This window comes from Humulus lupulus, chromosome 3 (genome assembly GCF_963169125.1).
Source record: "Humulus lupulus chromosome 3, drHumLupu1.1, whole genome shotgun sequence".
Lineage (NCBI taxonomy): Eukaryota > Viridiplantae > Streptophyta > Magnoliopsida > Rosales > Cannabaceae > Humulus > Humulus lupulus.
Genome location: NC_084795.1, coordinates 42,998,766 through 43,070,854, shown reverse-complemented (window position 1 = coordinate 43,070,854; position 72,089 = coordinate 42,998,766). Strand labels below are relative to the sequence as shown.

At 38.2% G+C, this 72,089-nt stretch overlaps 2 protein-coding genes across 4 annotated transcripts; both read left to right on the top strand.

Moving 5' to 3' along the window:
* Positions 1-12,445: 12,445 nt before the first annotated feature.
* On the top strand, positions 12,446-18,943 carry LOC133822599 (uncharacterized). Of its 2 annotated transcripts, XR_009887953.1 has the most exons (19): positions 12,447-12,606; positions 12,683-12,872; positions 13,232-13,388; positions 13,595-13,731; positions 14,487-14,590; positions 14,733-14,828; positions 15,044-15,137; positions 15,551-15,671; positions 15,772-15,971; positions 16,128-16,219; positions 16,292-16,347; positions 16,861-16,950; positions 17,058-17,157; positions 17,425-17,529; positions 17,613-17,685; positions 17,906-18,069; positions 18,298-18,352; positions 18,463-18,595; positions 18,675-18,943. XR_009887953.1 is itself a non-coding variant. In XM_062254982.1 (18 exons), the coding sequence occupies exons 1-18, from the start codon at positions 12,604-12,606 to the stop codon at positions 18,516-18,518; spliced, it is 1,893 nt and encodes a 630-aa protein (XP_062110966.1). In that variant the 5' UTR covers positions 12,446-12,603; the 3' UTR covers positions 18,519-18,943. The 2 variants fall into 2 exon arrangements, 1 of the variants encoding a protein (XP_062110966.1); XM_062254982.1 differs by having other exon boundaries at positions 12,446-12,606; positions 18,463-18,943.
* A 25,939-nt stretch (positions 18,944-44,882) lies between these two features.
* On the top strand, positions 44,883-49,460 carry LOC133822598 (organic cation/carnitine transporter 7). 2 transcript variants are annotated; one of them, XM_062254981.1, is made up of 7 exons: positions 44,883-45,070; positions 45,302-45,352; positions 45,438-45,721; positions 46,391-46,628; positions 47,656-48,190; positions 48,317-48,519; positions 49,102-49,460. In XM_062254981.1, the coding sequence occupies exons 3-7, from the start codon at positions 45,447-45,449 to the stop codon at positions 49,351-49,353; spliced, it is 1,503 nt and encodes a 500-aa protein (XP_062110965.1). In that variant the 5' UTR covers positions 44,883-45,070; positions 45,302-45,352; positions 45,438-45,446; the 3' UTR covers positions 49,354-49,460. The 2 variants fall into 2 exon arrangements, with proteins under 2 accessions (XP_062110965.1, XP_062110964.1); XM_062254980.1 differs by lacking the exon at positions 45,302-45,352.
* The last annotated feature ends 22,629 nt before the right edge of the window (positions 49,461-72,089 follow it).

Sequence of the window (72,089 nt, the reverse complement as noted above, 5' to 3'; positions counted from 1 at the left end):
AATGGCTGGACTAGTAGGCCGGGAGGGCCATAATTGTTTAATTATGCCATTAAATGTGTTTATGCATGTTTATGAGAATTATATTATAATATAATGTTAATTGTATGCATGTCGGTGATATATGTTGAGACCACATTATGATGTGGGTTTGTTCGAGCTATTCGACATGAGACGATCATAGAATATTGATTAGCGGTTTAGTCACAACAGGTTTAAGTGTCGGGACTTGGGTTGAGTCTCGGGGTGATCTTGATGATTAGAGCGTTACCGGGAGATAAAGGGTAACGGGTTGTGAATTATTGGTGTTTGAGATTATTGAGAATAGCGGGAATTGAAGAGCGTTAATTATGATTAATGAGATAGGAGGAAAGTACCAAATATGCCCTTGGGAGCCTTTAGAAAGTATTAATTGACCTAGGGGTAAAATGGACATTTCACCCCTAGGATAGATATAACCTTTGACAGCTGAAGAAAGTGGTGGAAAACAGAGTGTGCAAAAGAGTTCTCCCGTACCTTCTTCTCCTCACCATTCTTTGTAGTTTTTGAACCAATTTTGAGGATTCAAGCTTGGGAAGCAAGCCTTGGGAGTTTGGGAGTGTGTTCCACCATTGAAGACCATCATAAGTCGAGCTTTGGGTAAGTTTCTAACCATGGTTTTCTCTGGTATGCCCTGTTCTGGTTTTATTTTGCAACTGAGACTTCTAGGGTGAATTCATGGTTTTGTTGGGAGTTTTGGCTAGGGTTCCCATGCTTGTGATGCTTGGGGTGTGTTGGGATGGTTTTTGGGTTCATTTGGCATCAAGAATAGGATTTGGAAGCTTGGAAATCGAGTTAGAATCGAAGGAGTTGAAGAAGGTCGGTTCAGGGGAGATTGGGTCTGGAGGTAGGCTACAGCGCCCACCTTAGGGCGCTATAGCGCTCCTCAGGAGGCTTTCTGACACTTGGGTGGCTCTGAGTATAGCGCTGTGGCACTAGGGGTTGAGCGCTGTAGCGCTACCCTGTTCCTTCTAAGTCCCGTTTTGAGTGTTTTCAAGGGGTTTTGACTTGGGGTTTCAATCCTTAAGGCCCGGGATCGAATCTACTCACCGTGTGGGCATGTTTCGAGGTCCCGAGGGTGGTGCTTAGGTTAAGACCCTATTATTATGGATTCTCAATAATTGAGGTTATAATTGGTTGTGATTAGGTAATCGCTAAGGAACTAAAAGATCGATCGTTCTCAGGGGTCGTCCTTATCATACTTCTCGCTCGAACCTGAGGTAAGAAAATAGTGTATGGATACAATTGCACCCTGTATATGTATATGACATGCATGGCTTGTTATTGAAGCATGTTGGTTGATATATGTGGACATGGATTGCATATTAAATGCTAGTGAACGCTGATTACCTGTTTGAGACACTGCTAGTCAGGGACCGACTCTAAAGTCGATGATCACGCATTGAATGGCTCTATGGCATTAATATGGGGCCGACCCTAAGGTCGAAGAACTTATAAGCGCTTGCCTGGCCTACGACCAGATGTCTATAGCCAAGGTATATGACCCCGGTGACCGTTAGTCACGTGGCTAAGGGATGTTGTCCATAGCTTCGACTCTAGAGTCGTGAGGAAGGTTATGTTGGTGACTAATCACCTTGCACCTGTCCTGATCAAACTTAGGAAAGAACCACTCGTCAGTTGAGCCCTGGTGACCCTATCGTCACATGGCTAGAGGAGGCTGTGCTCACTACTGTGACTTTTGGCTATTGTACCCTATTTGTTTGGACTGGTAGTCCTAAGTGGTTACTATGATCGCTTTTGATATTATATCATGCTTTATTATGTTTTCTTGCTGGGCCTTGGCTCATGGGTGCTTTGTGGTGCAGGTAAAGGGAAAGAGAAGCTCACCCAACCCTGAGTGGAGAGCTTGGGCGATGTTGTGTACATACAGGGCTGCTTGACCGCCACGGTCAAGGAGTTCTCAGAGGGACTAAGGGTTTACCCTATTTTTGCCGCTTAGGCCGGCGGGGACTGTAAATTTGAAACTGTAGCGACTCTTTTGTATTACGAACTACTTGTAAACGTTTTGAAAGGCTCATGAGCAGTTTGTTTACTTAATGAAATGTACCCTTTCCTTTTTACTGGTTTTCACCTTAACCTGATATTAACACTTAGATCACGTTTTTAACCAAAGGACTCGGGTAGCGGGTCAAATTTCCGGTTCACCGTAACTGTCCTGGGGTAACCAGGGCGGTACATATTTTTTATTCCGGATTTTAGTAGAAATTTAATTTCAGTTTCCATGTTGCAATTAGAACAATTTGTTATGACTTTCACAAGTTCTAATATATCTATTTCCTTCAATGGATCACAATTGTGTATTGCATGTTTGGAAAACGGGCTTTGTAACGCCCCAACTCCTGGGACCGTTACGATGTGCCTTGCAAACAGTGCTAAACTCGCTAATCGAGTCATTTGGCCAAAATCATGAACTAAGTATGATTAGCGGTTTAGGGATTAAAAACTTTGATTAGGATGTAACGTTTCACTAGAACGTTTAATATATATACATTGGGATCCCGAAAATATAATTTCAGAGTTTATTACAGAAAATATTTACAACAGGCCGTTCTAAGCGGCAAAACAGGGTTCAACCCTAGTTCCACTTTAAACCTCGGCCGTGGCGGACGAGCAGCTGCATATGTACACTTCATCTCCTAAGCTCTTCAACTCAAGGATGGTCCAGCTTCCTCTTGCCTTTACCTGCACCACGTAGCACCCGTGAGTCGAAGCCCAGCAAGAAAACACAATATAATATGATATAATATCAACAATAACCACAGTTGCCATTCGGAACCAACGGTCCGTACAGATAGGTGACAATAGCCAAAAGTCACAATATTGAGCATCGCTCCCTCTAGCCATGTGACGATAGGGTCACCAGGGCTTAACCGAAAAGTGATTCTTTCTTAAGTTTGACTAGGACAGGTGCAAGGTGATTAGTCACCAACATAACCTTCCTCACGACTCTAGAGTCGAAACTATGGACAACGTCCCTTAGCCATGTGACAAACAGTCACCGAGGTCATATACCTTGGCTATAGTCATCTGGTCGTAGACCAGGCAAGCGCTTATAAGTTCTTCGACCCTAGGGTTGGTCTAGCATTAATGCCATAGAGCCATTCAATGCGTAATTCTCGACTTTAGAGTCGGTCCCTGACTAGTCAGTGCCATACACAAGCAAGTCATGCCACCAATCGTATACCACATGTTCAATATCCATAAACAAGGTATTTAGCATGCTTACTAAACAGATACCAGTACAATTAGGACCATGCACAACCACAGAGGCTCAAGCTCTGAACAATATCATACCCAGTATACAAAGCATGTCCTAATCACATGTTTCTCATGCATCATATGCAATATATCTGGCAATCCAACATGCTCCAATAACAGCCATGAATGTCACGTTTAATAATCAACTAACACGCATCAAGAATAGCCATGCATGTCATACATAATAATCAACCGGCATGCATCAATAATGACCATGCATGTCATACTCAATAATCAACCAACATGCTTCGATAACAACCATGCATGTCTCATATACACAGGGTGTAGTTTTCTTACCTCTGGTTCGAGTGAGAATTATTATATGAACGACCCCTGAGAACGATCAACTTTTAGAACCCTTGACGGTCACCTGGTCATAACCAAATTATAGAATTTATCAATAAAAATGATAACCGAGGGTTCCCAAACCAAAACCCAGCCCCCGAGACCTCAAACACTACCCAACCGGGTACTAGGTTCAACCCCGAGGCCTGTGGTTTGAATCCCCGAGCTAAAAACCACACTTTAGCAAAATTAGCCTTAAGGGTCGCGGCCCCCCTCTGCTGCGCCGCGGCGCTCAGCCCAGAACGGCTAAGTCGGCCACACGAACCAGTTTTTTTCCCTATGCGTTTTCCACTCAAACCAGCCCTTCAAACCCTCATAAAACCTCTTCCTAACACACAATTAAACCCCCAAACAACACCCATAGCTCACCCTCATCAAACCCCAATCAAAACAACATAAAAACTCCCTTTAATCCTCACTCCCCACATCAAAAACCATGAACTAAAAACTTATACGAAAACAGAGCACCAGCTGTGCAAAATGGCCAAAACTCACCTTGAAATCTGTTTTGAACCTCCCTTACAAGCTGAACCAAGTCCCCAACCCAGCCTTTAAGTTTTTCCCTAGCTTGAATCCACACCTAGTGCTCAAAACCTCAAAGGAGAAATGAAGAGGATGAAGCAAGGAGAAGGTACGGGAAGAGAAGGAGGCAAACCCCTGTTTTTGCTCTGTTTGTTCTACAGCTTTCTAAGCCACTTAAGTCACATATATCCTCCCAAAAATACCAAAATACCCTTGTGTCATCCTAAGCCTTTTAAACCAACTCAAGGGCAAAATTGGTACATTCCGCTAAACCCGTTAATTATAATTAACGCTTCCCAATTCCCGCTAATCTCAATATCCTCAAACATCAACAATTCATAACCCATTACCCTAAAATCCCCGGTAACGCTATAATCATTAACAACACCCCGAGACTCACCCCGAGCCCCGAGCTCAAACCTGTTATGACCAAACCGACAAATCATGTTTAAAGATCGTCTCATGTCGAAATACTCGAACCAATCCACATTATAATGCGGTCTCACAATATATCATTAACGCACATACATATATACAATTACGCCCACAGTGGCCAAATTACCAAAATACCCTCACAATAATAAATTCTCCCATATGCATGCATTCACCATCATATAATAATATAATTCACGTAAATATGCATATAATCATCGAATACTATAATAAATCGATTATGGCCCTCCCGACCTCCTAATCAAGGTCCTAAACCTTATTAGGAAATTTGGGGCATTACAGGCTTCATATTCGGCGACCTAACGAACCCCTCGCTCTTAACAATGATTTATTCAAAGTAGCTAAACCAAGAACCAATAAACGTCAAAAGACCGATAACGATAATATGACGTATTTATGACACTTGAGACTAGGTCACATTGGCTATGATAGGATTCAAAGACTTACAAAGGACAAACCTTTGAGGGAACTCACCTTAGGTGAATTACCTGTCTGTGAATTTTTTCTAGAAGGCAAACTGACCAAACGTCCATTCTCTGCAAAGGGTGATAGGGCCAAAGAACCACTTGGTCTTGTGCATTCAGATGTTTGTGGACCTTTGAATGTACAAGCCAGGGGTGGTATTGAGTATTTTGTTACTTTCATTGACGATTACTCTAGATACTCATGTCTTTACCTAATGCATAGGAAATCAGAAACATTTTCAAAGTTTCAAGAATTCCTAGCAATGGCTCAGAACCAATTAGGTAAAACGTTAAAGATCTTGCAATTTGATAGGGGTGGAGAATATTTGGATATGCAGTTCTAAGATCATTTAACTGAACTTGGGATTTTATCACAACTTACTGCCCCAGGTACTCTGCAACAAAATGGTGTAGCGGAACGATGGAACAGAACTTTATTGGAAATGGTTAGATGCATGCTTAGTTACTCAACTCTACCAACTTTGTTCTGGGGACATGCAATTGAAATCGCGAACCACATTCTCAATGTCGTGCCGTCTAAACCAATACCCAAAACACCTTTAGAACGCTGGAATGGTCGTGAACCTAGTTTATGCCATTATAGAATATGGGGGTGTCCCACTCACGTCCTAAGGGAAAAGGAGGGAAAGCTAGAATCGCGAACTGAAGTTTGCATGTTTGTTGGCTATCCTAAAGGTACTCGGGGTGGAATTTTCTATAGTCATTCAGAAAAGAAAGTGTTTACTTCTACGAATGCTACTTTTCTGGAAAATGACTATGTCTAAAACTTCAAACCTCGCAACAAAGTAGTTTTAGAGGAGATGGTTAAAGAATTGACTCCAACCAATGTTCCATCGTCATCAATGCAAGTTGATGATGAAATTCCCACTCTTCATGTCCAACCGCCGCAAGTTGATTTAAATGAAGATAGTACCACTGTTCATGAGCAAACAGTCACGGAGCCTCGTCGTAGTGGGGGGGGGGGGGGGGTTTCTAGGGACCCAGTTCGCTATGGTTTGGATGGTGAAATCAATATGGTTGTTGGTGACACTAGTGATGATGATTCACTGTCTTTCAAGCAGGCAATGGCTAGCACAGAAATGGAATTATGGCTCGAAGCCATGAAACAGGAAATTGAGTCCATGTACTCAAATTCCGTCTGGGATCTTGTGGATGCATCTAGTGACTTTAGGGTCATTGGGTGCAAGTGGATCTACAAGAAGAAACGAGGTGTTGATGGAAATATCGAGACTTATAAAGCTCGATTAGTGGCAAAGGGTTATACCCAAAGAAAAGGCGTAGACTATGAGGAAACTTTTAGTCCGACAACCATGCTCAAGTCCATTCACATCCTCCTATCTATAGCAGCCGCTCTCGACTATGAGATCTGACAAATGGATGTCAAGACAGATTTTCTTAAGGGAAAGCTTGACGAAGTCATTTATATGGATCAACCAGAAGGATTTAAAGTAGTTGGACAGGAAGGAAAAGTTTGCAAGTTGAATAGGTCCATCTATGGACTTAAGCAAGCTTCTCGTTCTGGGAATCTTAGGTTTGATGAAATAATAAAAACCTAGGGCTTTGAACAAAATATTGATGAGCCCTATGTTTACCAACTGAAGGCAAATCAAATAGTTGTATTCTTGGTTCTTTATGTAGATGATATCTTACTCGTTGGAAACAATGTTAAGAAATTATAAGATGTGAAGAATTGGCTGAGCACTCAATTCCAGATGAAGGATTTGGGTGAAGCAAGTTATGTTCTAGGTATCTAGATCATTAGGGATAGAAAGAATAGACTCTTAGCTCTATCTCAAGCAGCTTACATAGATAAAGTGCTTGAATGTTTCTCAATGACAAATTCCAAGAAAGGGCATCTACCGTCCTGCCATGGAATTCATCTTTCAAAGAAGTAGTCTCCCCAGACTTCTGAAGAGGAAGATGCAATGAGAAAAATTCCTTATGCATCTGCAGTTGGAAGTCTGATGTATATCATGTTGTGTTCTAGACCAGATATCCGCTATACAGTGGGAGCAGTGAGCAAGTATTAGTCAAACCCAGGACCGGAACATTGGATAGCAGTTAAGAATATCCTGAATTATTTAAGGTGGACTAGGGATTATATGTTAGTCTACAAGGGTGGTGTTCTGAACCCTGTAGGCTACACCGATTCAGATTTTTAGACTGATGTCGATGACAGGAAGTCTACTTCTGGAATGGTGTTTACTCTTGGGGGTGGAGCTGTGATTTGGAGAAGCGTAAAGCAGACTGCAATCTCAGATCCCACCATGGAGGCTGTATACATTGCCGCGTCAGAAGCATCTAAGGAAATAGTTTGGCTAAAGAAGTTTTATTCGGATCTTAGTGTTATTCCAGAAATGGATAAACCGCTTGTGTTGTTTCATGACAATACATGAGCGATAGCCAACTCGAAAAAACCTCGAAGTCATAAGAGGAGGAAGCATATAGAAATGAAGTATCACAGTATTCGAGAATATGTGGCCAGGGGAGATGTGAAGGTTATGAAGATTGCAACTGAAGACAATCTTGCAGATCTGTTTACAAAGACACTATCAGAAGCTACATTTGATAAGCATATCAAGGAAATGAGATTGGTAAAATTAAGGCACTAGTTTCAATTAGTGCAAGTGGGAGTTTGTTGGGGTTTTATGCCCTAATTAAAACCCAAATTCTTTGTAATCTCATTTATTATCAATAAAAGAATAAAAATCATTTTTTGACTTGGTCAATCACTTTGCTCACATGTTTTATTTTCATGATTATTTTTTTGATATAAACTTCTATTAAATCCCGAGCATATAGCTAATCATATTTATAGTGACGTAATCACAGTGGAATATAAATATGATTATATGTTCAAAATAAGTTAGTCCTAAGATTAGTCAGTGCACATGATTTACACTGACTTGCTAATCTATGATATGATCTACTTACACATCACAATGTTATGTTCTTTCCAGAACATTAGCAAAGTAGATAAGATCGGATGTATTTGTTACATCGGACAAGACCGATATTGACAGTTGATAAGATAAGTAAACATACTGTTATTATCTATTCTAGTCATATCATATAGTTAATCATAGGTCAATTCAATCTCAATTCTGAGTGGTTATTATTCTAACTGATTGTATTATTTGAGTTCTTTGACTTGTTCGTTACTAGCTTACCCTACGGACTAGCCCATACTTACATCTTGGGAACTCGGTAGTATAATTGAGTGGGAGTGTTAATCATAGATATGAACATCTATAGCTTCTGATGAAGAAGTGAAATTATGGTTTCCTTTTAGTTTGGTTCAAGGTGTTAAATGATAGAGATCTCATTTTAGTAATTAAATTAGTTTACTGAAATATCATTTACAAGGAACTAAGTGTTTTAAGGATAAAATACAATGAGGGGTAAAACGGTATTTTAGTCCTATCTCATTATAGACCGTCTATAGAGGATTGAGTGACAATTATGGTTGTAACAATGGATAATTAATAGTGTATCTATATTTGTTATAGAGTGTTTTATGAATTTAAGAGTGCAATTCCGAGTTTATAGTGGAGTCACGAGGAATTAATAAGCTAGTAAATTTATTTGTTAGATTTATGATAACTTATTGGAGCTTGATTTGATAGGCCCATGGTCCCCATTGTACATTGGATAAAATCATCTAGATAGTCTCAATTAATTGATTTAATTATCAAAGTTGACCAGGTCAATTTTGGATAGTTTCACATAGTTATGTAATTTAGAGAAGAAAAGAGAAATTAGGGCAGATTTATTAATTAAGATAAATTGGTATCTAAATTAATAAATAAGTTTAAATCAAGGTTCAAATTATAAATAATTAATTTGATAAAAGATTTAAATGATGAGTTCCATCCAAGATGGTTAGTGTTGGTTGCTACCGAGTTAGGGTTAAGCCTAAGGCTTTTAATGAAGTTCAGTTGAGTGTAACAAGCATCTATAAATGTAGCAAAGATGTTGTAAGCACTTCACCTATGTGGACTTAGAGATTGTGCCGCCTCTCATGGGAATTGGAGTTTCTCCCTAGAAAGTCCATGAAGAGATGAGCACATGACCATGATAGTGCTAAGTGAGAAAGTAGGAAAACAAAAGATGTGGTGGAGGTGTATGAGGTATCACTGGTGTTATCATATCGAATACTTAGTTCAAGCTTTAAGCTACTAATGGTTTTGATAATACTTTGTGGTATTTTCACTAAGATAAAGTTCAAACCGAAATACACTTTATTTTATGCACCAAAACTGTTTAAGCTAGAGAATGTGGCTTGTATTTAACCAAGTGGGGGGTTGTTATGATTGGTTAAATACAAATGATAAAGTGTTAAAATACAAGCAAAGTATAAACACTTAGTAGAATTGACATAGTGAAAATGTGGATTTGAGTTTCAATTGTAGGCACTTATAAAATGCAAATTTTGGTCCAAAGTGATACATAAGAGTATCTAAGGGTTCCCACAAAAGTTTGGTGGCGTTTGGAGCATTTTTGGGACTTTTGGAAGTGTCCAAAGCTAGAGAGGGTGGCGATACATAGCCACCCAAGAGGTGACACATCGCCTGAAGGCTAGGGTTTCCAGAAACCCTAGCAGGAGACACATCGTCTGCTGTATTTCGTGGATTTACGTAAATGCTCTAAATTACGTGTTTTACAAGTCTAATCCTATTGGTTGGACCTAATGACAATGCCTACTCTATATAAGGGTGAAAAACAATGATTTGAGAGACTTGATCACTCTCTCCAATCTCTCTCTCTAGCTCCAAGAATCTCTAGTTTTCTCCAAGAACTCTTCAAGAAAGTGCTTGACTTAGAGAGTTGAATGCTTTGTTCAATCTCAATCCTCATTTCCTCAAGAGAAGGCCTCAAGCATCAATGGTAGCTGGGAAACAGAGTATTAGGATAGTGTTCTACAACGTGTATAAGCCTTGGTTTGTGTTTGGTTTGCTCAAAGGATTGTTCAAAGTGGTGAATTTGCCTAGGGTTTGAAGCTTCATCAAAACTTGAAGAACACCATTGTTCTACTTGTGTTTGCATGTTCTTTCTTAATCTTTTTTAAGTTTCTGTCAATCCAAATTTTGTGTAGATTCTATTTTTTGTGGTGGTGTTATCTCACTTTCCCCCAATAATATTTGATGTTATATTAGTTTTTTTTTAATAAAAGTGTTATACTAGTTAATAATATAATAAATATTTTCTTTTGATGAAATAGTGAGAATTGTTTTAATACCGGAAATATGGAAAAAGTTTTACACCTTAGGAAATCATTCAAAAGAGAATCACTTATAACATCCCTAGGCACAAGTAAAGGATCAGCAACACCACTTTGGAATAAGTTGGTGGGCTCAATACTTTTAGGATCAGATAAATAATTTCACATCTTTTATTATATAAATAGAATTATTTTAGAAGTTTGGATTATTTATCATAATATCAAGTTAGCACTTAACATGAGATTAAGGGTACATTTCGTATGTCTTATCTTATCCTATTACCCAAATCTGACAAATCAGCTATATATATATATATATATTTTTACTTCCTCACATATGATTTGTCTAATTTTTAATGGTGAAACAAAGAACAGACGTGTAACATGGAGATAGAAGATCTCTATTCGAAAAGATGCATTTTTTGGTTTTTTATCATTTAGATTTTAATAAGTTTTTTGCAGCTAAAATCTTCAACCTCACTCACATTTTACACTTATATCCCTAACTTATTTTTTTGGCATTTAAATCCCCAACTTATTCAATTTTTGGCATCTGTCAATACTTTCGTATTTTCCGATTAAAAATCTGGCTAATTCTAATAGCCCATGCCCATCTCACATGATAGTGTGAGTAAGGATGTAGACTCTAATTATTCTTTGGATTTATTATATTGAATTTTTTTCCATGGAAGACAAAACACAAATGTTTTTTCTAAGTGTTGACGGCAGATTTCAATGGTGACCGCCCTAAGTGGTTTGACAATAGGCTTCGGCGACAATGACATGGAAGAGATGGAACACCTTCGACTGCAGCCACAGGGGAGACGAAGCACCTTCGTTAATGATCATTGGAGTGCTATCTCTATTTCTTCATCCTCCTCAATCTTAAACTATTGATAATATCCCTTTGAGCTGTCTTACTAGTGCTAATAAAGGCCTAAAGCTACATACATATATGTCATCAAATACTTCTTTGCCAGTCTTATTCATACTTTTTCATCATATGAACAGGGGTTATTTTTCTATAGTTATTATTTTACATTAATCGAATTTGGTTGGTATTGTTTGTTTTTAGTAGAGTTATTACCCTGAGGAGTTTTTTTTTTTTTTTTGCCAAACCCTGAGGAGTTTTAGTAACTATGTGGTGAAATGGCTCATGCCCAGTTCACTGTGGTCAAGCATGAAATGAAAGTATTAACTCATTATGCTGACTTATAAAACCTGTGGTAATCCCTTTGAATAAAATTCGTTCTCGTTATTCCTCAAAGCTCAGGCTCTCCATCATCCTTGTGGGATGTTACTTTTTAGTGTTAAGTTAATTTAAATTCTCAGCAGGCTTTTCAAACTGTGTTAAAAATTTATGCAATACTTTTTTATTTGAAGAAGCATTTGAAAATGAGAATCTGTTGATGCTCGTTAGTTTCCATATATGTTTTGATAGACCGGAGGTAACTCAAAGAATAAATTGTATTAGGATTTTAGAAATTATGGAAATGTGTTATTTTGGTAGCTAATGAAGTATTTTTCTTCCTTGTTTTTAATTTTTTTTCTCGACAAACCTCTTTGTTTTATTTTTTAATGCATTTTATGTTTTATCAAAATACAAATTTAATACTTTGTATTTTCAATAATGCTCATTTGATATTTTACAATTTAAAATTATTCATATTTTATACATGAGTTCAAATTTAATTAATACGATCAAACTCACCTCATTTTATTAAGTAAAATTTGAGTTTAAGTATGAAATAGGTATGATTTCAAATTAGATTATATTGAAATTATAATTAATAAATTTGTATTTCAATAAAATATATTTTTACAAATGTTAATATATATTTGTATTCAAAATTATATTTTTTTGAATCGGATAAGTTTCATGTTAACTCCAAATGTAATTTTACAGCTATACCCTTAATTAAAATTAAAATGTTATGTAAGATGCACGCAGGTTGTTAGACAGATTTTTGAACGGATTGGATAAGTTGGGACTCAAATGCCAAAGAGGTGAGATTAGGGACTTAATTGCAATACAGGTGGAGTTGGGATTTTAGCTGAAATAACCCCTATTTTAATTTATTCGCGAAGGAAAATTGCGAAAGGCACATCTGGAAGAGTCTAGTCTACAATTCTATACATGTTTATAAACCCCAACGTTCGAAAAACCCTCCAAAACTTCCATGCTCCTCCCTCGACTCCCAAGCCATCCATTTCAACTCCGCAGTAGGCAACTCGCTTAAAAAATACTGCTTCTCGTCTCTTATGGTGAGCACTCTTTTCCCCTCTCATTCTTTTCGTCGTTTTTTTTTCTCTTAAACGTCGTCGTTCCCCTGCTTCTCAGGAGTCGCAGCAAGAACAGCCATCTCCGACACTTGAAGATTGCTTGAAGTTATTGAGAGGCGATAGGGACGAGCAGCGCCTCGCTGGTCTACTTCTCGTCACCAAATTTTGCAAAGGGGACGACCTCTCTTCTCTCCGTAGGATTTACGATGCCGTCGGTGTTCGTTTCCTTGATCGCCTTCTTAGAACTGGTATTGTGTTTTGTGTAGTTTTGGGAGACGAAATTGTGAATTTATAAGTTTGTTCAATGTTAATTCGAAGTTTCTAACGGAGATTTTGAGCTTTGTTGCAATTTCAAGCTTATTAGAGGATGCTTTTAGGGTTTATAAATCTCTTAAGAGCTGTATGAGACTTACTGATGAGGCTGTTAATAACGAACTGAAACCAAAAAATTGATTTTTGGAATCCTTCTATTATTCTTAATAATTTCTGTGATTATTGAAAGCAATAATACCTACCTTAATGAAGCCAACCAGTTGAGCTGAGTGAAGAATGTGTGAATCAAGAACTCTATCTTTTATTGATTTATTTAAATTTTGGGAGTGAGCAGGAGCAGGAACAGTTGTTGGAAATGCGGGCGACAATCGTGAGGCATATTTGCAGCTGTCAATTACTGTTCTTTCTGCATTTTGCCGAGTCCCTGATATTGCTGCTTCTCAAGATATGGTTTCAAAGATTTCTTTTATTCTGGAAATTTTATCCAAAGAGTAAGGTTTTCATAATAAGTCATACACTGAACTGTATAGCTAATGTTTTAATAGGCTGTTTTAGCTCACTCATATGTTCTCCTTTTTGTGTTCAAGTTATTGATTTATTTGTTGTTCTAGTGGCGATAGTGTGGTTGGTCAGTTTGGGAATCATATTCTTGCTTGGTATATATTTGTGTCTTAATGACTGTACTTTTTATGTACAGATCTGTCTCATCAGTTATTGAAGAGTGTTACGAGTTTTTGTATCTGGTATCATCTACTTCTGATGATGGGATCCTGAAATTTTATGAATCAGGGGGCATAAAAGTCTTAGCTTCTCATATTTCTACCTTTTCAGATGGTAAGTATTCCTTTTCTACCTGCATCTTTTTTTTTTTTGGGCATATATTTGGTGCACTTTGTTGTATTACTTCATTATAGTATTCTTTAGTAGAGATACTGCATTTTGTAACTCAATACTAAACTTTAAATTTGATGTATTAACTATTTAATTTATATAGTGTCTAACGAAGACTAAGTGTCTTGTATTAAATTATATAAACTGGTGGCTTGATTGTTAACGGCACCATAGACTGAATTTGAAGGTTTGAATCCCTATACTCTAAACCATAAAAAAAATGTATTATATGTTATTTCTCTTACGTTCTTTCTCATGATCTCATCACTTTGTCTCTACTCATTCTCTTTCTCTCTTTCCATTCCATTACAAATACTAAATAACATAATTATCTAATATTACATGCAAAACCAAACATTATTATACTGTATAATTTTATTACAATGCAATATGGTTACCAAACATGGCCTATAAGGATAAGGATTATATTAGTTCTTGTTGTTGTTTTGTTGCAGTATTTTTTTCTTGTGTTATAAACTTTCTCACTTCTTTGTTGTTAGTTTGTATGAATTAAGAATGTTCTGGGCCATTTGGAAATTGTTATAAAGTTCTTTACATGAGTGCAATGAGGTCCTTTCCTGTTGTATGCCCCTTTTGGTTATTAATAACTAAAATGTTTTGCCTCCTTGTATAGTATTTTAGTTAATGCTCACAATATCTTAATTGCGAAAAAGTCATGAAATGTTATCATTGTACAGGTTCTCATCAGATGGAGCTTGCATTGAAACTTGTGCAACTCCTAATATCTAAGCTGTCTCTGGATACTGTTTTTCCTGGCAACCTTCAAGAGTTTTCTTTGATTGTGAGAATATACTTGTGGCCTTCCAGTTCTGCTCTTCAATGTTGAATATCACACACTCACACATTTATTTTATTGTTGAAGCTGTGTGCTTAGTTTTGATGTTGGTAAATGGTTTCTGTTTAATGTTTTCTTTTCAATTTAGATGGCCACAATATCAAGGCAATTTTCTGTCTTGCATGATGCCATCAAATTTGAAGCGTTGCACCTATTGTCGGCTATTCTCTCCTCAAAGCATTTGGTATGCAGTTATTGTCCATATTTTCATTTCTGGAAAGCTGGCTTTGTTTATGCAAGTTTTTAGCAACTTTTGACTATTTGGCCACTTATGCTTTTACACCTTGAGGCTCATGAACTTGCTCGGCATTCAAATCAATGAGTTGGTTGTGTGGAGATGCTATGCTTCTTACTCAAGTAGTATTTGGAATTGACTGTGATACACTTTATTTCATTCAGGCTCCACTTTATGATGCTCTTCAAGCATTGCCAAACAAGAATTGGCCAAATTATATGCGTGATGGCATTGTGGCTATTCTACAAAACCGTGTTGGTATGTGGAAATTATAGAAATGGTGTTCAAATAGGATAGCAAGTGTTGAAAGAGTACTTTTTGCTCCCCTCTTTTTTTTCTCTTCTAGAAGACAGACCAGGGGTTTTTATAGTATTTTTCTTTTGAACTTTCTTAGTGTTTAAGTTTCCTAGATTGCATGTTAATTTCTTATAAGCCATGATATTATATAGTGCCATATTATACAATTCAAATTTTACTGTTTTTTTTTCTTCTGGTAATGGATCTACGTGATGTGAATGAACAATAAAATTGAATTAAATTACTGTTTCTAAAAAGAAAAAACAGCCAACTTACCAATTTTAGGCTTAACTTTTGGTCTATGTTTTTTTTCAGAATGTAATAACCTGAATTTTCTGAGTGGCTTTTTTACTTATTTATTATTATTTTTTTAGTGCCTACTGAAAAGCTTCAGGCACTAATTTTGGCTGAGTCTTTGGTATCCATACTTGGGGAGAGGTGGTTGATAGGCAGGACCAGCTTAGCAAATTCAGAGGCGCCTCTGCCTGCTGATAGGTAAGCTGATAGATAATTCTAGATGGTTGCCACGTGCGATCTTGATGTGTTTTGATGTATATTTATGCATATGTTTACTTGTTTTTTATGTTTTTGTCAGGTGTTTGTTGCTTGTTCTAGAGCAATCACGGGTTGAAGTTGCTGTTCTTCTGAATGAGCTTGCCTATTTGAAATATGAAGCTTCAAAGTCTTCTTCATCACTTGATGAGACAATTCGTCTTAAGCAACAGAATGTTGCTATTTCCTTTTCCTTGGTAGAAAAGGTTATTAAATTAATATCAAACTTGGGTGAAAATGAAGGTATGCCATACTTTGCGAACATATGAGTATTATTTATAGGTTTTGCTAAGTAACAAAAAGCATAACTTTGTTTGAAAGGAGCCTGTATTTCTAAAGTGTGTTTAAGCTGGTTATTGGGTTGATAATATTCATCATATTCTAGTTTATCATTTTCAGGTGACCTTATTGCTGATAGGGCTCTCATGAAGGTGATTGCTGGACTGAATGAAACAGTTGGTATAGTTTTAGAATACTTACAAGATGCAAAGGTAGGGAAGTAATATTGGTGTATTGAAGATTGTATGTATATATAAAAATACATTGACAAAGTGATTTTTCAGGAGCATGGCCAAAGGAAAGGAGATGATCTTCTTGCTTCAGTGCGTGTTATTGGGAGGTATGCTTGTAGTTTTATTGATGGGAGTGAAATGATTAGCTAGCATTTGACATTTTTTCTATTAAAATTGTTTAACACGCTGCAATAGTTTAAAACACCTATGTGACAGGGTACATAATTGTCATCTTTATGTCACTGTTTTTCTTAAGACGGTTTCCAAAATAAAACATTCATACGCCATTACATTGCTAATAATGTTCATCATTAATATCATAGTGCTCTAAATGCTTTTGAGCTGTGTTTACCATTGAGCTATATTTAGTCCTTGAAGTTCTTTTAGGTGACAATGAGTTTTGCTGTATATTCTTTCCATTGCCTTGGAAATTACCCTTGTGAAATATACATTTTACAATGAGAAGGATAATTATTTGATACATTGTCTGGCATGTGCTCTTCCTTTATGAACAAGGATAGAGTGAGATACTGATTTTAGTATCTGCACTTTCTCTTTGTTTATATATATGAAGAGTTAGAGATGAAGAAAGAATGTAAAGGTTAGTTTGTTTGTTTCAGCTATCTTGCGGAAACACCCCTAGCATGCAAAGAGAAGGTTGGAGAATTATTGGAGTATATGCTCTCCGTTGAAGGTGCAGAGGAGCCCAGGTTCATAATTACATCCTGTGTGTGATGGATAAATAGCAATTTCCCCAATCCTGACGGGGATTTGTACATGAAGTTTAACCCTGGTTTGAATTAATTTTATATCACAGCCCTTTCTACTCAGTATGCTTTTTGCTTCCATTGCTGTGTCAACTAACAATGAATGTCGAAGGATGTAAAGCTGTGGTTTCATCTGGAGGACACAAAGCTGTAAGTGGGCATGAGAGATACTTTAGATCTTAAATTCAATTAATTTTATGCAATGGTGCATGACTTTTTGTCATGGTCCACTCCTTACAAGTTTAATCCTGCTCCCTTAATTTTTATAGTTGTGAAGCATAATAAGTGGATCCTGATTCATTTAAATACTTGTAAATTATAGCGGTCTTAATATGCTTTCCAGTTGTTTTGACACATTTTTTGTCCTAGGACTTGTGTTTGAAAGGTGATATAACGAGTTTATTACTTTACTTGCAGGCTATTGATTGCCTCATAAAATTGATTGGACCAAATTGTTACATGGTCGAGGATAGTAGTCGCATCTTTTTGGCATGTGACACGATCCTTAATCTTCTTTTGAAGGTACCACGTTATATACAGCCATCTGGTCATTTTAGTTTTGGTCATTTGTTGATATATATTTTTTTTATTTCCCCCTTGAGCAGAGAGAGCAACCACTATTCCCTTTGGATCAATCAACTGTTATTAATCTCTTGAAGGCATTGACGTCTTGGACAGGTACCCACGATTTTTTTCTTTTACTTTTTGGGGCGCACTTTCTTGCTGAATCAATGTCTAGCTAAATAGAAATATTTCTTTTGATATTCATCCATTCATGCATGCAGTTTTCATGGAAGTAGAAGCTCAAACTTCTCTTGCTTTTTCATGCATTTGAAAGAGGAAAAAAAGGATATTGTTAGTTTTATATTTGATTGAACTTTGCCAACATGGTTTGCAGAGGGCCTCGATGACCCATCTGTTATAATGATGGCTTCAAGCATTTGCTCACTGGTATTGGACTTTACCTCAGAGGACGCTCTTCTGGGCAGCTCCAACTTCGATGAAAACACTCTTAATAGTCTTTCTCGGCTAATTGCTAGGAGTCTGGCTTCTTGGAGACAGGTATCGTGATTTGTTACATTCGTGACGATGTTCAACATTATGCTTTTTCTCCACAAAGTGCTGTCTACTGAAAACAATGACTGGACTTTATTTTGACTAGCATATTCTTTATAATTATTATTACAATGTTATTTTCATCATTGCCAGAATGGGAGAAATTGTCATCATTCTTCAATCCCTTAAATTTACACCTGAGAATTGATTCAGTTCATTTCAAATTATCTGCAGGATAAATCCAATGATGTCGAAGACAACATGGATCTTGTTGAGATTGTTACCTCAGGTTTGTCCAAATGGAATCATGCAATTGAGCATTGATTGGTTCTTACATCCAATCTATAACAAGGAAGGAATCTCATCCCATGATACTTTTGTATTGTCAATGTGTTGCAGGATATTCTCGGTGGGCTTCTCAGTTCCCTTGTGTTAGAAACGCAGTTGAGAGATAACTCTAGCATGCCCATCCCAAGCAAGCGAGCATCGACATTCGTTTTCTCATGCAGGCAGCTAAGCCACGGATTCTTTTGTAAGTATATCAAATTGCATGTTCTATAGTTTAAAAATGTTTTAAGGAACCTGAATGGTATATTTCTGGGATTATTCAGATGGACAATGAGAATGGGAAGAGAATCATTCTTGTGTTTCAACTACATTACATTGGCTGGATGTAATTAACAGAGCTCATGCTTTCAGTTTTTATATTGGCTGGATGCAGCCAAATATGATCTCTCTTAGCTATCCGTACGGTAGTATTTATATTTTGTTTTTTGGAAATTTAACTTAATTTCGCCAAAATGTTACATTTTTATGAACTAACAATGTTTTTTTTTTCTTTCAATTTTAAGTTTTAATTTCGTCTGTTTTTCTTCTTTTGTGTTGTTTTTTTAGTTGTTTTGTAGTTGTTTCAGTGTATGTATAGTTGTTTTCATATTGTTTTTTAGTTGTTTTAGTTTATGCATAGTTGTTCTGTTGTATTGATGTTTAGTTATTTTTAGATATATTTTATATTTTTTAAACGTATAAAGTATGCAGTGGGTTGACTTCTAGTTAGTTTTTATTTTCAAGTTATATCGATTTTTTAAGTTTTTTATGAGTTGTAGGTATATTATTTTTCAATTAGTATATATATATTTTTTCTGGTATGGTATATCATTTTTTTTTTATGATATTTAGTTTCTATTTTATTATATATAATGGTAGTATATAATTTGTATTATGGTATATACATTTTAATGGAATTATATAATTTTGGTAGCATAGTATATGCATTATTGAGTAATAATTTTGTATGTTTTATTGGCATATTATTATTCAACTCAGTATATGTATTGTGTATGGTATATCATTCAACAATTTATAAAAAACAAACAAAAAAATCAAAATAATTTCAAAATAAAAACTAATTAAACAAAACTAATATATGTTTACTATAATGTTAAAATATTTAGAATAAAATAGTAATTTGCCATAAGGTATATTTGGTAGTATGTAATATTAAAAAGGTAGTTAAGCTATTTTACTATAAAATTAAAAATATGGATATTTACTTATTTTCACGCACCATTAATGGTCATTTTGTCAAGTCCCTACAAAATTTTGAAAAAGGTAGTATATTTGAAAAAGAAAATAGGGATTGTAAAAAAGTATATAAAAAAATCTCATCTATATAAAAGGTATGTAGATAACATAAATTTTTTGTTTTAACATTTTTGTTGTATGTTAATTTTAACATAATATTATAAATATTTAACGTGATATATTTTTAAAAGCTAATAAAAATAAATATTTATTAATTATATTAATATAAATTCAAATGTTATAAATTATTGTTATTATAATAATATTTTATATTTCACTAGATATTTATTAATTATATTAATATAAATTTAAATATCATAAAATATAATTATTATAATAATATATAGTACATAATTTTAATTTTTATTAAAAAATTTATCATTTTTATTACTTAATATAACTTAACTAAATATATATTTATATTACCTAATAACAATTAATATAAATACATTATATATATAGATGTTGTGTGTATAAATAATATGACTGTAATTATATAAAAAATTAGAATAATATTTATCTTCTATCAATAATTTTTTCTCCAATCATAACCATGTGATTTGAATAATATCCTAATGTAGTTTATGATCATACCATCATATATTTTTTGACAAAAAAAACATAAACAATGTGTAAGTTTAATTTTTCTTTTAATATTTTTATGTTATTTATATATATAATATTATTTATTTATTTAAAATTTATATGACAATCATAACAATTTAATAAATATATTTAATAATTTTTTAAAATAAAACTAAGTAAATATGCATTGTACATTACTTGCACTTAGTATCAATATTAAAGAAAAATCTCCTAAATTTTTATAGTTAATTTGTAATACAAAATCTACCGTATACAATTACTATTTTCAGTAAAAAAAAAAGGTGTTTGCAGCATAAATACTCAATGTTTTACACTTGTTATAATTAAATACTTAATTTTTTATTTTTACGGCAAAAATACATAATGTTCAATATATATTAAAAATAAATACTTAATCTTTTTTTTGCGGTAAAAATACATAAAGTTGCTAAAACATTGCTTCTGTAAGTACCTCATCTGTTAAGCATGTTGACTAAGAAAATATGTATCACTTGTAATCGGTCCATTTCATATATTTTTAAAAAAAAAACATTTTAAATCAGAAAAATGAATTAAAAAGACATTTTAAATTAATACTGTACGCCCTGATCTTCCACGGGCTATTAATGAGCTGAGATATGGCATAATTATATTAGCTACGTGGACGCCACGTGGCCGGAGCTGCTGTTGTAAGGTCCTACCTCTTTAGCTCGAGGTAACCAAAGGTTGACCAAGATTATTTAAGAGCCGAGACAGGGATATGAAGACCGCAAGCCAAGAAGGCATCCAGCTCGAGGTACGAGCTGGAGTGGGAAGTCGTGACTCCTTATAAAGTCAACCACGCAATGTAAACGTGCATATATCAGACATCACGTGTCTGATATATCCCTGAATTCTTAGACACGCAGCATGAACGTGCGTATTCAGGCACCCACGACTGGGTTGGGCCGTGTGGCCCATTATCCCCCTTACCTATTGATTAGACCACACTTCATTTGTCAGGTTTTAGGAATTAATCATGAATGTCACAGAAGTGACATGATGGGTAAGAAGGTCACGGGATAACCCCCCTTACCAACTCCCAGGTGCCCTCTCCTATAAATATGGAAACTTTGGGAATTGCAAGGGGTTGGATCCTATTGTGTAACGAAATACCCTGTAAGAGAATACCAGAAGCATAGCAATAATATTGGCTGGTGAAATAGAATGATTTTAACCTTTGAACCACCTAAAAACGTAGTTGTGTCATCAGTCCATTTTAAGATCATTCATCTGCTTCGGTTCATTATTAAGCACTAATCTCTTTCTCTTATTTTCTTAATTATCTATTGGCGAAGAACCGCGTCAACAGTTTGGTGCTTTCATTGAGAGCTAGTTAGATTGGTGTTATCGCAAACATCCAACTATGGTGACCACTCGATCAAGACACGGTAACGAGGCGGAACAACATGATGGGCAGGAGGCTCATCATGCCGCCATCTCCGGTGAGCAAAACCTTGAAGTTCAGCAGCGGCCGGGCAGGCAGCCAATAGGCCAGGATGACACTGGAAGTTCGGCACCCCGGCCACCTAATCCAAACCCGGACTTTTACATGGAAGTAGAGATGGAGAACGCTCAGCTGAGGAGTCAACTGGCGAAAGCTAATCAGCAGATTAAGGAGGTGTTGGCCCGACTACCCCCTCTTACAACCGACGCTAACGTCGGAAAGAGGCAAGGCGAGACTCGTAAGTCCCGCCGGGGTAATCGGTCCAGGCCTAGCCACTCGGTCAGACCTTCGACGTCCAACCCTACTCCCTCATCGCACCGCCGAGAGGCAAACTTCGAAGAAATACCCAGGGCCGAACAACAGTATAGCCGCTCGGTCCGAAATTCAACTCCCAGCTCACAGCCAGCCTCGAGCGCGCCCAGGAGGGCCCGAGGGAATTCTAGAAGGAAATCTGGGGAGGGCTCACAGCACCAGCCCGTCCCGGCCAGCCGTCCTGCACCTCGTCCAAATTGCAAGGCGCAAGGCCCGCAAGTTGGCAGGGCCGAAAGGCCCCCACCTAACCTGATCCGCCCTGACGGAACCAGGATTGCATCCCTGGTCAGACATCCTCCTTCACCAATAAGATATCCGTCTCCTCCTCGGCCTGTCCGAGATATTCCAGCTTATGGAAGCAGCAGGAGAAACCCGCCATCCACAAGACCTTCCCATCGTAGCAGGGCGCCCAGAGGAAGCCCGGATCCTCACCCCCAGAGGTGGGCTCCAAGCTTCTCTAACGGGAGCTACTGGACCAGAAGTCGCCGGAGTGACCTTTCTGGCGGAGACCTGCGCCAGCGCCTAAGCTCGGCACAAAGTCCTCAAGCCACCTCGAGGGGCGACCTACGGGGTCGCCTTAACTCTCATAGGGGAGACCCAGTAGGAGGTGGCAGCCATGCTCGCTCAGGGGGAGACCTGTCCGAGGTACGTAACGACGGGAATGTCCCAAATAACCTATCTCAAGATTGGAGGGGCAATAACCCACCAAACGTATACAATGGATCCGGAGCTGTTGAACAGCCCCGGAATAACCAAGGAAATCCGGACAAATCCCTTGAGCGCCTGGCTCAGATGGAGGAGCTAATGAGGAAGCTTCTATCGAAGAAAGAGAAAGACGAATATGATTCAGGGAACGAGCTTGAGCTCTTCGCCCCCAGCATAGAAGCAACGGCATACCCGCCCGGTTTCCGTATGCCGCACCTGTCCAAATTCAACGGAGACGGAGATCCGTCAAATCATCTGGGTATGTTCAATACACTGATGATGGCCCACAACATTGGCCCCGAGCTGAGGTGTCTGATATTTCCCTCCACACTGACTGGGCCGGCCAGACAGTGGTTCAAATAGAACAAGAAGCAGTCAATCAACTCCTGGAAAACTTTCTCTACTGACTTCAAAAGAGCATTCTGAGCCTCCCAGGCTGCTCGCTTCAAGGCCGACTCCCTGGCTAACGTGAGGCAACAACCCGACGAGCCTTTGAAGGCTTACCTGAGCAGGTTCGCGAACGTCGCTGCTCGGGCCAGAGACGCAGATGACAACTCCAAGCTCATGGCTTTGAGGACTAGAATCCTCGTCGGAGGGGGACTCTGGAACGAAATACAAAGGAAGGGAGTCAGCTTAGTAAACAAATTCATAAATAGGACCCAAGGGTGGATCAACTTGGAGGAGGCCCAAGCCTCAGCTGCAGGAACTAGCCAGGTCCCTGAGCAGCCCGCTGGAGTGGGAACGGAGGTCGTGACAGCGACCCAGAACGTTACACAGAATAACCAGTTCGGTGGAGGCAAGAGAAAGAGGAACGACGAGGGCAACTAGCACGACCCAAAGAAGAATAAGTCCGTAGAAAAATTTAAGCCGGTCTACACGACTTATACAGAGCTCACCCACTCTAGGGAGAACATCTACCTAGCAAACTCTGCTCGCCTCCCCTGGAAGAAGCCAGAGCCGTTAAAGCACCAGAAGGGGAAGAAAGACACCTCCAAGTTTTGCCGTTTCCACAACGACGTTGGCCACAATACCGATGATTGTAGACACCTGAGAGATGAGATCGAGACTCTCATCAGAGCTGGCCCCTTGGCTCAGTATGCGCGGAACAGGGTTCCAACAAGCCGACCTGCTCTGGAAGTCCCGGTCAATCAGCCCGGGTCTCGGGTAGATCAAGACGTCCCTCCTCCAATGATAGGAGGAGAGATATCCACAATCTCGGGAGGTCCGCATTTGGCTGGCACGAGCAGGGGTGCCCAAAAGAGGTACGTCAACGAACTCAAGGCTCATAATGGAGTAGAGTTCGTCCCCGAACAGCATCTGCCAAAACAGCAGCGATTAGAAAGGCAACCAATCACTTTTACTGAAGAAGATGCTGGCCACGTTCAGTTCCCTCATAACGACCCTCTAGTCGTAGCAGTGCAGCTCGCTAATCGGAGGGTTAGGAGAGTGTTGATCGATAATGGGAGCTCGGTAAACCTTCTATTCTGGTCCACGCTGGAGAAGATGGGTTTGACTGTCGCCGAGCTGAAGAGGACCTCCATGATGTTGTATGGTTTCTCGGGAGAAGGATCAGCAGCTATAGGGACGATCGAGCTGGTGATCACCTTAGGAGAGGGACCTCGGACAGTCTCAAAACTCCTCGAGTTCGTGGTCGTCGACTGCCCCGCTGCATACAATGCCATTTTGGGCCGACCTACACTTATAGCTTTTGAAGCCGTTACCTCCGTTCGCCACCTCGCGCTGAAATTCCCTTCTTCCACGGGGATATGCATGGTCCGTGGCGATCAGCTTACTACCAGGGAATGCTACAGCATTTCCATGAAGGGAAAATCGAAACCCAGGCAGCTGACGATGGCCATCCAAGGTGGAGAAGAGGAATCTCAGGAACCTTTGCCTAATCCTGAGATTGAAAAACCTCAGAGTGCCGAGGGGGAAAGTATCGTCCTAAGTGAGGATATTGACCCCCGAATAGGCGAGGACAAGTCCGAACTCCAAGCTATTGAAGAGCTCGAGGAAGTAAATATCGATCCACAAAATCCTTCACGGATGGTTAAGCTCGGGAAAAACCTTTGTGGCAAGAGGAAGGCAGAGCTGATCAAATTTTTGCAGGATAACTTGGATGTGTTTGCATGGTCACACGAGGACATGGTGGGAATCAGTCCAAATGTCATCATGCACACCCTTCATTTGGATAAGAGCGTTCCTGCAAAGTCCCAGAAACAGAGGCGCCTGGGAACAACTCGGGCTGAGGCCTTAGAAGAAGAAGTAGCCCGGCTCAAGAAATGCGGCTTTATCCGTGAAGCCAAGTTTCTGGTTTGGGTCGCCAACCCGGTGCTGGTCCCGAAGCCCAACGGGAAATGGCGGACCTACATCGACTTATCCGACCTGCATAAAGCCTGCCCCAAATATTGTTTTACCTTGCCAAGGATTGACCAATTGGTGGATGCCACGGCGGGGCACGAGCTCATGTCCTTTATGGACGCGTACTCGGGTTATAATCAGATCGCCATGAACTCTGCCGACCAGGAGCACACAAGCTTCATGATCCCAACTAACGTCTATTGTTACAAAGTCATGCCGCTTGGACTGAAGAACGCCGGTGCTACATACCAGAGATTAGTGAATAGAATGTTTGCCAACCAGATCGGGAAGAACATGGAAGTGTACGTTGATGACATGCTGGTCAAGTCAAAGACTGCCGATAACCATGTTTCCGACCTGGAAGAATGCTTCAAGATACTAAGAGACTACGGCATGAGGCTTAACCCTCATAAGTGCACTTTCGGGGTCGCGTCTGGAAAATTCCTGGGTTTCATTGTCAACACTAGAGGAATCGAGGCGAACCCCGATAAGATCAGGTCCTTGCTCGAGCTTCCCTCACCCAGGTCGCGTAAGGACGTTCAAGGCCTGACACGAAGGGTGGCAGCCCTTAATCGGTTTATTTCAAAATCCACCGACAAGTGTCTGCCGTTCTACAACCTGCTCCGAGGAAATAAGAAATTCGAATGGACAGAGGAGTGCGATAGTGCTTTCCTCGACCTGAAGGCACATCTGGCCGAGCCGCCCGTATTATCCAAACCAAAGGCAGGAGAGCCTATTTTCCTCTACCTAGCTGTCACAGAGGATGCAGCTAGTGCCGTATTGGTCCGTGAAGAAGACCGGGTTCAGAAACCGGTCTACTACATTAGCAAGAGACTTCTCGGGGCCGAATCTTGATACCCATTGATGGAAAAGTTGGCGTTCTGTCTTATCACGGCCTCCCGAAAGCTCAGGCCGTATTTCCAATCCCACTCAATACACATCATGACCGATCAACCTTTAAGGCAGGTTTTGCAAAAACCTGAAGCATCGGGACGCCTGTTGAAATGGGCTATCGAACTCAGTCAGTTCGAGATTTTGTACACCCCACGAACTGCTATAAAGAGTCAGGCCCTAGCCGATTTTGTGGCAGAGTGCACAGGATTCAGGGAGGATCCTGTGGAAGGGTCACCCCAGGTCACCTCGACCCAGGCGTCATGGAAGATCTTCGTGGATGGCTCATCCAATGAGAACGGCTCCGGGGCTGGAATCATTTTGATATCCCCAGAAGGGCATAGATTCCACTCCGCTTTGAGATTCGGATTCAAGGCCTCCAACAACGAGGCCGAATACGAAGCTTTGCTAGCCGGGCTAAGGGTAGCCCAGGAGCTGAAGGTGAGCTCCGTTCAGTGCTTCAGCGACTCCCAGCTCGTGGTAAACCAGGTGCTAGGTGAATATCAAGCACGGGGAGCCAAGATGGCTGCTTACCTAGCCAAGGTAAAAGTCGAACTGTCCGCATTTGAACGAGGCTCAATCGTGCAGATACCTTGGGAGCAGAACGCTAACGCAGACGCTCTTGCCAAGCTCGCTACCTCCGGGGAGGCGGAGGCTCTGGGGTTAGTACCGGTAGAGTTCCTGGAGAAACCAAGTATAGAAAAGGTCGGGGCAGAGATCGAGATGATCGACGCCAGACCGACCTAGATGACTCCCATCCTCGAGTACCTCACCGAAGGAAAGTTACCCGAGGGACGTAATGACGCACGGCGGGTATTGTACCGGGCTCCAAGGTATACGATGGTAGATGGGGTGCTGTACCGACGTGGGCATTCCCTACCTCTCCTACGATGTGTTCTGCCAGGCGAAGCAAAGGCCATCCTGCAGGAAGTGCACGAAGGTTTTTGCGGGGATCACACTGGGGGGCAAAGCCTGGCCCTAAAAGTCTTAAGGCAAGGGTATTACTTGTTAACCCAAGATATGTTTCCAAGAGGGGGGGTGAATTGGAAATTTAAACTAATTTCGGAAATTTAAAACTTAATATGCCAAATTATGCAATAAATCAAATTTATCAAGCAAAAGCAAATAATATGGCAATCAAATAGATATAGCAAATAATTAAACTTGTAATGTAAAGAGTTGAAGGTTAAAAAATCGCAAACTCTCGAATTTTACAAGGTTCGGTAGTACTAAGCCACCTACGTCCTTGGTCTTCAAAGCTAAGGACCTAGCTTTGAGTTCAACTATCGAGCCAAGTTAGCGGGCTTGACTAACCCTTACAACCGGGAATTTTTCACCAAGGTATTTCCAAACCTCTTACAATAGTTTTCCACCACCAAGGACTATCAACCTCTTTTTCGGATTGTTGAAGTGCCAATCTCACTCTAACCGGGTTGTTTACAAAACCGGTGCCAACCTCACCTCAATCTCAATATGGGAATGTGTTTGATATTACAAGCAAAAATCACTCTAGAAGTATGATAATACAATGAGAAACCTAGAGTGATTAGCAAGCACACTTAGAAGAAATAAATACAAATTTTGGCTCAAGTGTGTGAATATGTGTTTGGATGAGTTAAACTTTGAAAGCTCTTTGAAATCAATGGATTTGGTTTGGTATATGTAATAAATTCTCAGCCAACCACCAATTTGAAGAAAAAAACGAGTTTATATAGAGTTTGGGAAAAAAACTAGCCGTTTATAGCCGTTAGGAGTTAATTTTCGAAGCTGTCTGCCGCGAACCGGAAGTCCGGATGAGGGAACCGGAATTCCGGTTGGAAGCAACCGGAATTCCGGTTGCCCATCCGGAATTCCGGATGGCAAACAGAGAGCAAAACTCAGATTATGTCGAATTTCCCATTTTTCAATTCTTTATAACTTTTAGCTCGTTTATCCGATTTCAAAAATTCCAATTGCGTTACGACCGTATCGGGATGTATTTTCTTAAAAATGAATTTAGGATATTTATTTCTCATTTTAAAAAATCACCATTTTTTAGTGCGTGAGTGAGCCAAATTCTATACTTATGACTTAAAGTATACTTGCAATCACTTTACAAGACTAAGAAATTAAGTTAAACCTTTATCTTGAGTTTCTTGAGTCTTGAAGTCCATTTTGGGTCATTTCTGGAAAACTTGGTAAAATGACCATTTTGCCCTTGGTCATAATTTTGACTTTGAAGTGCTAATTCACTTTAGTTTTTGCTACAAAATCAACAGATCATTAGTAACAAATAATAATCAAATATTTGTTAATCATCAAAACAAGGAGACTTAAGAGTTTGGGTCAACAATCTCCCCCTTTTTGATGATATCAAATATTTGATTATTTTACAAGGGAAAGAAGATATTTTTAAATATGAATATTAGATTAGCTCCCCCTTAATGTGTGCAAGGATAAAAGAAATTTACCTTTTAGTTTTACCTTGCATGATTTTGTAAACTCCCCCTCAATATATCACTTAAGTTCAAATAACATTGTTAGTCTTAGATATTGAGGTTTTGCCAAAACAGTTAAAAATAATCCAATCACTTCTCCCCCTTTTGATTCATCAAAAAGGATGGCAAAGGAATTCACAAAATAAATCATAAACAAACATGGATTAAATAGTTTAAACATTCATACATAAGGCATAAAGCCATGCAAATACACAAGTACACAAGAAAAAGTAAAAATGCATTTTAAAAGGCCAAAAAAAACTTAAGTGGCTGCTGTCAGGCGCCAACCGGAATTCCGGTTGGTCTGTGCACAGCCAACCGGAATTCCGATTGGTGCACCAGCCCAGTCCTCTTTTCAAAAACGTGCCTAAAAACTTCGTTTTTAACCCAATTGACCCCAAACTTTTTCTAACACCTAAAATATGAGAAAATGAATATGCTCAAACAAGAAAATCTGAAAAATGTTGAAAAATGACGATTTACGGTAAGTTTTAAAAAGAAATTCAAGAAAGCCAAGAACTTACCAAAAACGAAATCTGTTCAACCAAATTGAAAAATTCTTTTTCCAGCAGTTCAAGAATATTAAATATGAGGTATGTGAAGTGACGGAATCGAAAAATATGGAAAATTGAGAATTTTGGGTAGATTTTTCGAAAAATGCCTTAAAAGGCCTTGAAAAGTAGAAATCTACCAAAAATGAGTTTTATGCATCCAAATCAAAAAATTCTTTTTGCAACACCTCAAGAATGTTAAATGTGAGGTGTGGGAAGTTACGGTTTCGAAAAATGATGAAAATTGAGCATTTTGGGTAGATTTTTCGAAAAATGCCTTAAAAAGGCCTTGAAGAGTAGAAATCTACCAAAAATGAGTTTTATGCAACCAAATCGAAAAATTCTTTTTGCAATAGTTCAAATGTGTTAAATGTGAGGTGCTCAAACTGACGGATTTGAAAAATGTTGAAAATTGAGTAAGTTGGGCGAAAAACACTCATTTAGGCAAAAACTAACAAATTTTCAATACTTAGCATACCTAAAAATTGTTCAAAGAGTAATTCAAGCATAGAAACCCTATAGGCATACTAGATAGACTTATTTAGACATGTTCAAACACATAAACACATATACTAAGCACATATGCAAAAATTCACATATTTACTCAATCAAAAATGAGTTCAAAGTTCACCAAAAATTCATATCATGACCTATAATTTGTTATCCTCAAAGACATATATCTAATAGGTCAAGTATTATAAGATTTTGCTTATTTATGCATAGAATCATATTATAGTGAGAGTATACATGCATAAGTAAGTAAGAAGAGATATGATATTCAAGTAGCTAGTAAACCTTAAATTTCATTTATGTTGGTCATTCCTAGCTCTCTTCTAATAAAACTAAATCTCTCATCACTAAGAGGCTTGGTGAAAATATCCGCTAGTTGGAAATTGGTGCTCACAAAATCTAGCATAATGTCACCTCTTTGGATATGATCTCTAAGGAAGTGGTGCCTTATATCAATATGCTTGGCTCTAGAATGCAAGATTGGATTCTTAGAGAGGTTAATGGCACTAGTATTGTCACACTTAATGGGTGTACATTCAAAATCAACATCAAAATCTTTAAGAGTTTGTTTCATCCAAAGTATTTGAGCACAACAACTACCGGCGGCTATGTATTCGGCTTCAGTTGTGGATAGGGCTACCGAGTTTTGTTTCTTGCTAAACCATGACACTAAAGAGTTTCCTAGAAAGTGACATGTTCCACTAGTACTTTTCCTATCCGACTTACAACCGGCAAAGTCCGCATCCGAGTAACTAATGATTTCAAAGTTTGAGTTCTTGGGATACCAAAGCCCTAGATTCATTGTGCCTATCAAGTATCTAAAGATTCTCTTAACAGCACTTAAGTTGGATTCCTTGGGACATGATTGGTACCTAGCACATAGACCAACACTAAACAAAATATCGGGTCTACTAGCGGTTAAATATAATAATGAGCCAATCATACCTCGATACTTGGTGATGTCAACATCCTTACCACTTTCATCCTTGTCCATCTTTATGGAGGTGCTCATAGGGGTTTTCATGGACTTTGCATTGGCCAAGTCAAACTTTTGAAGTAGATCCTTGATATACTTGGATTGACTTATGAAGATTCCATTCTTTTGTTGCTTTATTTGAAGTCCAAGGAAAAAGTTGAGCTCTCCCATCATGCTCATCTCGAATTCACTATGCATACACTTTGAAAATTCTTCACAAAGAACATCATTAGTAGCACCAAAAATAATATCATCAACATATATTTGTACTATAATAATGTCTTTTGATTTTCTTTTAATAAAAAGTGTATTATCCGCTTTTCCCATTGAAAAACCATTTGAGATAAGAAAAGTGCTTAAACGATCATACCAAGCTCTAGGAGCTTGCTTTAAACCATATAATGCTTTCTTTAATTTATAAACATGGTTAGGGTGTTTGTGATCTTGAAAACCGGGGGGTTGAGAGACATAAACCTCTTCCATAATGTATCCATTTAAGAAAGCGCTTTTAACATCCATTTGATACAATACAAAATTCTTGTGGCATGCAAAAGCTAATAACATTCTTATGGACTCAAGTCTTGCTACCGGGGCAAAGGTCTCCTCATAATCAATTCCTTCTTCTTGATTGTAACCTTGGGCCACTAATCTAGCCTTGTTACGCACAATAACCCCATGCTCATCTACCTTATTTCTATAGACCCATTTTGTTCCAATCACCGATTGGTGTGACGGTCTTGGAACTAACTCCCAAACATCTAATAAATTGATTTATTTCTTCTTGCATAGCTAGAAGCCAAGATTCATCGAACTCGGCCTCTTTAAAATTCTTTGGTTCAATTTGAGAAATAAAAGCAATGAAATTACACAAGTTTCTAAGGGAGCTTCTAGTTGTGACTCCTTGTGAAGGATCACCTAGAATTTGGTCTATAGGATGAGCACTTTTGAACTTCCACTCATGAGGGAGGTTAGAATCCATACCTTTGCTTTCATTTACCTTTTCCTCGGGTAGTTCCTCTTTGGGAGTTTGTGATGGAGCGTTAGATGATTCTCCAATGTCAAGCTTTTGAACCTCTTCTCCCAAACCTACAACATCATCATCTACACTTTTGCTTGTAGGAGGGTTAGACTCATCAAATGCAACATGAATAGATTCTTCAACAACATTAGTTCTTTTGTTATAAATTCTATAAGCTTTACTATGTGTTGAATAACCTATAAAAATTCCAACATCGGATTTTGCATCAAATTTTCCAAGGTTGTCCTTGGTGTTCAAAATATAGCATTTACATCCAAAAACTCTAAAGTATCCAATGTTGGGTTTTCTCCCTTTCCAAAGCTCATAAGGGGTTTTATTCATGTTAGGCCTAATGAAAACACGGTTCAAAATATAACAAGAAGTATTAACGGCCTCGGCCCAAAAATATTTAGGTAATGAGATTTCATTGAGCATTGACCTAGCCATTTCTTGAATTGTTCTATTCTTCCTTTCGACAACTCCATTTTGTTGTGGAGTTCTTGGAGCCGAAAAGTTATGGTTAAAACCATGTTCATCACAAAACAATTCTAAAGCATCATTGTCAAACTCTCCACCATGATCACTCCTAATGGAGGTGATTGAATACCCTTTTTCATTTTGCACACTCTTACAAAATTTAACTAGATTTTCCAAAACATCATTTTTGAGTTTCAAAAATATAACCCATGTAAATCTAGAAAAATCATCAACAATCACAAATGCATAGTATTTACCACCTAGACTAGCAATTCTTGAAGGACCAAATAAATCAATATGAAGCAATTGCAAAGGTCTAGAGGTTGAAATCTCTTTCTTGGAATGAAAAGATGTTTTAATTTGTTTTCCAAATTGGCATGCATCACAAAGTTTATCTTTAACAAAAGGAATAGATGGCAAACCAACAACAAGATCTTTTCTAACCAACTTTGAAATAGAATCCATACTAGCATGTCCTAATCTTCTATGCCACAACCAAGAATTATCATTCATGACGGTTAAACATTTATTTTTGCTATCAAAGGAATCGACATCAATAACATAAACATTATCCTTCCTTTCTCCAACAAAAATAACTTCATTGGTTGAAGCATTTTCAATGGAGCATTTTGAGGATTCAAAAACAACACGAAAATCTTTATCACATAGTTGACTAATACTAAGTAAATTATGTTTAAGGTTATCAACAAGAAGCACATTTTTAATACATGGAGAGTATATGTTACCGATATCACCAATGCCCAAGATTTTTCCTTTTGAATTGTCTCCAAAAGTGATAAAGCCACTTTCCTTGCTCTTAAAACTCGAAAATCTTGATGGTTCACCGGTCATATGCTTGGAACAACCACTATCCAAGAACCACAAGCTTTTGCTCTTCCTTGTTGATTCCTACAAAAATAAAATCATTTGTTGGCCTTTGGTACCCAAACAATTTTGGGTCCTTTCTTGTTAGTTTTGGAACCCTTTGGTACCCATTTGGTCTTGCCTAGATATGCATATCTCTTTACATGACAATATGAAATAGTATGACCATCTTGGTTACAATATGTGCATGTAAAGTGTGGTAGGCTAGTTGGTTTTACAAAGAAGTTTCTCAAAAAATTTTGTTTCCTACTAGGATCATATCCAATACTACTTTTTCCAAAACCACAAGATTGACTCCCTAGCATAAGTTCATAGCCTTCTTTACCTTTTGTAAAAGTATATATGTCATTCTTAAGGCTTTTTATGTTATCATGCAATTTTCCAATTTCTTTCTTATAAGAGGAGCAAGTGGTACATTGAGATTTAGTTAAGAGTTCTTTTTCATTTAATTTCAAAATCTCAATTTCTTTTAATAGCATGTTGGTCTTTTCTCTAAGAGTTTGGTTTTTAGCAAGCAATTTTCCAAAATCATTAAATAGATCCTTAAATGAACTAGACAACTCATCATATGGTATTTCTAAGTTATCATCATCATTTTCACTATCATAATCACTTTGGCTAGAAATGCTTACCCCATCATCAAGAGCCATCATGCACATGTTAGCTACTTCATTCTTCTCCTCATTGTCGGAGTCCTCCTCATCACTATTGAGCCAATCCGCCAACATTGCCCTTCCTTTGTATTTATTTTTCTTTCTCATTGGGCAATCCATCTTCATGTGACCGAGCTTCTTGCATTCGAAGCAAATTGGTGGATCATCTTTGCTCCTTCTTTCTTTTTCTTTTGAATCACTTCCTCTTTGTGGCTTCTTCCCAAAGTTCTTCTTGAATTTCATGAATTTTTTGTACTTCTTTGTGAAGAGTGCCAAATCCTCCATGTCACTACACATGCTATCCTCATCATCCTCACTAATGGCACGGGAGGAGGAAGACTTGAATGCAATAGTCTTCTTTTTCTTCTCAACTTCCTCTTCATCTTGTGCACTCATGAAATTTTCATGGTTCATGAGTGAGCCAATTAGTTCTTCCAAGGGAAGTGTTGAGAGATCCTTGGCTTCTTGAATGGCAATTACTTTGCCTTGATAGGCTTTGGTGAGACTTCTCAAAATCTTGGTCACCATCTCCTTTTGTGAAAGTACCTTGCCAAGAGAATTCAAACCATTAGTGATAGTAGTGAAACGAGTATACATGTTAGCAATAGTTTCATCCGCTTTCATCTTAAAGTTCTCATATTGAGTAGAATAAATTTGAATTTTAGTTTCCTTCATAGCATTTGTTCCTTGATGAGTGACTTCAAGCATTTTCCACATATCATGAGCGGTAGAGGCTTGTTCAATATTTTTGAACACATCTCTATCCAATCCACATATAAGTGCATATTTAGCTTTAGCATTCTTAGAAAGCATTTTCTTATCTTCTTCGTCATATGCCTCATATGTCTTAATAACTTCTTTATCATTAATGACATGTTTAGGAATGTAAGGACCATTAGACACTATATGCCACAAATCATAATCAATAGATTGAAGATATGTTTCCATCCTAATTTTCCAATAGGGAAAGTCTACTCCATTAAAGAATGGTGTTCTAGTTGTGCTTAGACCTTCTAACATGTTATTTTGTGAATTACTTGGAAACGCCATGCTCTAGATTGTAAAATCTAATTAAATAAATGAGCCCTAGCTCTGATACCAATTGTTAACCCAAGATATGTTTCCAAGAGGGGGGGTGAATTGGAAATTTAAACTAATTTCGGAAATTTAAAACTTAATATGCCAAATTATGCAATAAATCAAATTTATCAAGCAAAAGCAAATAATATGGCAATCAAATAGATATAGCAAATAATTAAACTTGTAATGTAAAGAGTTGAAGGTTAAGAAATCGCAAACTCTCGAATTTTACAAGGTTCGGTAGTACTAAGCCACCTACGTCCTTGGTCTTCAAAGCTAAGGACCTAGCTTTGAGTTCAACTATCGAGCCAAGTTAGCGGGCTTGACTAACCCTTACAACCGGGAATTTTTCACCAAGGTATTTCCAAACCTCTTACAATAGTTTTCCACCACCAAGGACTATCAACCTCTTTTTCGGATTGTTGAAGTGCCAATCTCACTCTAACCGGGTTGTTTACAAAACTGGTGCCAACCTCACCTCAATCTCAATATGGGAATGTGTTTGATATTACAAGCAAAAATCACTCTAGAAGTATGATAATACAATGAGAAACCTAGAGTGATTAGCAAGCACACTTAGAAGAAATAAATACAAATTTTGGCTCAAGTGTGTGAATATGTGTTTGGATGAGTTAAACTTTGAAAGCTCTTTGAAATCAATGGATTTGGTTTGGTATATGTAATAAATTCTCAGCCAACCACCAATTTGAAGAAAAAAACGAGTTTATATAGAGTTTGGGAAAAAACTAGCCGTTTATAGCCGTTAGGAGTTAATTTTCGAAGCTGTCTGCCGCGAACCGGAAATCCGGATGAGGGAACCGGAATTCTGGTTGGAAGCAACCGGAATTCCGGTTGCCCATCCGGAATTCCGGATGGCAAACAGAGAGCAAAACTCAGATTATGCCGAATTTCCCATTTTTCAATTCTTTATAACTTTTAGCTCGTTTATCCGATTTCAAAAATTCCAATTGCGTTACGACCGTATCGGGATGTATTTTCTTAAAAATGAATTTAGGATATTTATTTCTCATTTTAAAAAATCACCATTTTTTAGTGCGTGAGTGAGCCAAATTCTATACTTATGACTTAAAGTATACTTGCAATCACTTTACAAGACTAAGAAATTAAGTTAAACCTTTATCTTGAGTTTCTTGAGTCTTGAAGTCCATTTTGGGTCATTTCTGGAAAACTTGGTAAAATGACCATTTTGCCCTTGGTCATAATTTTGACTTTGAAGTGCTAATTCACTTTAGTTTTTGCTACAAAATCAACAGATCATTAGTAACAAATAATAATCAAATATTTGTTAATCATCAAAACAAGGAGACTTAAGAGTTTGGGTCAACATTACTGGCCCACTCTATCAAAAGACTCGATCTCATACGTCAAGAAATGTGACAAGTGCCAGCGGTTTGCCACAGTTGCCCGAGCTCCCCCAGTCGAGCTGAAGATGATCTCGTCCCCATGGCCATTTGCGGTCTGGGGAATCGACTTGGTTGGCGCCCTCCCTACTGGAAAGGGCGGGGTCCGCTACGCTGTGGTGGCCATCGACTACTTCACGAAGTGGGCTGAGGCAGAACCTTTGGCAACAATCACTTCCAAGAAAGTCCTCGACTTCGTGGTCAAGAGCATTATCTGCCGATTCGGGCTGCCCAAGAAAATCGTATCCGACAATGGGACTCAGTTCGACAGCGACCTTTTCACCGAATTTTGCGAAAGGTACGAAATTGTGAAAAACTTCTCATCCGTGGCCTATCCCAAGGCAAATGGCCAGGTCGAGGCTGTCAATAGGACGCTAAAGGCGAGCCTTAAGAAGAGACTAGACGAAGCCAAGGGGGTCTGGCCAGAACAGCTCCCCCAGGTTTTGTGGGCATACCGGACCTCGCATCGGACTCCTACGAGTCATACTCCTTTCTCCCTGACTTTTGGGAGTGAGGCAGTCCTCCTTGTCGAGATTAAGGTATCTTCGCATAGAGTCCAGGCATATGACCAGGACCGCAACCACGAACTACTTTGCGCCTCCCTCAACCTGATTGATGAAAGACGAGAAGATTCACAGCTTCAGCTCGCACATTACCAGCAAAAAATCACTCGTTATTTCAACTCAAAGGTCAAAAAACGCGCTCTTAGCATTGGCGACCTGGTCCTCAGGAGAGTCTTCTTAGCCGGTAAAGATCCCAAATATGGAGTATTGGGACCGAACTGGGAAGGGCCATATCAAATCACCGAGGTCATTAAGGAAGGAACTTACAAATTAGCTCGGTTCAATGGAGAAGCAGTCCCACGAACCTGGAACGCTATTCATTTGAAGAAATATTATCAGTAGCACCCTTGTAAGGCTTAAAGGCCACCTTTTTTTTTTTTTTTTTAAGTAATGAGAATTAAATCTTTGTTTATTATTGTGTATATTTGTGGGTGTAATCTCAAGTAACCACGAAAGACCATTTCCTAGTTACTTGGGGGGCATATGGTGCCTGGATATAACCAGGTCGCCAATGCACAAATTAATTTGTGTTTAAATTTAATTAAACACAAATTAAATTTAAAATTAATATTTTCAATTGTAAAATATATTACAATAAATTCATAAAAATATTAATTAAAAATTAATTTATTTTACACTTTAAAACCAATAAATTTGCATTTTTGAGCACTAATCACCGCGCCCACTGACCATTGTCAGCACATATTTTTGTGATGTTTTTCCAAACGGTTCCAACACCCTCCCAATTGATTTTGTAACTCTCAAAACACATTTCTGGGGTTTAAATCATATCTCTAACAACCATTTCACATATGACTTTAAGAAATTTATCTCAATATTGTGTAACAACAAATTTACACAATAAAAGGTAATATTTGGAAGTTACAAATTTGTAGATGAATTTCTACAAATTTGTAACACCAATATGTTACATATTTGGATATTTCTCATATATCTAAATATTGTAACTCTCTATTATATGTTACAATATGTGACACTCTTTGTCACATTTATTTAATCTAAAATATTATATTATAAAACAATATAACACTATATTGCTTTTAATAATGGTAGTGCTGCCTGACATCAGTTTCATTAGTTGTTTGCAATAATCATCAAGCACCACATATTGCTCAGCCACAGATCCCTCAAACATTAGCTGAACCTTATTCTTTGCAGCATAGAATATGTTTCTACTAGTGTGAGAAAACTTACTGTTCGAAGAGAGTTCCTTGAAGTTTGCATGGTGCATGTTTGGGTTCATTCTGAATTGGGGTAAGAAGTGTTTTACCAACCAAATTGCATCCACCACCTTGCTATTTAACACAATCCTGCAGTTGTGTTCATCCATCAAGGTGTTAACCCGAAATGTCAAATTATCCCTCTTTAGGAACCGAGCATACAAAGACCACCCACAACCAGTGGCCTTACAGACAACCTTTCACTTTGTCTTATTATTGAAGAGGTAGATTAATTCTTTGTCTTTGCTTATGAAGTGTTCCTTTAAAGCTTCCCTAAGTTGTTCAACACTTGCAAATTCCAACACAATAATAAACTTGAAATCAACCCATTCATCAGTAGGTACAAACTGCCTTCTACTTCTCCTAGGAATAGGCTCGTCATCATCACTATTTAGGTTGTTTAGATCTTCCTCATCTTCGAATACATCTGAAATTTCCCCATCCACTTGAGTGTATACTTCATTCACAATGTTCCACCATTGACTTGGTGGTCTTATATTGTCCTCTTGCTGCCTAACTTCCTCTTCATCTAGGACATATTCTGGTTCCACAAAGTCACCTTCGTTGGGTTGAGGTATATTAGGCCTCGATGACTGGCCCAAATGACCAACTTCTTGGGCTTCTGATTGGGCCCCATGCTGACCTTGGCCCAAATCTTCCACTTATGTAACCACTGGTTCTTCCATATCATGTCCATACTCATCACCATCATCCTCGCCATAGTCATCACCATCATCCTCATTAGCAGCATCCTCATATACAACCTCCCCTGTTTCATGCTCATTAGGGATATAAGGATTACTAACATACACATCCACATAACTATAACCCCATAACCGCATAACATCAAACATCTACAGTACATCCTTATCACTGACAATACTTTTACCATCCTTTATTGCTTGATTTTTTTTATACAAACCAAAAATCAAATGGCAGTTGGTATCCACGTTTTTTCACCAATCTTTCCATGTCCAATAGAACAAAAATGTCATACTCACAACCATAAAAAAAGGCCACATGTCCACCCTCATATTTTCTATCCCCATCAATATTTGACCATGTGCCCCCATGATGCACCACTAAAGTTAATATTTCATAAATTATTCTTGTCCATTCAAAATAAAAACCAAGGTCAAAATTTATCTAGGTTAGTCAAATATTAATGCAGTCACCTAACTATGGTTATTACACATACAACAAAACCAGTTCAAACCCCCAAAATAGACAAAACCACACAAATTCAAAACCCCCAAAACAAAACATGTGGGACATAACTGTTGGATTATCTTATACAGGATCTTTATTTATTTTCATGTATATCTAATATTAAACAAATTAATACAAGATAGCCTAAAACATGTTTCTAAAATTGAATTCAAAGAGAAACAAAGAATAGAATACTTACAGTATACGCAGCGGAATTAAGGAGTCCTTCCTTCAATTTCTCTAACTCTTGTATCCTCTCTGTCGCAGAGTATTATCAAGAAACTGAACCGATCTTCTATTTTCTTCACAATCTTCCAATGTATCCTTAGAACCACCTAGACTAGTGTGGGCAATTCTCAACACATGAGATAGATATAGAGAGAAGAAGAGAAAATAACAAAGAGGCTTAGAAAATGACTTGTGTTTAGAGAGAATCTAAAACTATCAGAAAATCTGACTTGTGACTTATCAAACTTATGTTTTGACTTCTCTCTAAGCACTCCTTTTATAGACTCAATTAGGCCATTTAATTTAATTAAAAAATCAATAAAATAATAGTCATTTTGAAGCCCTAGGTCAAAATTATCATGGGCTATAGGCCCGTGAAATTTCCCATTTGATTATAAGCCCATTGGACTTAAAATCAATGCCTGTATTATTTTCTATCGATTTAATTAATTAAATAATTATTTAAATCCTTTATCAAATTAATTATTTATAATTTGAACATTGATTTAAACTTATTTATTAATTTAGATACCAATTTATCTTTAATTAATAAATCTGCCATAATTTCTCTTTTCTTCTCAAAATTACACAACTCTGTGAAACTATCCAAAATTGGCCTGATCAACTTTGATAATTCTAATTGATGATTAAATCAATTAATTGAGACTATCTAGATGATTTTATCCAAGGTACAATGGGGACCATGGGCCTATGAAATCAAGCTCCAATAAGTTATCATAAATCTAACAAATAAATTTACTAACTTATTAATTCCTCGTGACTCCACTATAGACTTGGAATTGCACTCTTGAATTCATAGAACGCTCTATAACAAATATAGATACGCTATTAATTATCCATTGTTACAACCATAATTGTCACTCAATCCTCTATAGACAGTCTACAATGAGATAGGACTAAAATACTGTGTTTACCCCTCATTATATTTTATCCTTAAAACACTTAGTTCCTTGTAAATGATATTTCAGTAAACTAATTTAATTACTTAAATGAGATCTCTATCATTTAACACCTTGAACCAAACTAAAAGGAAACCATCGTTTCACTTCTTCATCAGAAGCTATAGATGTTCATATCTATGATTAACACTCCCACTCAATTATACTACCGAGTTCCCAAGATGTAAGTATGGGCTAGTCCGTAGGGTAAGCTGGTAACGAACTAGTCAAAGAACTCAAATAATACAATCAGTTAGAATACTAACCACTCAGAATTAAGATTGAATCGACCTATGGTCAACTATATGATATGACTAGAATAGATAATAACGGTATGTTTACTTATCTTATCAACTGTCAATATCGGTCATGTCCGATGTAACAAATACATCCGATCTTATCTACTTTGTTAATGTTCTGGAAAAAACATAACACTGTAATGTGTAAGTAGATCATATCGTAGATTGGCAAGTCAGTGTAAATCATGTGCACTGACTAACCTTAGTGTTATACCCAAAAATTGGAGATCAATAACGTGGCAATAAAGGTGACAAGGGGCAGTGCATGATCAGTAAAAGACACATTAATAGTCAATAAATACATTGACTCCTCAGAGTTGTGATAAAGGGACCCGGTAGACTGACGAAGAATTTGGACTGCTTGAAAGATGTCATAACCAAGCCAAGTGCACCTTGGTCCGAGGAAAGCTAAGGAGAATGCATCCTAGGAGGCTAAGGAGAGTGCATCCTAGGAGGCTAAGGAGAATGCATCCTAGGAGAGCTAAGGAGAGTGCTGTTGGGTTTTATGCCCTTAATAAAACCATTTTTCTTATGTAACACGTTATTATTATCAATAAAAGGAGTAGAAATCATTTTTTTTATTCAATTGCATTGTTCGCTTGTTTTATTACATGTTTATTCAATTAATACAAACATTCATAAAATCCTGAACATATGGATAGTTACAATTATGGTGACTAGGTCACAGTGGATTATAGTTGTAATTATATGTTCAAAAGAACAAGTCCTAGATTAGATCAGTGCATTGGATTTTCACTGATTAGGAAATCTACGATATGATCTACTTACACATTAGGAGTGTGATGTCTTGTCCAAGGCATTGACCAAGTAGATATGATCGGATGTATTTGGTTACATCGGACTAGGACCGATATTGATTATTGATTGATAAATAAGTATCGTTGTTATCGAATCTAATCAATATCACAACGTTGACCATAGGTTAAGTCGATCTTAATTCTGAGTGATAATATTCTGCTAATTATATTATTTAAATCTTTTGACTTGTTCGTTACCAGCTTACCCTACGGTCTAGCCCATACTTACATCTTGGAGATTTAGTAATGAAATTGAGTGGGAGTATTATTCATAGATATGAAATCTATAACTTCTGTATGAGAAGTGAAAAGATGATTTCCTTAATTGCTTTGTTCAAAAGGTTAAATGATTGAGATCTCATTTCTGTGATTAAGTTCACGGAAATATCATTTATAAGGAACTTAGTGGGAGTTAAGGATAAAATACTGATGAGGGGTAAAACGGTAATTTTCACCCAGCTTGTTAGTAAGTCATCGATAGAGGATTGACTAACTGTAATGGTTATAACAATGGATAACGTATTTATGCTTTGGAAAATACGTTCTATGAATTCAAGAGTTCAATTCCAAGTCTATAGTGGAGTCACGAGGAATTAATAAGGTAGTGAAATTATTCGTAAATAAATTCACGGTAACTTATTGGAGCTTGATTTCATGGATCCATGGTCCCCGCATCACCTTTGAGTAAATCATCTAGAATGTCTCAATTAATTGATTTAATTATCAATTAGGATTTTTTTTAAGTTGACTAGGTCAATTTTGGAAAATTTATAGAGATATGAGATTTATATAATAAAAGAGAATCTTTGGGTAAATTTATTAATATTGATAAATTGGTGTCAATATAAATAAATAAAAATTAAATCAAGTTTCAAATTATAATTAGTTAATTTGAATAAGGATTTAGTTAATTAATTAAAATAAATAAATAAATAAAAGGTTTTGAATTTAGGCCCAATTGGGATTTAAATTCAAAATAAAAGTATTGGGCCCAAGTCCATTTGTGGGAGCCCAAGGCTTTTATCTTTTTGTTTATTAGTTTAATTAATTCAAAATTTAAATTTAAATTTAAATTTAAATAAAGCCCATTAAGTTGTCTATATAAGGAATATGATATCTAGGGTTTTCATAAGTCAGTATCAGTTAATTCATTGGGTAAGTGAAAACCTAGACACTCTAATCCTTTCTTAGCCACTTTCTCTTCTTCTTTTCTAGATCTCTTTCTCATGTGTTGAGAACCAGCCCACACTAGTTCTAGATTGATCAAAGGCTTGGTGAGGAAGACTATGTTGCTAATCTAGTTCAATCTCTTGATAATACTCTGCTACAGAAAGGAATCAAGGGTTAGAGAGATTGAAGGAAGGAGTTGTTCCAGTTCCGCTGCGTATTCGTAAGTTTCTACATCATTGTGTTTATGTTAATTTACGAATCTAATGTTCATATGTATGTTGTGTTATTCTATGTTTCTATTATGTGTTTGGAAAAATAATAGGAAGCATGCATCTAGATTTAAATTTCAAGATCCTACAAGTGCATCCTAGGAGAGCTAAGGAGAGTGCATCCGAGGAGAACTCAAGAGAGTGGTCCTAGGAGACCCCAAGAGGGTGGTCCTAGGAGACCCCAAGGATTTGGTCCGAGGAGAAACATGGCATGCTAGAGGAGAGTGCCATGTTAGAGGAGAGAAGTGCATGTCCTACCACCATGCATGTCCTACCACCATGCACGTCCGACCAACAAATGTTTGTCCTACCACCATGCACATGTTCGACCAGCACTTGCATGGGTGGTCAGTAGGAGGTGGATCAACCTGCTAGAGGAGACTAAGTCAAGATTCCCAGAAACAACTTCAACAAGATATGCGGGAATCTCTCATTCTTCCCACAAATGGGGGGTTTGTTACATTTTGAATTTTGAATGTATCTTTGTAATTTAAATGTAATAAATATAATAAAATATCCCGGTTCTAGGGGATACCGTATGTATGACCCTAAGCCTATAAATAGAGGGCTTATGGGATTAGAGAGGGGTTTTTCTTCTGCTTCTTCTTTCTAGAGAGAGAAATTTGGGTCTGAGTATTCTAGAGAGAGAAAGTGCTGGCATTTGAGAGAATTCTTGTATTTTTGCAATCTGTACTGAAGAAACTCAGTTGGCTCAGTCCATCTGATCTTGAGTACAGATCTATAAATCACAACTCTAAGTGGATTAGGCTATTACCGACAATCGGGGCTGAACCACTATAAAATCTCTTGTGTTATTTACTTTCATTGATTAAAACCGTCTGTGTTATTTAAATTCTCTTGAAGGTTTGTCGTATTTGACGTTCTCACGTCGTTAGCTAAAAACACAGTCAACACTTAGGACTAACTTATTTTGAACATATAATCATATTTATATTACACTGTGATGACGTCACTATAAATAAGATTAGCTATATGCTCGGGATTTAATAGAAGTTTATATTAAACAAATAATCATGAAAATAAAACATGTGAGCAAAGTGATTGACCAAGTCAAAAAATGATTTTATTCTTTTATTGATAATAAAATGAGATTACAAAGAATTTGAGTTTTAATTAGGGCATAAAACCCCAACAATAACAACATCTACTTCTGTTCAGATTTGGGACAACACACCAAAGCATCCGATGCTACAAACCATGAAAATAACAGAAAAAATATGTGTCTACTAATGTGGGGAAGCACACAAAAGCATCCCATCAAATACAACTTTAACAAAAACAAAATTCAACATAAAACTTACCATAACTTGAACCAGGCTTTGAAGCAAGCCACCACGACATCGTCAGGCGAAGTCACCGTCGAAATGGGTTAGGTGGTGGTCGGAACAGTTTGGGTTTCAGATTCAAGTGAAGTCACCGTTGCTTTGGTGAAGCTGGTGGTCGGAACACTTAGGGTTTCAGACACAACTTTGTGTATTTTGGGTTATTCTCGTGTGAAAGGGAAAGCTAGTTTCTTTTTTCTTTACTGTTACAATTTATTTATTTTCATTTGTTTTAGCAAATAGACTTAATTTAATTATTTTGGAAATAGATTTAAAAAAATGTTTTAAATTTAATTAAAACTCTGAATTATCTAGTGCGTACACGTGTATACCCAGATGCCACCAACGAAAGAAACCAAACAGAACAAAAAAGAATAACACTTTTTTGTGCTATGGGTACTATTGCCACTAAAAATAAACACGGGATCTATGTCGCGTACAAAACTCAAACTTTGGGTACTTATACCACAATTATCCCAAAACAAAATTGTGTAAAGATGAATAATATCTTACAAATTAAAATATATTATAGTTATAAAAGTACCTTTTTTTTTTAGTAAGTCACCAAATAATACTCTTGTTTGAAATTAATATAATCCCATGTAATTTCCGTTGTCGTTTAACTACTCTCAATTAACGACGACAAGTTAGTTGTTCATAGTATTGAGAATACGACATGTCGTTTTTATGTTTGAATTTTTAAATGGAAACACATGTAACTAAAGAGGAGATTAGCGAAAGTCACAAGTCAAACCAGAATTTCATAGGAGCAAAAAAGAGAGCAAAGAAGCTGGGTTGTCGGTTGAGAAGACAACTGTGAAGAAAGCGGGAAAGCGAACGACTTCTCTCTCAAAGGGCACACCAGAACCGGACAACCTCCATTGACAAGGACCCCTTCAACCTCAAGAAGACGGAGACCGCCATACCAATTCCAAGGTTCTTCCTTTTCTTTTGTTTACTATTTCTGGTCAAAATGGCCATGGTCAATATCAATCTCTTTCATTTTTCCTAGATTGGATCATTTTGCCTTATCAAGTTGTTTCGGTCTGTGACTTTTGGATCTGGGTATTAGTTATTTTTGCCATTGTAATGATCTTGTTCATACTCAGATTTACATTTTGATGTGTTTATTTTTCTTAGAAATGTTGAATTTTATTGGATTGGCAGTGTTATGGTGATTTAAAGTCTCGAATTTTAGGTATTATTATTATAATCAAGGTTAGATATAGATCGTTTTATGACTGTACATTTCAACAAAAAACCAAAAATTCACAAATTAAAAGCTCGTTGTTGCTCTTGTCAGTTTCCATAGATGCCACCAGAAGATGGCAGCAAAACCTTTACTGTGGATGAGGCCCTTGTGTCCATGGGGTTCGGAAAATTCCATGTTCTTGTGCTCTGTTACGCAGGCATGGCTTGGATTTCTGAGGCAATGGAGATGATGCTGCTTTCTTTTGTTGGGCCAGCTCTTCGATCAGCATGGGGCATCTCATCTCATCAACAAAGCCTTATTACTAGTGTTGTTTTTGCTGGCATGCTCGTCGGAGCTTATTCATGGGGCATTGTTTCGGATAAACATGGAAGGAGGTGGGTCTTCTTTTGTTTCACCAATCTTAGTTTTGTACTTTCATTCAAAGGAAAGATGTTCTGAGATGATCTACTGCTCTTCCATTTACTCATGAGAAGGTTGACAGCTGATGCAACTTTTAATGTGATTCTTAAAACTATATGCAGTAGCGTGTAACAATAATTATGTCATTAATTATGAACTTCCAAACGTTTCTGATGCTGTAGAAGTGATCGACATCTCTATAACTAGGATTGTGATTTTGTTTTGATTAGGAATGTTTTTTGTTTGTGTCATTTGAAGTCATATTAGTGCAAACTCTTTTAACAAGCTGTGATATTGAATCCATTACCGAAGCTTTAACCATTGTGTTCTTGCGGCTGTGTTATGACTTGTTACAACTTTTTCAATATGTTATTCCACATAGTTCTGACAAGTATGTACTTGTTGTATTATTCAAAAGGTTTGTTAACATGATTATTTTCTGTTAGAAGCAGTTACTTGGTTCTTTGCCTTTAGCTATTTGTACCATGTAATTGCCACTTTTTCTAGTATAGTTTTTTTCTGATACATATGTTTTCAGTAAATTTAGTTTTGTCTTTTCATGATCATTGTGGAGCTAGAGCTTATTGTGAATTTTAATACCTCTCCCATTGTCTTAATTGTTCATTCCCTTCTTTCAACCTCAGGAAAGGATTCCTTATGACAGCTATGGTTACTGCTGGGGCTGGATTTATGAGTGCACTTGCTCCCAATTATATAATGTTGCTTATTTGTCGTTGTTTGGTTGGTGTTGGGTTGGGAGGTGGTCCTGTACTCTCATCTTGGTTTCTGGAGTTCATTCCTGCTCCTAACAGAGGTACTTGGATGGTTATTTTTTCAGCTTTTTGGACTCTTGGAACAATTTTTGAGGCTTCACTTGCATGGGTATGCTTCTAATTACCTTATTGTTCTTGGTGATGGTTATGCATATGTTTACCTAATTCTAATATCTCAAAATCTATCTGTCATTTTAATTTTAAAGTAACGTTCTAGACATAAAGGATCTTCAGTCCTTATGCTGAATAGATTAGAAGATTTTTTAAAAGGACAGTAGTATGATTTAAGACATGGGTTTGGCCGACCATTATTCAACACCTTTTAAGGGTTGTGAAAATGCTTTGGTTCTTATTCTTCCTTAGACTTTGACATTTGACTTCAGATTGGAATAACCCTCTCAATGATTAAAAAAATTTATGCATTCAGCAGCATTGTTTTCAGCCAGTTCATTCTTTGTCTGTGTCAAATTAAACATTTTAGAGAAGCGCTGTGCTCTCATTTCGATATGTCTCTATGCTTTTGGCATGCCATTTTGCTTCATGATCTGATGCTTTTAGAAAAGTAGTTTTTTTTTATATGAAAAAAAAGATATAATCATAAAGACTTGGATCGGTCAACACAATAGAATCTTTTAGGGTGCCTCCAAGGATTATGATTTTTTTTTGGACCAAATTATGTACTCAGCACATTTTTAGTTCCCTGCTCACAAAATTTAATTAGATTGGTTGTCTTTGTTTAAGCTCTTTTTGCCTCTTCCACTCTTTTCATGTTGTGAGTTGAGAACACTCTGCCCTTATCCTCTTGCGCATTATATTAACTTAATGTTTTATTTTAAACTAAATTTCTCAAATAGCCATTTATTATACTCTAACTACTTGTTTATATTTTACTAAATGATTACGAATCATTGTACCAAAAGATATGAGCACAAAATTTTGAAATTGAATTGCTATGAAAATGGAGAATATTGGGAGTTTTTGTTTATGTCAGTCCATTAAATCTACCAGATAAGCAACATAAATTACTTAAGGTGCAAGTAAATTAGTCGACTTCAGCAAGTCTTTTACTGCCCAGATATGTGATAATAAATACACTGAATTTGCATCTTGATCTTAAAATGTTGTGTGCTTTACAGTTTGTCATGCCAACACTGGGCTGGAGATGGCTTCTTGCCCTGTCTTCGATACCTTCATCCCTTCTCCTTCTATTCTATTGGGTTGCACCTGAGTCACCACGATTTTTATGCTCGAAAGGAAGAACAGCTGAAGCACTCAATGTTTTAGAAAAAATAGCAAGAATGAACAAAACCAAGCTCCCTCCTGGTATTCTTGTTTCAGATCACCAAATTGAGCTACAAGAAAAGAATACCCCATCAGAAGAAGAAGATTCACATTTACTGCCGCCCGCGGGTGATGAAAACACAACTTCTAAGAAAACAGATTCCAAGACAGGGGCATTTTCATCACTATTAATTCTTCTTTCCCCAAAATTAGTTAGGTCTACCTTGCTTTTATGGTTTGTATTTTTTGGAAATGCTTTTTCATATTATGGCCTCGTGTTGCTGACATCTGAGTTAAATAATGGACATAGTAAATGTTATCCAAACAATTTGCAATCACCAAAGTCACAGGATGTCAGCTACAGAGATATTTTCATCACTAGTTTTGCCGGTACTGACACTTAACTACCATTGTTTTCTTTCTTCCTATTAGTCATGATCATTAAATTATGCAAAAGAAAATGTTTATCAACCGCTACAAAATTGTTGAGTAACATTTGCATTTAATTCCATGTAGAACTGCCTGGACTTCTAATAGCTGCCTTCACAGTAGATAGACTGGGCCGTAAACGTTCAATGTCAACCATGTTCTTTGTGTGTTGCGTATTTCTATTCCCTTTGGTTATCCATCAGCGTCAAGATCTGACTACAGCCCTATTGTTTGGAGCTCGCACATGCATCACAGCAACCTTTACAATTGTCTATATATATGCTCCAGAGGTAAATTATGAATTTATTATGTGTGATCTTAGTCTATTTATATCATAATGTTTCTTCAATTTCTCACGAGGATGGAAATATGAAGAAAAAAAAATGGCCACTCCATGCTTTCTCTTGCTGCTTATTCCATTATTTTTCCTTTGTTGTATCATTTTACAATGTTGATCTAGCGTGGGAATCTCTTTTATTGAAAACTTTATTAAAAATAATCAAACACAGCAGGAAAGAGACATTGTTTTGAACTTGCTATTCTCTATGTATAGTCTCAAGTCTGTTCTAAAATTTCCAGCACATAGTTGAAGAATACCAAATACTAAATAGCTTTTGTGATTGAAATATCAAATATAGCTTTTGGCTTCTCAGTTTTAATTTTGACCCTTTCAAAGTTGCTTAGCTTTGCACTCATAGTGTGCTCTGTTGCCCCAAAGATACACCAAATGTTTCAAATCCAAAATTCTCTTTGTTTTCCTAATAATTTGATACTGCCTTGTTGGCAACAATTACTTCAATTTTGTTCTATTGAAATTAAGTTCATACAAATACTAACTTTCTTTACTGTTACTGTAATGATTTGAACTGTAGATATACCCAACCTCAGTTAGAACATCAGGTGTTGGACTTGCGAGCTCAGTGGGAAGAATTGGTGGAATGACATGTCCCCTCGTGGCAATAGGATTAATACACGGATGCCATCAAACTGCGGCGGTTATTCTTTTTGAGATTGTAGTTTTTCTTTCAGGGATCGGCGTACTGCTCTTCCCATTTGAAACCAAGGGTCGTGAATTGACCGATCATGTAGCTACCTCAAAACAATTAGAATCATCAGTGGTATGAACTCACCACAGTGAACAGATACAGAGGTAGCCCTTCCATACAATGTCATAATTTTGCAGATATTATATATATGAATGAGACACTAGGCTCCACCCTTCCCATGCTTACCAACTAATTACACCAAAGCTCCACAGTTTTCAACTATAGAGGACTTGTAATAGAGTAGAGATAGATTACTTGTCAAATGGAGAAACTCCTTGGAGTGCTTCTTAAGCAGCACCATAAGACATCTTGCACTAGAAAGTAAAGAATACATTGTTTTGAAAGCTCCATTGACATCAGAAAAATAATTTTACATATTCTGTTTTGCACTCTTTTCTACACTCTATTATTTGATTGCTTGACATGTAGGTTTCAATAATCAGTTTTAACTTTATAAATATAATAAAGGGTTTATATTTTTTTGGACCCTGTGTTTTTTCCCATTACCTGTTTGGACTCTGTGTTTTGACAAATTACTTTTTGGACCCTATGTTTTGTAAAATTGTTAAAATAGAACCCTAAGCTCAATTTTGATAAAGAAAAAATTGAATATATCAACACAGTTTTTAAGTAGAATCATTTTATTTTTGTTCTGAATTGTTAGTTTCGTAAATTATTTGTGATTTTAGTTGAGAAAATATTGACCAAAATCAAGTTTAGGGTTCTATTTTAACCATTTTATAAAACATAGAGTTCAAAAAGTAATTTGTCAAAATACAGGTCCAAACAGATAATGAAAAAAAACACAGGGTCCAAAAAAAATATAAACCCTATAATAAATTTCACGTATCAAGCATTCAAGTAGGAGAATGTAAAAAAAGAGTACAAAATAGAGTGTAGTTAACACTCCTTTTAATATATTTCAAAATGATTAAATACTTGAAGTAATTGGAAGGGCTATTACTCAATTTTAGGTGAATTTAATGGCAAGTGACGCCTATAAAAAAAAATTATAATAATTAAAAAAAAGAGAGAGAGAAAATTTCTCTCCCACTCTTGAAATACAGTATTATTTGAAAAATACTTTCTATCTTTTTATTTACTTATAATTAAAAAAAAAATTTACCTTTTAAAAATTTAATTCATTTAGCACCCTAGTGTAAAATATTATCTCTCATTAAAAAAATAATTTAAAGAATTTCAATTATATTTTCTGTTTATGTAAGTTTTAACAATTCTTATTCTCATTTATTCGAACTGTGTGCCTCACACAAATGGGTTTCATCGTGGCTCATCTATTACAACTTTTTCCATTAAAAATAAAATTATATTCCAAGAAAGGAGTGAGTTGATGAGCCTTGGACACAATTAAAATCCAGCTAAATATGAATGAAAGCAAATCAATGAATAGTAATTTTAAAGCTTCTGCCAATTGCAACACAAGAAAATGGGATAAGTAAATATCTATGTCTTCTTCTAATCCTTTTCCCCCTTGCCACCTACTGTCATTTAATTTAATGACAAAAAAAATTAAAAAAATGATGTAAAAGGCGCTTTTGGTTGACTTTTTTTTACATATAAATTATTGTACAAAACAAATAAAGTATATTAATAGTGTTAATTGTACGGGTTATATCCCTTGCCATTGATGAACATCTGTTTGCACGGAATAAAACCAAATAAGAGTAATAATCACAAATTGCTCACAATATTTACATACAATAATGTAAAATTTATTGTGTTAATTTTATTCTATTTGTTTTTCTCATCATATCTCTTTATTTATCTAAAAAATAGTATGTATATATATATAATTTTTAAGTTTTTCTTACATATTTTACTTTTTTTTCTTTGCATAATAATGGAGATAAAGGTTTAAATTTATAAAAGAAAAAAGAGTGCATAATCTTACAAAAATATTATGTTTAATCATACATAGTATTTTTTAATAATAAAATGTGTTTTTATGTCCCACAAACCAACATTCCTTTTTTGTTTATCACTATGTGATTCTCTTTATCAATTTGTTCTTACAAGAAGATTAAATGAAAATCCCAATTTGCAAAGTTTTTCTTTATAGATTTGGAAATATTATTTCACGATTTATATATATATATGTTAGAATATATTATTATATTAATTAGAATTACAAAAATTACTAATTCTAATTGATTATGATTAAATTCAATATTGAGATTAATTGACAGATATTCTCAATATGATCAACATTTAAGGTAGTTACTCAATATTGAATTACTCAATATTTCATATCCTATTGAATATCAATATTCTAACATTAATTGTGGCAAAGACCTTGATGGAAAGTTTCACCTATATAAATATAGGATTGTGGTCCTCAAACTCAGCAATCATTTTAATACTCCATCTAAAGAGCTAGTAAGAGCTTGGAAATCCATTACCCTCACTAATTCTCTTTTGTTTTTCTTTGTAGATCTAAAGATTTTAATTCGAGGTTATCAAATCAATAGTTGGAGGTATAATTAATAGATCTCCTTTATTTTTGTAACAATCATATACAGTTTATTCAGCATATTAAGATTGTCAATGCGTCTAAATTTATATTAATCTTACATTTAGTATCAAGAGTCATGTTTGCATCTGTCTTGATATTGTTGCATGCATATATATATATATGTTTTAAATATACACATATTCATTCGTGTATATGATTTATATATTTGTGTTTTTATTGCATTTGATTGTTAGAAATGCTTCATGTATTAAATTTCTAATAGTTTTTGGCAATAAAACTAAAGAATAGGTTTCATCATATATGTGTAAATTTTGTTGTTATTTCAAATTTATTTTTCCATAAAGAATAACATTAGAAATCATTTAGTTCATATTTCTAATGATTTTGTGAATGAAAAAATGAGTTTGAAACTTAAGAAAACAAAGTTTTTAAAATTTTGCATATTTATTCATGTTCAAAACTTAAGGAAACTCAAAGTTTGATTTCTAGTTGTTTCTTTAGCAACCTAAGGTTGTAAATCATCAAGTTCATGATTTTTTAATTAATTTGTGCATTAAAATTGAGTTTCCTCAAGGCAGAAATTAAAAAAATAAACAAATTAAGAAAAATCTGAAAAATTAATGTTTTAAAAATATTTTTGGAATTAATATTTTCCTTGATTTCTACATTAATTTAGGCAATAAATTTAATTTTATAATTTTGCTTATTTCAATTAAGCATATAATTTTAGTAATTTATATGTTATTTGGAAATTAATTAAAATATGCAAATTTTTTATTTGATATATTTATTGCATGATTTATTTTTATTTATTGAGCATGCAATAATGATAATTGTACTAATTTGAGTATGTAATCACATTTAATATTTTACAATTAAGTTTTAGTACAATTATTTATTAATTTATCAAATATTGAGTAATTGATTTATTGTCTCATTAAGCATTAATTTTTAGATTAATTCTGCCATTAATTATTTATGGAATCATTGCATTTATTTTATCATACATATAAATGTATTGGGTTGTACTAATTTTGTATGTTTATTTATGTTTTAATTCATACAATATTTATTATTAGTACAATTAATTTTGAGATATTATATGTATGATTTTAGGGTTTAAATGCATGATATATATATTTATATATTTCATATCTGTACTTTTATGTATAATTTATGAGTATAATTAAGTGCATAAAAAAATTAATTTAATATACATTCAATTATAATTAATTTTTGCTATATAAAATATACTCATAAAATTTCAGAAATTTTTAAGCATAAATAAAATGTATCTAAGTGATCCATATAATTTTATTTAATTATAGAGTATGCACAACATTTTTAGTTAAATAAAATTATATATTATGGCAATAAGGATTACATAAATATTTTAGACATTAATTAATTTAAGTGCTAAATAAATTAGATTCATAAAATTCTAACATAAAGTTTAGTTAAAAATTAGCACTTTAAGATTCATAAAATATTCTCTAATTAATTAGAATAATTACTTAGCTAGAATAATTAAGTTATGAATAATACATAAAAAAATTTGTGGTTAATTTGGAAAAGCATGAAACTAAGACAATGCTCAATCTATAACAGTTTTTAATGATCTTCGGTCGACTACACTAGGAGCACTCTTAGTGATTGCCTATTATGTTGTTGCATAGTTGTTCTTAGGATTTAAGTTGAGCCTAAAATATAATGTCCAGTAAACCATATAATTTTAAATAATTAAGGAGCAACCATAACATATCTAATTATATAAAATTATATATTAAGCTGATTAGGATCACATAATGGACATAAATTATGATTAATTATATAGATATAATAATTTTACCCCACAGGGATTTCATTATGTTTATATAATTTATTAGGATATTATATTAAATTAATTTTTCTTAATTTTTCCACAGGAGTTATGATAATTAATTTAATAGTTTTATCATATAGTTTATTTAGATAGAAATATCGAAGCTTAAGTTTTTCAAATATTTGATTAAACTATCATAATGTACATATAATCTTATTAAATTAAAACTTTAGCCCACATGCAATTTTCGTTTAATAAGATTTCATCTTCAGCATGTTTGTACATTGATAAAAACATGAATTCATATAAACCTAAAAAAACATATATGCTTTTAAACTTGTAATCATATTCATACAACACCACAAACCAATTTATTATAATGCCTCAAAAGAACTTCCCGAACTTTGGGGTGATAACTCCAAAGTGTAGGATGTAACGCCCTGGTTACCTAGAACAGTTACGGTGAACCGAAAATTTGACTCGCTACCCGAGTCATTTGGTTAAAAACGTGCATCTAAGTGTTATTAACAGGCTAAGGTGAAAAACCAATAAAAAAGAAATGATATATTTTATTTAATACATAAAACTGTTCATGGGCCCATCAAAACATTTACAAGTTATTTACATTTCAAAATGGTCATTACTGTTTCAAATTTACAAACCCGTAAAACCCCTAGCTCCTCTAAGAACTCCTTGGTCGTGGTGGTCAAGTGGCCGCATATGTACACATTACCACCTAGGCTCTTCACTCAAGGTTGGGTGAGCTTTTCTTTCCCTTTACCTACACCACATAACACCCATGAGCCAAGACCCAGCAATAAAACACAGTACAACATGATATAATATCAACAATGATCATAATAATCATTTAGGACTTTCAGTCCAAAATAAAGGAGTGACAATAAGATAAGTCACTAAGGTGGGTACAGCTCCCTTTAGCCATGTGACGATAGGGTCACCGGGGCTTAACAAATAAGTGAACCTTTCACTAGCTTAAACAGGTCAGGTGCATGATGACTAGTCACCAACATAACCTACCTCATGACCATAGAGTCATAACCATGGAACTCTGTTCCCTAGCCATGTGACAAGCGGTCACCTAGGCCTTGGGCCCTGGCTCTGAGTAACTAGCTTAGACTAGCCAAGCGCTTATAAGTTTCATCGACCTTAGGGTCGGTCCAGCATTAATGCCTTAGAGTCATTCAATGCTGATATCGATTAGATCTAATCTTCATTCGACCCTGCGTTCAGGACGCTTATGCCGTTTCTGACTCTTAGGTCAGTAATACACGACCAGTGCTGTCCCTAACTAATCAGTGCCATACACAGGTAAACAACATTTGCTAGCACTTAATATGCAATCAATGTCCACATTTATCAACCAACATGCCTCAACAACAATCATGCAAGTCATATACACAGGGTGCATTTTTCTTACCTCAGGTTCGAGCGAGAAATACAATGAGAACGACCCTTGAGAACGATCGACCTTTAGATTCCTTAGCGGTTACCTAATCACAACCAATTATAACCTCCATTAATGAAAATCCACAATGAAAGGGTCTTAACCTAAACCACACTCTCGGGACCTCTAAACATGCCCACACTGTGAGTAGATTCGATCCCGGGCCTTAAGGATTGAAACCCCGAGCCAAAAACACTCAAAACAGGATTCTGGAGGAACAGAGTAGCGCTACAGTGTAGGACAAAGCTTATACATGATCTTTATTTATTTTCATGTATATCTAATATTAAACAAATTAATACGAGATACCCTAAAACATGTTTCTAAAATTGAATTCAAAGATAAACAAAGAATAGAATACGTATAGTATACGCAGCGGAATTAAAGAGTCCTTCCTTCAGTTTCTCTAACTCTTGTATCCTCTCTGTCGCAGAGTATTATCAAGAAACTGAACCGATCTTCTATTTTCTTCACAATCTTCCAATGTATCCTTAGAACCACCTAGACTAGTGTGGACAATTCTCAACACATGAGATAGATATAGAGAGAAGAAGAGAAAATAACAAAGAGGCTTAGAAAAGGACTTGTGTTTAGAGAGAATCTAAAACTATCAGAAAATCTGACTTGTGACTTATCAAACTTCTGTTTTGACTTCTCTCTAAGCACTCCTTTTATAGACTCAATTAGGCCATTTAATTTAATTAAAAAATCAATAAAATAATAGTCATTTTGAAGCCCTAGGTCGAAATTATCATAGGCTTTAGGTCCGTGAAATTTCCCATTTGATTATAAGTTCATTGGACTTAAAATCAAGGCCTGTATTATTTTCTATTGATTTAATTAATTAAATAATTATTTAAATCATTTATCAAATTAATTATTTATAATTTAAACCTTGATTTAAATTTATTTATTAATTTAGATACCAATTTATCTTAATTAATAAATCTTCCATAATTTCTCTTTTCTTCTCAAAATTACACAACTCTGTGAAACTATCCAAAATTGACCTGGTCAACTTTGATAATTCTAATTGATGATTAAATCAATTAATTGAGACTATCTAGATGATTTTATCCAAAGTACAATGGGGACCATGGGCCTATGAAATCAAGCTCCAATAAGTTATCATAAATCTAACAAATAAATTTACTAACTTATTAATTCATCGTGACTCCACTATAGACTCGGAATTGCACTCTTGAATTCATAGAACGCTCTATAACAAATATAGATACGCTATTAATTATTCATTGTTACAACCATAATTGTCACTCAATCCTCTATAGACGGTCTACAATGAGATAGGACTAAAATACCGTTTTACTCCTCATTGTATTTTATCCTTAAAACACTTAGTTCCTTGTAAATGATATTTCAGTAAACTAATTTAATTACTGAAATGAGATCTCTATCATTTAACACCTTGAACCAAACTAAAAGGAAACCATCGTTTCACTTCTTCATTAGAAGCTATAGATGTTCATATCTATGATTAACACTCCCACTCAATTATACTACCGAGTTCCCAAGATGTAAGTATGGGCTAGTCTGTAGGGTAAGCTGGTAACGAACAAGTCAAAGAACTCAAATAATACAATCAGTTAGAATACTAACCACTCAGAATTGAGATTGAATTGACCTATGGTCAACTATATGATATGACTAGAATAGATAATAACGGTATGTGTTATACCCAGATTTCGAGCCATGAGAATTGTGACCTCGAAAGCTGGATTCATAGTGAATGAACTTGTAAAGTCTGGAATATGTTCGAAGTCTAAACAACGAGCCTGTGAAGCAGAGACGACTTCAAAGATGGTAGCCTCGAAATCCTCACGAGCTCGAAAGGTAGGCCCCGAGGTGCATCTGTTCTCTGGGATGACCTCGGATCAGGGGCTCCGAGCCTGACGCGCGTACGAGCTCGAAGTCATGTGACCTCGGGAGATGTTATAGCTCGAAAGTCAGTAGGAAACCTGGGAGAATAGGGCCTTGGTGATATAGGATAATAACTTTGAATATCCTAATGAGTCATCTATAAGAGACGCGGTCTACATTTATTACTGTAAATCCCCTACAATCAAGGGATATTATTTGATCAGTTATATGCCCTGAAGAGTCCAAGAACTTTACTTAGCTAGTTAGATAGTAGTATTATAGTATTTATAGCATTATCTTTGTAACTGTGGATTTTTGGTTCAAACCGGGAATTATTTGGATACTCATAGTAGTACTTATAGATTTTCTAAGTTTAACCTATAGTTTAAGAATATTAATGTTAACCTAAGGTTTGATTATATGACTGATATTAAGGATAATATTTATTATACTATAAGGTTTAGATAAGGACCAATAGGATTTTAAGCACATGTTATGAATGGGTGATTAAGGATTAAGTATTTTGAGGATTAAATTTAATAAGGAGTAAAGTTTGAATGCTATAGGGTCAGTCAGCAGCTTTGAATACATTGAGGGCTTAGTCAAGGCTGTTTACTCCATTCAAACTTAGCTAAAAATGTGTAATTTCGTGTTTAATTAATCAGCGTGTGCCGATATATCGCAGCCATAGGAGGCGATATATCGCAGCACGTAGATACGAAAAACACGAGACGATGCACGACTGCCTCGGGCATACTGGCCCAGGCGATATATCACCTACAGGGGGCGATATATCGCCTCCTTCAGTATGTTTTGAAAGTTTTTGAATTCTTTTTCCATTCAGCCATTCAACCTCTTGATAAGTCCAGCATCTTTTTGAACGAGTCTTCAGCCTCTGCTGAACGATTATTCAAATTATTTTCACCTAAAAAGCTATTATTTTTATTCAAGTAAAATTAAGATCCTTTCATTCCTAAACTCTATAAATAGGACCTAGTACCCAGCCATTATTCATCTTTTGCTCTAAGTTCAGAGGCTGCAAGTGCTAAGTGAGTGTGAGAGTGTAAACACCTGGTTTGGGGAAATCATAAGCTTGATCCTCATAAGCTTATCAAACACTTTGGGAAGTAAGGTTCTATAGTATTTCGGTTTGTGGTGTAGATTGGTCTTACAAGTCTTTAAGGTAACCCAAAACTCTAGTTCATTGGTTTTATGTTATTTTCTTTCTCATAGCCTTCTACTCAGTCTTCTAACCTCATTCTTATTTTGGTTAGGAAACCTAAGTTCTTGAGCACATAAGTTTCGGTAAGTATGTTTCTCAATGGTTTAGTCTTCCCATCCCTTTTCATCTCTTTTTCTTCATTAGACTCACTCTTTTTCATAATGGTTATTAGGAGTGTTCCAAAGTCCTAACGCTGTCCACATATCCCGGTAACTTTGGTAAGGAAAATAGGATAGAAATTCATATGTTATATGTTTTATATGTTATCTTATGTTTCTTATGTTATGATAAGTGTTATGATATGTATGTTTGTAGGCTTGGGCATATGACCCATATGACTAACAAGACCCCAAATAGATTATGGGCATATGACCTACTTAGCTAGTAGGACCCCACTAATCTCATGGGTATATGACTTGTTTAGTCTATGGGACCCCAAGTAATAATGACCATTATAGTATGTGTATGTAATAAGTGTTATGATATGTCTTTATGATTATTATGAAATTTATGTACATGATGTATGTGTTAGATTTTCCTTGCTGGGCATTAGGCTCATTCCTTTTTGTTTTATGTGCAGGAAAATAGCTTTAGTGGCGGTAAGGTTCATGGATGCTTGGGATTGTGTATCGGTGGTGAATGGATTCAAGGAGTCGAGAGTTCGATTTTCGAGGATGTAGTCTTTTTTTTTTTTTTTTATGATCTTTACATGTATTTTCCGCACTTCTTATGTAATTCCTTTCATTTTAAATCATGTTTTGTTTTTAAAGACAATGGGATCCCATATCCTACTTATTTTATGTAAGTAACTCTTATTTCTATAAGTTTTCTAATAAAATTATGGTATTTTCGCAAATGTAACTTTTAGTAAGAATTTGTATGTATAGTTTCGTTAATGGTCCAAGAGTCTAGAATAGTTGGGTCATTACACGCCCCCTGGTCTTCAGGGGACGTTTCCTTTTATATCGAATTACAGGCATTTAATGCCATTTAATTTATTTGCATATAAAGAGTAACTTCCCAAAATATGTGGGATAGTATTCTGAAATCTTCTCTATAAATAGAGAAGATATGCACCATTGTAAATGACCGAATTTTTGTGATCTTGAGAGAAAACTCTGAAGAATTCATCCTTGAAGAATTTTCAAAGATCATCTTGAGTTTAATAACAAAGACTCGTGGACTAGGCAGATATAACTGCTGAACCACGTAAAAAATCGTGTTTGTATTATCATATTTTTATTGGCCATTACTGATTATTGTTTACGTGCTCTTCTTTCACTGTTGACGAAAAACGGCGTCAACAGTATGTTTACTTATCTTATCAACTGTCAATATCTGTCCAGCCGATGTAACAAATACATCCGATCTTATCTACTTTGCTAATGTTCTGGAAAAAACATAACACTGTAATGTGTAAGTAGATCATATCGTAGATTGGCAAGTCAGTGTAAATCCTATGCACCGACTAATCTTAGGACTAACTTATTTTGAACATATAATCATATTTATATTCCACTGTGATTACGTCACTATAAATAAGATTAGCTATATGCTCGGGATTTAATAGAAGTTTATATTAAACAAATAATCATGAAAATAAAACATGTGAGCAAAGTGATTAACCAAGTCAAAAAATGATTTCTTTTCTTTTATTGATAATAAAATGAGATTACAAAGAATTTGAGTTTTAATTAGGGCATAAAACCCCAACAAACTCCCACTTGCACTAATTGAAACTAATGCCTTAATTCTACTAATCCCATCTCCTTGATATGCTTATCAAATGTAGCTTCTGGTAATGTCTTTGTAAATGGATCCGCAAGATTGTCTTCAGTTGCAATCTTCATAACCTTCACATCTCCTCTGGTCACATATTCTCGAATAATGTGATACTTCCTTTCTATATGCTTACTCCTCTTGTGACTTCGAGGTTCTTTTGAGTTGGCTATCGCTCCTGTATTGTCACAAAACAACATAAGCAGTTTATCCATTTCTGGAATAACACCAAGATCCAAATAGAACTTCTTTAGCCAGACTATTTCCTTAGGTGCTTCTGACGCGGCTATGTACTCAGCCTCCATGGTGGAATCTGAGATTGCAGACTGCTTTACGCTTCTCCAAATCACAGCTCTACCCCCAAGAGTAAACACCATTCCAGAAGTAGACTTTCTGTCATCGACATCAGTCTGAAAATCTGAATCGGTGTAGCCTATAGGGTTCAGAACACCACCCTTGTAGACTAACATATAATCCCTAGTCCGTCTCAAATACTTCAGGATATGCTTAACTGCTATCCAATGTTCCGGTCCTGGGTTTGACTGATACCTGCTCACTACTCCCACTGCATAGCAGATATCTGGTCTAGTACACAACATGGCATACATCAGACTTCCAACTGCAGATGCGTAAGGAACTTTTCTCATTGCATCTTCCTCTTCAGGAGTCTGAGGAGACTGATTCTTTGAAAGATGAATTCCATGGCGGGACGGTAGACGCCCTTTCTTGGAATTTGTCATTGAGAAACGTTCAAGCACTTTATCAATGTAAGCTGCTTGAGATAGAGCTAAAAGTTTGTTCTTTCTATCCTTGATGATCTGGATACCTAGAACATAACTTGCTTCACCCAAATCCTTCATCTGGAATTGAGTGCTCAGCCAATTCTTCACTTCTGATAATTTCTTAACATTGTTTCCAATGAATAAGATATCATCTACATAAAGAACCAGGAATACCACTATGTGATTTGCCTTCAGTTGGTAAACACAAGGCTCATCAATATTTTGTTCAAAGCCATAGGTTTTGATTATTTCATCAAACCTAAGATTCAAGGAACGAGAAGCTTGCTTAAGTCCATAGATGGACCTATTTAACTTACAAACTTTTCCTTCTTGTCCAGATACTTTAAATCCTTCTGGCTGATCCATATAAATGACCTCGTCAAGCTTTCCATTAAGAAAAGTTGTCTTGACGTCCATTTGCCAAATCTCATAGTCGAGTGTGGCTGCTATGGATAGGAGGATGCGAATGGATTTGAGCATGGCTACCGGACTAAAAGTTTCCTCATAGTCCACGCCTTCTCTTTGGGTATAACCCTTTGCCACTAATCGAGCTTTATAAGTCTCGATATTTCCATCAACACCTCGTTTCTTCTTGTAGATCCACTTGCACCCAATGGCCCTAAAATCACTAGGTGCTTCCACAAGATCCCAGACGAAATTTGAGTACATGGACTCCATTTCCTGTTTCATGGCTTCAAGCCATAGTTCCTTTCCAGGGCTTGCCATTGCCTGTTTGAAAGACAACGGATCATCATCACTAGTGTCACCAACAACCATATTGGTTTCACTATCCAAACCATAGCGAACTGGGTTCCTAGAAACCCTCCCACTACGACGAGGCTTCGTGACCGTTTGCTCAGGAACAGTGGTACTTTCTTCATTTAAATCGACTTGCGTCGGTTGTACATGAAGAGTGGGAATTTCATCATCAACTTGCGTTGATGACGATGGAACATTGGTTGGAGTCAATTCTTTAACCATCTCCTCTAAAACTACTTTGCTGCGAGGTTTAAAGTTTTGGACATAGTCATTTTCCAGAAAAGTAGCATTTGTAGAAGTAAACACTTTCTTTTCTGAATGACTATAGAAAAGTCCACCCCGAGTACCTTTAGGATAGCCAACAAACATGCAAACTTCAGTTCGCGGTTCTAGCTTTCCCTCCTTTTTCCTTAGGACGTGAGCGGGACACCCCCAGATTCTATAATGGCGTAAACTAGGTTCATGACCATTCCAGCGTTCTAAAGGTGTTTTGGGGATTGATTTTGACGGCACGACATTGAGAATGTCATTTGCGGTTTCAATTGCATGTCCCCAGAACGAAGTTGATAGAGTTGAGTAACTAAGCATGCATCTAACCATTTCCAATAAAGTTCTGTTTCAGCGTTCCGCTACACCATTTTGTTGCGGAGTACTTGGGGCAGTAAGTTGTGATAAAATCCCAAGTTCAGTTAAATGATCTTGGAATTGCATATCCAAATATTCTCCACCCCTATCAGATCGCAAGATCTTTAACCTTTTACCTAATTGGTTCTGAGCCATTGCTAGGAATTCCTGAAACTTTGAAAATGTTTCTGATTTCCTATGCATTAGGTAAAGACATGCGTATCTAGAGTAATCGTCAATGAAAGTGACGAAATACTCAAAACCACCCCTGGCTTGTATATTCAAAGGTCCACAAACATCTGAATGCACAAGACCAAGTGGTTCTTTGGCCCTATCACCCTTTGTAGAGAATGGACGCTTGGTCAGTTTGCCTTCTAAACAAGATTCACAGATAGGTAATTCACCTAAGGTGAGTTCCCTCAAAGGTCCGTCCTTTGTAAGTCTTTGAATCCTATCATAGCCAATGTGACCTAGTCTCAAGTGCCATAAATACGTCATATTATTGTTATCGGTCTTTGACGTTTATTGGTCCTAGGTTTAGCTACTTTGAATAAATCATTGTTAAGAGCGAGGGGTTCGTTAGGTCACAGAATATAAAGCCTGTTTTCCAAACATGCAATACACAATTGTGATTGTTTACCGAGTTTTTCGGAAACGAATACGAACGGAATAATAAAAAGACAAGAGCTATAAAAGTGCAGAAATATAAATAAACAAACAGTGTTTTTACGTGATTCAGGCGTTAACGAGCCCTAGTCCACGAGTCGATGTTATTATACTTGTCGAGAATAACAGTCAAATAGCTGGTGTATAAGGAACTCACAACCTCACAGTGTTTCTCTCGGGTTCTCTTGGAGAAGATGAAGCTAGAGAGATTTTAGTAGAGTTCTTGCTATGTAATTTTTTGGCCGTCCCTCCTATTGTAAAATGAGGGGGTCTTTATAGCTAGGGTTTTGGATTAGGGTTTTTCTCTACGTCCATGAGTCTTAATTACACCAGCCATAAATAGGGGATACAATCACTGTAGTAGCATGGCTACAAGACTCTATGTGGGTATATTTACGTGAAAGTATGGGGAATACACAAAGTCAGCCGTCTTTTCCAAGTTGTCAGCGGAACAGTAGGCGAAAAGGTACCCTTAGGCGTGCTGGGATGTGTGCGGCTTTGACCTGTCGGGCGTGTCAGGCGGGATCCGGTGTCAGGTGGATATCATTCCAAATATGCCTCCTCCACGACTCGACCGCCTGGTCTAGTTCCGTGCGAGGCACTGAACTGTTTCCGCGAAGACCACTTGAAGAGCTTCTCCTGGAAGGAGCTTCCCCGAAGGATACCCCTTCGGGAGCTTCGGGAGAGTTGACGGGCTTCCGTGTCGCGTTTGCTTGAAAGAGTAATCCGGACACTAAACGGGAGAGGCGAAGCCTTTCTGTCCATCCGCGAGCTCTGGTCACCTACCGTGAAAGACGTTGATAATTCTGCTTCCCCGAGGATATCCATCTAAACGCTATCCGGAAATCTGGATAACATTTACCCCCCAAGGTCACGGAGCTTTGAGAGATCCGAGAGCTTGTACAGTCCTCCGGGTATTCCGGTTTCTTAGATTAGGCGAGGGGCCACCTTCTGTGTTCCCGGAAGTGTTCCTTTTTCCCGCCTGAGCGTTAGTATGAAAAAGGAAGGGAATTTTTTCTGTTTGAACTCAAGTACTCAAGTGCGGCAAGGGCCACGCGTCATGCCGGGAATGGTTCTGCGACCAAGACGTGTGCGTGAGGCGACTGGTTGAGTATGCGTGCGTCAGGCATCTGAGTAATGATTTGACGGTTTTTAATGGTACTCCAGGCCCGAGGTGGTATAATGATGGGAAATAAATACTTTATTCCCATCCGAGGAGTCATAAATAGGATCGTCGCTTCATCTTCAGCCGTTGGATCTGATGCACACGGAATGGGAAGATCGGGACCGTTCATTCGAGGAATTCGAAATGACTTCTTCCCTGCTATAAAAACGAGGGAACGGACCTTTCTTCCTCTTTACGCTTTCAAATTCTCTATCTTTCGGATTTTCAGATTCCCAAACCTTCGAACTCTCAGGTTTCCAAGCTTCCATTCCTTCGAACTTGCCACCTCTTTTGGTAAGGGATCTAGAAACTTTTCTTTTGATTTGGCAGTGGGTTTATTCGCCGAAGTTCAGGGTTTGAATCGCCGTTCGTCTTTGCAGGTTTTACTTCTCGCGATCGTGCTGTGCAGCGATCCGGTTACTCCTTCAACCTTCAACTACCCGAATACCAGTAAGTATTTCTACTTTGCTCTTTCCTCCCAAACCTTAGGTTGTTGGTAATTGTTAGAGTTGAGTTTCCTGCCATTATCGCCTATGTGCATGCGTGAATAGGGCTTTGATAGGCATGCGATTGATGTGAGTCGATAAGTAGTCTCTTTTGCATGCTTTGACGATTTGCGCTTGGAAAGTCGTTTCTTGTCTTGCTTGCGTTGTTCTGGTTTGCTGTTTTAGGGCATAAGCATGAACGCCTTTAGGGTGTCTTTCTCTGGAGAAACACTTCTCTCGGCGGGCTTAGGCTCGGAGTCTGAGTTTGGCTCCTTGCTGTCCTTCGGGTGGCATGGTGCCAACCCTTCGGCAAGCTCGGTGGGAGCCTCTCCAAGCAGTTTTCGGGGAGGGTCTCCCCGACGCCTTTGATACCACTAGGGTATGACAAGGGTGCTGACTGCTTAGAGTGTTTTCTTCTTTGTTTCTTTTGTTCAGTGACGAACATCTCAAAGGAACAACTCCTCGTTGTGGCGGAGGCTGATTCTGCCCAGGAGAAGGGTTCCCCTGTCGCCGGCGCAAAGGGGAAAGGAAAGACAAAAGTGGTCGCGGCTAGCCCACCAACTACCAATAGTTCAATCTGGGAGATGGACCAGAAGCCGAACCTGTTCAGGAACTACGGCATGCTGGAGCTGTACTCCTCAGAGGCAGGCCTGAAGAACATCCCAGGCCTGATGTGGCACCGTCTGTCGGTGCTGGGCGAGTCGGCTAGTCAGAGCCACGAGGGTTTTGGTGCCTGGAGCTGGGCACACATAGTGTGTGCGGCGCACTTGCCCCTAAGAAGTTACTTTGCCAATTTCTGTGTGAAGGCGGGGATTGCCCCCTTCTAGTTGATTCCTCCCAGCTACAAGCTCCTAGCGGGGTGGTTCATCTTTTGCAAGTCCCGGAAACTGGAAGCTCCTACTCCGGAGGAGGTGCTGTACTTCTACGGGTTGAAGTCTCAGCCCATGAGGGGTCATTCAGACAAGGTGGGATTCTACAGGCTGGAGAGGCACCCGGACGTGATGTGTCCCACTTGTCATACCGCGAGGGTTCCAGACCTCCAGGAGTACTGGTTCCTGACGACTGGCTTCCCACTGAAGAGGGTGTCAGCCCTATCTTTGGACTTCAAGATCCCTGGTAAGTGCTCCTTCCTCTCCTTTTCAACTTTGTTTCTTTGCGTTTGATTTGCCTTTCGGGAGGATCTCTAATGCTTGTATTTGAATTTTGCAGAAGTCGTTCCGCGGACACCTCGCTGTGCGAAGATGATAAGGAGGTCCAAGTTCTACGAAGGGCTCTCGGAGGAAGAGTTGAAAGTGGAGGGACTTGTGACCTCCGAATCTTTGAGGGAGTATGGGCTACTCGCCTCTTTCCAAAACATTGAGCTAGTGAGTGGCAGGGGGCAAAGTCAGGTGTCAGCTGATATCCGGGAACAGATTGCCCTAGAGCTGTCCAAGGTGATCAACCAAGCAGCCCGGGATGAGAATGCTTTATCCCCTAGTTGGGCGGAGAGGTTCCCCGACCCCCAGCCGGAGGGAGAGGAGATCGAGGCTCGCCACGCCGCAGCTTACCCTAACGAAGGGACTCTGGGGGCTGGTACCTCCGGGAGAGGTAAGACTAGTTTTCGATTGATCCACACCCCCAGCCTGTCTGAGGTTTCCTGGACCTCTCAGATGGGGTTCGATCCCCGCTTCCTTAGGCTAGATCCGCGTAGGATACCCTTTGACAGATATTGCGATAGGGTAGATGAGCTCCTCGGATGTCTGAGTGACGGTAGTCTGCCAGAAGGTGTCATCATGGTTGACCCTTCTTCCCTCAGCATGTCATTCCCGGACTTCAAGGAGTACGGGAGCTTCCTGGAGCAGGAGGCGGTGTTTTGTTTTGCTCGGGGAAGGCCATCCACGTTTCTCGTGCATGGTCGTCCCTTTCAAACTTTTCTTTTTCTTGTTTCTTGTTCCCTGCTGGCGGTCTTGCTTGTGCTTTTATGTTGTCGATTGTCTTGTCTTCTGCTCATCTTCTTTCTCATTGCTTGTTGGTTCGTTAACCTTGCTTCGTATGTTTCTTGCAGAGTATCCAGAAGCCAAGATGTTGGGGAGAGTTACCCTGCTCATTAAGAAGGCTGCCACCAGCCAAGACCCGTCCAAGGGGAAAGGACGGAAGGCCAAGGCTGGTAGGGGCGGTAAAGTTGCCACCCCCAAGAAGACAAGTGGCGAGGCGCAAGCGTCTCCGGGGGTAGAGAAGTCTCCTGCCGACGGGCCTTCCGAGACTATGATGGTCTCGAGTAGCAGCAGCGACGGGGAAGGGCTTGTGTTCCCCGTGAAGACGACTGGGGTGAGCAAGCGTCCCGGAGGGGATGCTGAGGGCGCCGAGAAGAAACGCCTTAGACACTCTTCTCCCGGTCGAAGGCAACAACAACAGCAACGACAGCAACCACAACTACAACAACAGCATCAACAAGAACAACAGAGACAATCACCAACGCCACAGCGGCAGCAACAACAACATCCAAACCAGCAGCAACAACAAAGGCAATTGCTTCCGCTGCCGCAGTAGCAAAAACAATAGACCGGGGCCTTAGTACCCCGTCTGCCTCCTCCTCCAGCCCAAAGGGAGTCCACCCTTTCGGGGTCTCCTTCTTCTCAGCAAACAAACCTTCCTCTGCCTGGCCTGAAGTTCCACTTCTCGCAGAAACCAACTCGTTTCCCCGCTGCCCTCTTGGAGGGTGTAAGACGGGCCGATAATTTTTTGAGGAGGCGGTTGGAGGCTGAGAAGGCCATTACTCAGGGAAGGGCAGACAACTTGTCTGCCGTGAAGAGAGCTGAGTTGGCCGAGGGGGTGAGGTCTCTTCACCCGGCTGGAGCGGTTTTGGATGGCCCAGCCTTGGAGAAGAGGCTGGTGCCTAGGCTTGGACGTGCATTGGCGCCGTTCGGAGCGGAGATGATGGAGGACATGGCCCTGAGCTTGTGCGAGCTCAATTCTGAGAAATGGGCCATCAGTAGCAGTAAGGATCCGCTGCTGCTAACACATGCCGTGAAGCAACAATTGTTCGGGGTAAGCCGTCAGTTAAGCTTTGGGATCATCTGTCTTAGCACATTTGGTTCTGCTTAACTCATTGCATTGTCTTTCCATGCAGGCCTCTCTGATCGCGGAACGCTCGTTCCGGGAGGTGGGTGCAGTTCTGGTTCAGCTGGAGGAGAGCCAGGTGGCTCGCCAGGCCTTGGAGGCGGAGAAGCAGAAACTTACCCAACAGGCCTTGGGGGCTTCGGAGAAGATTGAACAGGCCCGGCGCACGGCTGAGGAAGAGGCGGACAGAAATATCTTGCCAAATATCAAGAGTACCGGGCCAACGCAGAGAATGAGTTCAGACAGCGGTCGGATGAGATGAAGGCCGAAAACTCCAAGCTCCGGGAAGAGCTGTCCCAAGCCAGGGTGGAGAAGGATACCTTGGAAGCCCGCTTGCAATCAAAAAATGATCTCCTCCTTAAGCAGCAAGAGGAATATTCCACTCTTCAGAGTAAGCTGCACGAGGAGGAGCAACTCCATAAGAGGAGCAGGGATCTCGTGTCTATGCTGCAGTTGGGGCTCGCCGAGAAGGATAAAGAGATCGGAGCCTTGCAATTCACTGCCAGGGGGCATGTGACCGAGAAGGAATCCGTGCTGAACCAAAATAGGGAGCAGCGCAAGGAGATTGATTCTCTTAAGGGAGAGCGGGATGCCTCCAAGGCCGAGATGGACAAACTAAGGGCTCAATTAGCTGTCGCGGAGGCACAGCTGGCAACCTCCGAGGCGGAGCGCTTGAAGGAGAAAGAGGATGCTGAGGTGATACTGAACAGGACGATTAATGTATCGCATGTGGTCCTCATGCATCAACTCTGGAAAGTGAACCCGGAGGTACTAGGCTATCTGGGAGAGGATGCCGATGCCATGAGGGAGAAGCTACTCGTGTGGGATCAAGGCCCAGAGGAGTACGTCCAAACTTACAACATTGACGAACGTGCTGGAGCCCCTGAGGCGGGAGATCCCGGAGAGGCGGGGACCTCTGAACCTTCCCGTGACAAAGTTCCGCCTTCCAATGAGCCGACTCCGCCAGCCTCAGTTGAAGCCGATGTCCCCGAGGCCGCGGTCGTGGAAGCTGCAGCCACCCCCAATACTTGAAAGGGTTTTATCTTTAATTGTTTTTCATTTGAGTTTTTCATTGCAGACATATTTGCCATAATTATAGCATTCTCCTTTCTTTTCTGCCGAGTTCTTTATTTAACTTTGCGTTTAGGGTAGACTTTTATACGGTAGAAACTGTTGTAGGGGCGCATGAGGTTTTGGTTCCAACGGCCAGAGCCTATGCACTTCCCACTTGAGGCTCTAACGGCTGATGTCTTTTCCCACGTAGTTTCTAGGTTACGAAGGTTTCCTGGTTCCAACGGCCAGACTCCTTTCATCGTATTTTAGCTTTCCTAAGGCAAATAGCCAATCCCGGGACTTGTAGTTATACTGTTCGCTGGGATTGCTAAGGTGAGCCGTTCCATGGCTCGGAACGGGAGTTCTTTTGGTGAGCGTCGCTAGACTTAAAGTTAGATCTTTGCGAAGCAAAACTAACTGTCGTTGCGAACCTCATGGTGGCTGGCTTCAGGGACCTGGCACGGAGCCCTGCGAAGCAAGGCTCGTTGCTGTCGGGGAAATTGCCACGCCTACCAGGTGCGATCCCGGAGCAGGGGCTTTGCGAAGCAAGGCCTGCTGTGAGTGGGGGATCGACCATGTCTGCTCCTGGAGCAGAAACTTGCAGTGGTCGAGGAGCTCGCCATGCATTATTTTGTGAGATCCGGAGCTGAAGCCTGCGAAGCACGGCTTACAACGGTCGCGGATCTCGCCATCTTTCGCCTTACGGGACCCGGAGCTGGAGCTTGCGAAGCAAAGCTCTACAGCGATCGCGGAATATGTCTGCAAAGGACTTGTCAGGGAGTTGGGGGTGTTTCGGCGTAGCTCTCTGAATGTGCCCCACCCCCCAGTCCTGTTCATCGCTGTGCTACACAGGAGATAATTTTCATGATGCATAATGGCAGGCATTTCAATGGCAATTTTCACATAAACACATAATTCACGTAATGCAAACATGTTCATGGCAACAAATTAACCTAAGCTTAACAATTTAAAAATTTCAAACACAATGCTAGCACATAAGTGGTGTTCTGTGTATGTTTTGTTCAAGGGGCGTATGGCTATGCCTTAGCCATGTATACCCCCCCAAGTGAGCGTGGGGTCCGGACGTCTCCGGACCGCGTGGTCACTTGTTAAAACGCAGCTTTGAACACAGGGATAAAAAGTGCAGTAAAAGTGGAGTGAATCTCTCCGTGTTTCATTAAATTAGCCTGCTAGGCACGTGTTTTACAACAGGGAGGATTATTTCCACATTTTTCACTTTTGCAAATTTCACCAAGGACTTCCGACTAGATCGTCCGGGGCTTACTGGTAGTAACGGCGGAGGTGCTCCGCGTTCCAGGCGCGTGGGACTTTAGATCCGTCGAGTCTCTTTAAGTGATACGTCCCATGGCCCACTTTTTCTTGGACTTCGTAGGGGCCTTCCCAGTTGGGTCCGAGGACTCCCACTCCCGGATCCTGCGTAGCAGGAAATACTCTCCGTAGGACAAGATCCCCAACTTCAAATGTACGGCTCTTGACTCTCGTGTTAAAGTGTCGGGCTATCTTGCCTTGGTACATTTTTAGTTGGACCTGCGACTGCTCCCGGAGCTCTTCGATCATGTCCAGGGACTCCTGGAGAAGGGCGTGGTTCCGGGTAGGGTCGTAGGTATCCTGCCTGTGAGAGGGGATCATAGTTTCTACTGGGATGACGGCCTCGCAACCGAAGGTCATGGAATAAGGTGTGTTCCCCGTCGAAGTTCTCTTTGTTGTGCGATAGGCCCAAAGTACTCGCGGAAGTTCTTCCGGCCAGTGAGCCTTGCAGGCTTGGAGTTTTTTCTTCAACTTGGTCTTTAATATTTTGTTTACAGCCTCCACTTGCCCATTAGCCTGGGGTCTGGCGACTGCGGAAAAGCTTTTGATAATTCCATGCGAAGCACAGAAGTTCGTGAAGTGTTCACTATCAAATTGCTTCCCGTTGTCGGACACAATTTTTCGTGGAAGCCCAAAACGACACACTATATTCCTGATGACAAAGTCCAGTGATTTTTTAGATGTGACCGTGTTCATAGGTTCAGCCTCAACCCATTTGGTGAAGTAGTCTACCGCGACTATGGCATACTTCACTCCACCCTTTCCAGTTGGGAGGGAACCCACTAGGTCAATGCCCCAAACGGCGAACGGCCAGGGGCTAGTCATTAAGGTAATTTCTGTAGGCGGCGCTCGCGGAACCTTGGCGTACCTCTGGCACTGCTCACACCTTCTGACATAATCCACACAATCCTTCTTCATGGTGGGCCAGAAGTATCCTTGTCGAAGGATCTTTTTGGAGAGGCTCGGCTCGGAGGTATGGTCGCCACAGAAGCCTCCGTGAACCTCATGGATGATGGCGCTGACTTCGGTTCCGGAAACACACCTAAGGAAGGGTATGGACAACCCCCTGCGGTAAAGCTTTCCATCCATAACCACGTATCGGGGAGCTTGATACTGGAGTTTTCTTGCGTCAGCTTTATCAGTGGGGAGCTCTCCGGTGGTGAGAAATCTGAGGATGGGTCCTATCCAGGAATGGGAATGGTCGATGATGGTATTTACCCTCTGTGTCTCGGTAGTGGGTGCTTCTAAGTGCCCGATGGGCACCAGGCCATATTGTTCAATCTCCGGGTCTGTTGCAAGCTTGGCCAGCGTGTCCGCGAGTGAGTTCTGGTCCCGGGGGACCTGGCGGATTTGGTAGCCTTTGAAATGCTGCAGTAGGCCGCGGGAGAGAGACACGTAGGCAGCCATTTTTTCGCCTTTCGTATGGTATTCCCCGGATATTTGGTTTACCACAAGTAGGGAGTCGCTGTATACTTCAATTTTTTGGGCTCCGACCTCTCTGGCCAGTCGTAATCCAGCTAACATGGCTTCGTGCTCTGCCTCGTTGTTGGATGCTGGGAACGCGAAACGGATGGCGCTCTGGAGCTGATGCCCTTGGGGAGATATTAGGATGACCCCTGCTCCAGCTCCTTTTTCATTTGAGGCTCCGTCTACATAGACCTTCCATGTGGGAAGTTCCGGGACAGGATCTTCCGGGAGGTCGTTCATTCCCGAGCATTCCACAATAAAGTCCGCGAGAGCTTGTCCTTTTATGGAAACACGTGGTTGGTAGTGGATGTCGAACTGGCTCAGTTCCATGGCCCACTTAAGCAATCTGCCAGAAGACTCTGGTTTCTGCAAGACTTGTCGGAGAGGGTGGTTGGTGAGTACTTTGATGGTGTGCGCCTGGAAATATGGCCTTAGCTTCCGCGAAGCAATTAGCAAGCAGAGGGAGAGTTTTTCGATCATTGAATATCTGGACTCGGCGTCCAGTAGCCTCTTGCTTACGTAATACACAGGGAGCTGGATACGGCCATCTTCCCGAACGAGAGCGGCACTCACTGCGTGCTCTGTCACAGCTAAGTATAAGAACAACGCCTCTCCTTCGACAGGTTTGGACAGAATGGGAGCCCGGGTTAAATGTTCCTTGAGGTGTTGGAAGGCTGCTTCGCATTCGGGGGTCCACTCGAACTTCTTGTTTCCTCGCAACACAT

What these genes read in the sequence shown, in the direction of transcription:
- LOC133822598 (XM_062254980.1), top strand. Translation starts at nt 45,447, where the DNA reads ATGCCACCAGAAGATGGCAGCAAAACCTTTACTGTGGATGAGGCCCTT. An exon ending in TCGGATAAACATGGAAGGAG is followed by an intron (nt 45,722 to 46,390) that starts GTGGGTCTTCTT and finishes TTTCAACCTCAG; the next exon opens with GAAAGGATTCCTTATGACAG. An exon ending in TTGAGGCTTCACTTGCATGG is followed by an intron (nt 46,629 to 47,655) that starts GTATGCTTCTAA and finishes TGTGCTTTACAG; the next exon opens with TTTGTCATGCCAACACTGGG.
- LOC133822599 (XM_062254982.1), top strand. An exon ending in TATTTCTACCTTTTCAGATG is followed by an intron (nt 13,732 to 14,486) that starts GTAAGTATTCCT and finishes ATCATTGTACAG; the next exon opens with GTTCTCATCAGATGGAGCTT. An exon ending in CATCTGGAGGACACAAAGCT is followed by an intron (nt 17,158 to 17,424) that starts GTAAGTGGGCAT and finishes CTTTACTTGCAG; the next exon opens with GCTATTGATTGCCTCATAAA.